Raw genomic sequence first — 70,919 nt, forward strand, 5'->3', positions numbered from 1 at the left:
GTCACCCTATGCTTCTGCACCAGCTTCACTTTTCAGGCCAGGAAAATGTGTAAAGTACTGCAAATTTAGACCAAAGTCTAGAGTCTCAATGATACAAAGTAGGCAAACAAATGACAGCCATTCAATACTGCTCGCCTGGGTAAAAATGTATTTGTCTTTATCTTTAAATGCTACACAAATAAAGGATGACATTTCTAACAACTTGTTTCTAGACCAACCATGAAGCTGGGGTAAAATTTGCAGCGGAAACAAGGCATATGTGCAGCATCCAATCTGCTCATTCACTGCTAGTGTCTTTTGCTTTTGAGGAACTGGATAAGTAGCCTTTCCTTGGTGTCTAACCATGGAGACCAGCAGCTTCCCAGTGCTTCTTTGGTTAAGAAAGTTCTAAATCAGGCTTTGGGCTATGTAACTGTGTCACAAGTTGTACTACCAGCAAATAAACTCAGCCGGCACTGTCAACAGTAGCTGGTGGTCCTGCTGAGAAAGGCTTTGCGACTTTGTCCCAGAGAGTTGTGCTCATACTGTGCTCTCCTGTCAGAAGCCATTCTGTCTCATCCGCTTTCTGTCTCCATCTCCTATACTGGGTACATACGCAAAGAGGAAGTGTATCACAAATGCATGCAGACAAGCTTGCCCATGAATCAGAGACGATTAGATTAGATTTGTTTAACGTGCGCACACGCACACACTCTCTTTCGATTTCACCCTGTGTAAACTTTCCACTGCTACACTCTGTGTCATTCCTGTTGTCATTCTAATTTCATAGGAGGACTCCTGCCAAGGCAGTAATGAACTCAAGTCATGAGGCAGAGGCCACGGCGAGCGGTTGTGAGCCGCGTGTGTGTAGCAGAGAGAAAATGAGAGAAGGTAAATGCAGGAAAAAATGGTGTTAAAGAGGGGGGCTGGCCAGGTTTATGCGCATGGCTTGTGGGCTTTGTGTTTATGTGTGTTTCTGTTTCCCGTGTATAACACTGGGCTTGTTTTGAGTTAATCAGTGCAGTGGGGTGTATCATCTAAGCTGCTGTAATGTGTCGACTCCTTTATTCAATTTGAGCAGTAATCTGAGCGCTCCCCACTGGCCTGCCTTCATCAGCCCCCTGCTACAAAGCTAGCTTAACTTAGCCAGGGAGACGCAGAGAAGCAGAGAAATGCTGAAGAGCCATTTTCTGGATCAAGATTATACTTAGACAAGTTTAGCCAGACTAAATCTCCTCATTATACTGCACACACAATTATTAGGCAAATTGTACTCCTCGGGATGAAATGTATTGTTGAATAAATGCAATGAGCTCGCTGTATCCAAAACTGAATATACACATGCGTAAGTATTAGGTGTTCAGTTATCAATATTAAAGCATCTGTGGAGTCGCTTTTTTCTCTCCATCTGTTTGTGATCAGATTTCACTGAAGCAGCAACCACAACCTTCCAAAGGCTGTTTATAAAACCTTAGATTTTTGATCAATCGTGAGGTATTCCTTGGTCAATAATGATGCCTCAACTTGTAAACATTCTCTCTCTTTTATGTACAATCCTGTTGAATATTTGCAGCAAAACATGGACTATCCACCGAGCATGCCTAAATAATTCAGCTATTTCAAGGGCATTGCATCTATATGAAAGACTTATTTTTATTTATTTTTTACATTTTCTGACTTTTCAGTGTGAATTAAATCTATTTTTCACATGGAAACATGCCAAAGCTCTTTAGTAGCTATACAAACCTTAATAGGATTTCAAAAATAACATAAAGAAAATACAGATTTTAATAAAATTAGATTAGGGGCGACAAATTATGCAGTGCTGGTGGAACAAGGCTAACATCATGGTTGTAAAAAGGTCACTCAGAGAGCTTGACTCCCTATTAAACACTGATGAGAAGAGTGTTCACTGCTTTGTTAAACACCATGTGAGCCAATAGTTTGGAATAACATATTTGTGGATCTAACCTCCTATCGTACGTCTTTTAAAAGATTTTTTTAAATCTCTCTGCGCAGGTGGTAAGACTAGAATACTCAATGCAGAACACTTTCCAAATATTTATGCACACAGTGTATGCTATGTGGATATTACTGTCAAGATGGACCTTGTTTGCTCAAGTCATTTGAGAGAGTTGTCTGCAGCTGCTTGAGGGACTTAAAAGGATGACGATGAGATTTATGGAACAGTCCTTTAGCTGCGTATCACCCTGCCCTCTGTTTTGCTTATAGTCGACTTCAGCACCAAGGACAGCACAAATAGTGGCTCGAGTTTTTTTAGTAGCTGTTTTGTGTAGCCTGTAACCTACTTGTTGCATTTTGTAGTCCTTAACCAGAGAGGAAAGTAAAAGTGGAGCACTGAAGCAAGGTCACCGCTCACCCTTGAGTATGACCTCTATATTTGCTATATAGTTGCTGCACATTAATCAGATCCAGGGGCAGCTTCAATTCAGAAGAGCTTTTTTTACAGTCTTAATTTGTGTGTGTGTGTGTGTGTGTGTGTGTGTGTGTGTGTGTGTGTGTGTGTGTGTGTGTGTGTCACTCAGCCTTTTAACTTCTTCTTTCCCCACAACTTTTCTTTTTTTACTGGGGAGATTTTCCTGTCAAAATATCTCCAATCCTGTGTAGACATGATATGGCGGGTTGGTTTTCTGGATTCTTTCAAGCTTATGACTTACTGAGACAAGTGGCATGACATGTTTTGGATGTCCTTTGGATTCCGCAGAGTCCGTGTGTACCTCTCCCACTGCAGCCGAGTATATCATGCACCCGTTTTACGCTTTCATGTCATACTGGTGACGACCCTCTGCCCCCCTGCCCCCCACCACTACCCCTTCCATCGTCCTGTAAAATGATATCACACGGTACAGCTGACACAGTCTCACTCTTCCCACTGTTCTTTCTACCCCGCCCCACCGGGCACGGCTGTAGCAGGTGCCGAAACGCCCCCAGAGAACCTCGCTGAAAACGCGGCCATGCCGAGCGGTGACACTCTGCAGCCGGACTACCGCCTGGTCTCATCCGTCTTTAGCGCTTCACAGAGCGGTCGGATGCCATGAGATTTCCCACAGGCCCTCACTGGCTCCATGCTGTGAGTAAAACCGTGGTCAAGAGGGGATAACCAACGGCGGATAATGACGTGATGATTCCGGTTGTAGAGCCAGCACAGGGGGGCTCCGGGCACCTTTAATGACCGGTGCTGGAGAGGAAATCACTGGACTTTATTGTCTGTGGAGCCGCGTAACACCGGACCGACAGCGGTGCAAATAAGAAGAAGGGAAGAAAAGAAAAGAAACGTCTCTCTAACAGGTTGCTGAGACATTCAGTCCGAAAAGGTAGGGCATCCCGGATTTACAGTCATCCGCGCGCCACTTAACAGCTGTGCGCATTAATTTATCTGCTTAATTGAGTAAAATGAGGCTAATCAGTGATGTAACAGCTGTTAAATTGACCTCCAGCCGCCAATTCGGTTAAAGCATGAGATGTGTTTATATCGTAAAAGTAAGGATTTTCAATTTTATTTCGCCCCCCCCAAAAAAAGAAAAAAGAAAAATCGCCTCTACTGTAGTAGTAGTTTAGACGTTACTTGAAATGATGTGGACAGTAAGGTGAGTAAAATCGATTTTTATTTTTACAGGGTTTAACATCTATCTCACAGCTCTTTCTAGTAATTTTGCGCACAGTTGTCTGATTGCATTGGACTAGGATGAAAAAGATGTCAGAGGTTATTGTGGCGTGAATGACCAGAAAATGTGCTTTAATTTGCACGATTATGACAACTTCCATATGTCTTATGAGGTAATATGAGCACTGACAGGGGGCAAAATGTGTCAGTGATTGTGTGAGCGATTAATGATGTGAAAATTGATGGATGAGTGGATTTTTGATGGGAATGCAGACAGACCCATCCCCACTTTGAGACAAACTCGTTCATTTACTGTAGCCGCAGTGCTGACCACATCACTGCTGACCACATCACTGCTGGGGCCCTGAGGCATCTCTTGAAATCATTGTTATAACTGATGTCAGGTCTTTTTTGGGGTTTTCCAGGGGGGATTTGCAGCACAGCAGAGAATGCTCTCCCCCAGATGCTGACTTCTAAAGGTAAGGGTGCTTTTGGTACAGCTATGTCTCTGGCACTGTTTGTTACAGGAAGCCAGCACTGTAAACCTTTGGCCACAAGTTCGTGCAGTGCCTCTGATCTCTATTCTGAACCTCTGGGCAAACTGTGCAAAGGAAAGTTGTGTTTCTGCTCTTGCTGTGGATCTTCAATTCTGATCTCAAGAGTGTACTTGGATTTCTGTATAACCCCCCCTCCCTCCTTTTTTTGGCATACTCTGAAAGAAATTCATCCCCAGAACCCCTGAGATGCATTCAGTCATAAGTAATGCAAAAAATAATTGACAATGAGGTAATTAGGACATGCGGTAACCGCATCAAACGCAACAGGAGACCTGATTAAGTTCATGTGCCGTCAGTCATAAGGAAAAAAGTGTATTTCTGAGACTCATTTTCTGAGTATTTCATAATGAAATCTAGCACACACACACACACCACCTTCCTCCCTCTGGCTGCCTTTGTTCCCTTCTGCACCCTTCTGATAGTGGGTGTTTCTATCTTAGATGTGGATGTGTTCCTCTCCTCACACGCTGAGATGAGTGCTTTCAGAGGCAGACAAGGCAGAAAAGTCCCCGATTTTACTACCTGGCTAAATTGTCCTGTGATGGAAAAATATTGTTAAAGGAATGATACCTGAATAATTGAAGCCCCGGGGCTTTAAAATTGCAAGGACCTGCTGTGATTTGCGGCGCAAAGTTGCAGGCCACCTCAACGAAATATTCATATCATTATTTAAGAGTGGGTATATCATTCAGCCACTCAGGCACTGCCACCTTCTCCTGCTTCCCTACTCTCCCCGTTTGATCCCTCCCCGCTTTCCTTCTCTCTTTCTTCCTTTCTCCATTTGTAAACTCATCTCTTTATTTATAAAAAATTAACCACATGCTAACCCTTATCCATATCTTTTAGCTCTTATTAAATAAGAACTTAAAAGGCATATATTGAAAATCTTGCATACCGCCTTTCTGACATAGTAGTAGCTTTAGTAGTTTTTCAATGATATGTATATAAGTTTTGAGCAGTTAGACATCCATTCATCCATCTTCTGATGCTGGATGCATCTCCGGCTCATCTGGAAGGACATCAAGGCGTTCCCAATCCAGTCGAGAGATATAATCTCTACATCATGTCCTGGGTTTGCCCCTGGGCTTCCTTCCAGTAAGACATGCCCGAAGCACCTCACTTAGGAGGGACCAAAGAAATGTCCTGGACAGATGCCCAAACCACCACATCTGGCTCCTTTTGATATTGAATAGTTGCAGCTCTTTGCTTTCAGGCTCAGGTCTTTGTTCACCACAAGAGAGTGACATAGTATTCATTCTTTCATGTAAAAGACCCCCTGATACTTAAACTCATCTAATTTGGGCAGTGCTACCCATGAACTAGCCTAACATTCAAGTCTGTCCTTTCAATGATACATAATTAATATTAATCTTTCACTAATCCACTCAAACGAGCAACCATAAATGGATAGGAGAAATCGACAGTAGTGGACGGATCACGATAGTTGTGTAGTAACATTTCTAGGGAAGTGCACTTCAAGTTTTAGCATACGTTTTCAGAGGTGTGGTTATGACACTTATACTGTATAGATTTAACACAAAGTCCCTGTTAAGCGGTCCTGGTAATACTGGTATGCAGGTTTTGTTATCTTCAAAAATAACTAAGCCACATGCTTTACTCTCTCTCCTGTAGGTTGCCTTTTGTGCTCACGCCCACTCTGCCCCTCCCTGCACCTCGTTCTTCCTCTTAAAAGGGAGTTTTTCCTTCCCACTGTGGCCTACTGCTTGGCTACAGGGGGTTGTGTGATTGTTGGGCTTTCTATCTAATATTGCAGGGTCTTTACCTTACCACATAAAGCAATTGAAATAATGTATACAGTAAGGTGCTGTTGTGATTTGGAACTATATAAATAGACTGAATTGAACTGAACGAATTAAATTTCCTCCCCATTTCCAGCCTTTGCTGCAAACCTAAGCTAATTTTCCTTTTAGCTTCAGATTGACTGAACAGATACGGGATCACTTTTCATCTAATGATCTGCTGTCATCCACTGCTTTACCGTATAGCAGAGAGTTTTCTAATTAAAGTTTCCTGTCATAGCTTCTCTAATTTCCACAGTTCACTCAGGCATCACATGGGAGAAGAACCTCCCAGCTTCACAACACTAATCATCACCACATCGTCCCACATGAAAGTTCTGAGGGAAGCGGTGTTTTTACCTCTTCAGCATTCGATCAGGGGTGTTTTTGGTTGTGGGTGCGTACGTGTTCATTTGCATGCAGCTGTATGCGAGGATCGTTTCATTTCCCGCAGAGAAAACGAATTAAAATATGACACCTCTCTCTTCTGCCTCTCATCTCGTGCTTTTCACTGTGTTAAGAGATGGCAAAACTGCTAAATATAGTTCTGCAAGTGGAGTGTGAAACCTCTTCACCTCTCTCAGCGTTTCTAACATTGCGGAGGTCGAAATGAGAGGATTTTGTGGTAGCTTGAACAAAGGTTTAATCATCTTTTTAATGAACTCTTCATGTGCATGTTGTATGTGAACGAAAAAGGGAGGGAGAGGAGAAAAAAGCAGAACAAGAAGAAGAAGAAGAGTCACTTATCTGTGCTACAGCAAGGCTAATGTGATTTTTAAGTAATACTAATAATAAAGTATATCCTAGAGACGAATATAACATCAGGGTAAATATGGTGTAATGCAGTATAACAGATTTCGTTTTTCTTAGCATGTGTATTTGTGTTAAAGTTGATGATTTATTGTCTTTGCATGCAAGAATTCCCGTTTTTGTGGTCTTTAATGGCTTTTCACAAGTAGAGAAGAAGAGGAGGCCAGTCAGAAACTATAGCAACTCAATGCCTTGTATTTTCTATGAGGAAGGTTCCCAACCTGCGATTGTTGACTTTATCTGCTGTATCATTAACCCAGACTCCAAAATTCAGACAGTTGAGTCAACTTGCTGGCTGTTTCCATACAGATGTGTTCGCTCGAAATATAAGAATAACTTCCCAAAGGATCAATAAAGTTGTGGTATTTTTTTTTTCTTTCAAAGTCAGCTATCTGGTAAAGATTTTTTTTTATTCATGCACACGGACTTTTTGAGACTCGGATGCTCAATAAAGTCATCTCTCTATGTTCTTTCTGCTTAATCAATCAAATCGTCTACAAAAATGTCAGAGAATTCCCAGAAGATGGCAGAAATATCAGAAAACCACCAAGGACAAATTCTTGATGCCTAAGATCATTCATAATAAATGAAATCTAACAGTGTGTCCAATATAAAGCAAAAAGCATGACCTGATTTAAATTTTGTCCCATCGAGGTTTCTCCTTGTGCACCTCTGAACCCTTCCAGCACTGCTGCTATGTTTAGATCATTAATTGGAAGTCCTGTTTTTACCTGTTGTGTGTGCCTATTTGCGGCAGGACTATGAACCTCAAATCAAGCACAAACTTCTCTTTAAAACTCAGCCAACCTGTGAGCCAAGAATCATCACTGCTGATGAGAAGCAGGTGGTCGCCACAGTGAATTCTCTTCCTGTCCCTAGCATCCCCCACTGTCACACCAACCTACTCTGTGTCCTCCTTCACTTCTACACTTTGTGTCAGTCCCACCATCTCCAAACCATACCTCATAGCATGTCTCCGTACTGTTTTGTAAACCTTCCCTTTCACTCTTGCTGCTATCCCTCTGTCACAAATCATCCCTGACACTCATCTCCACACACTCCACCGTGCTTGCACTCTTTTCCCCTCTCCGTTACACTTTTCGCTGGATGGCGGACCCCCAGATATTTAAGCTAATCAACCTTCTCTACATCTACTGCTTGAAGATTCAGTCTTACACCTGTCTCCCTCTCAATCAGACATAATCTTTCATGCTTCTTCCGACTTTCAGTCCTCTTCTCTCCAGTGCATATCGTCACCTCCCCAGGTTCTCCTCCACCTGCTCTCTTCTCTCGGCACAAATTAATTGACAGTGAAAATAATAATGAGCTGAAGCCAAAATTGAATTTTTGCCCAACCCTGCTAGATGCTCAGTGTTTTGAGTCAAGAGTGACAATGTTGCTGACTGCTTAAGAGCCTCCCTGTCTCTCATTTGCACATATACTTTACATCATTTCTTGGCAACTCTCAAAATCCCTGCAAATCTCAGGGATTTACATTTCCTTCAGCGCTGCTTTTTGTACAGTGAGGAAGTGGATCCTTTCTTTCTGTGATTGAAGCTGACTTGACAGATACACTTTGTATAACTAGAGTGTGCAGGTCACCTGGGACTGGTACACATAATGACTTTATGTAGCTTCTGTGTTGTGGAAATCAGATGCCTGTTGGCTCCTCTGAGACAGCTTCATCCCCCTTCTTCAGTGTCACTTGTCCAAGTCAGCCACTGACAGGATTGTGGCAGATCCTTCTTTCAGACCACAGTTAAATCTAAGGGTTTTATGTGGTATTATGAGTGTGTGTGTGTGTGTGTGTGTGTGTGTGTGTGTGTGTGTGTGTGCTTCCCAGCTAAATCAGACAGCTCTGAACCCACTGGGAGTCGTACATGAATTGTGTTGGATAAGATGACAGCATTAAAGTTGAGTCTTCCAACCTCTGTCACTTGGCATGTTTGTCTCTCCAGTCTACTGGAAACTCTCTAATCTGAGGCTTTACCTCAGCGCTCCCTCTCTAGCATAATTTGGTCGCGTGTTAGTCAAAGTGACTTATTTTTCTTTCTAGAAAGATTCCATTGCTGCGCCTTTGTTGATATATTTCAGAGAAGGTTATGAATTTTGCATGCATGTGCCACAGTAGTTGCACACAGGTCTTAAATTTAAGTCGATAGCCTGAGCCCGGAATGATGTATGGCATGTTGGAAAAAGTAGGATATTCTTCAAAGAGTAAATGAGAGACAAAGAGAATGAAGAAAAGATAAGATGCACAAAGAGGAGTAAGGAGACGTGAGATTGTGAGCTAGACGGGGAGGGGATGGAGAAATGGGGAGCAAAAGAGACTTCACATCGCTTTTAACGACATTATCGCGGTCCATGGTGTATATAATTTAGTACGATGACGCAATGGAAGATACTGCAGAAGTGCGCTCTCTGAGAGGGAGGCTCACATACTCATTTCAGGCCGCACACATACTGAAAGAGATCTAGTGCTTTATGTGATTGTACTATCTATTTAAAATAGAGATTCAAGTTTATTCATTGTTCAGGGAGAAGATTGAAGGGTCATTAACCTCATTAATGATACATCGGACAAATAAAGGGACAGAGCAGCAAAACCTCCCGCTGGCAGCTGACCAAGCCACCCAATTATGAACTATTCTTTTTATTTAACCTTCCTGCTGAGATTTACCAGATGTCAAAATATCAAATCCCAAAACAGTTAAATCTATTAATTAGTCAATGAAATGTAAATTAACTGCAAATTACTGCTTTAGAAAGCTCACAGCTTTCACAAACGTGCGTTAATATAAAGGGAAGTTGGGTTTTTTTTGTTTGTTTGAATCCATTTAATTGGCATAATTAAATGCTGTTACTCCAGTGAGAAATATCTGGATGTTTTAGTTAATCAAGTTGAACGGTAGATAAATAGAGTCTTCTGGTGTTGTAATTACTATAATGGCAGTGCCTAAAATGAATATTTCTGCCCGAACGCAGCCATGCAAATTTGTCTAAATTAATGTCAAAATCATGAAATTTAAAAGCTGATATAAGAGGTCACTCTCTGAGCGGATTAATTTGGGTATTCTGTGCCGTGGTTGTTTGTTTATTTAGTATTTTGATGTCACTGCCAGTAAAATGAAATTAAGACATCAACACACACACACACACACACACGGGGTTCTTTATCGCTCGCACGCAGCTAATTTAGTGCTTTCTCTCAGACAGGCTTGTTTAGAAGCAGATCTTTTTGAGGCAAGACAGTAAATTTGCTGTGCGCTTTGGAGATAAATATACGTGCATCTGCATTGATTTATTTCTTTTCTTTTATTTCTTTACACTACTTTGGTTCTTTTGTGTCTCAGTGTCAATCAGATCTGTTTGCTTAAGGTTATTTACCTGCAAAGCAAAGAAAAGGGGAGAGGAATTGGGTTCATGTGACAGTATGCCCTGATAATATCCAGGAGATTTCATGGTGGCAGCTATCAGCGCAGCAGTGAGAGGTGATTTTGAAGCTGTCACAGTAAAAAAAGGACAAGCGACATATCGCTTGAACGTATTATTATTATCCTGAAACTGTGCTGCACATACTTGTATGAAATGCCACACGTATTATTAGTATGCAGAGAATGTGCTGCTGCATTCAGCAGATTAATTCAACCACACATTGAGTGTTATTTTTCAATTCAAAACAGCTCCCAGTTGTTTTAAGTATTCTGGAGTGAGCGTGATTCATTCCTTTGTATGCCTATTTATGGGTTATATAGAAAGAACAGATTCTTTGTCATGAAACAGCGGCTGTAATACAAACCCACCAGCCACTTCATTAGGTACATGTGGCTTTACTCCTTTTTGCATTCAGAGCTGACTTAATTCTTCATGACATAGATTCAACTGGATTCTGGAAACATTCTTCAGAGGCTTTAGTTATTTTTGACGTGATAGCATTATGCATTTCCTGCAGAAATATTGCTTGCACATTCGTGATATCAATCTTCCATTCCACTCCATCCCAAAGTTGCTCTATTGAACTGAAATCAGGTGACTGTGGAGGCCATTTGAGAGCAGTGAACTTACTGTCATTTTCAAGAAAGTAGTTTGAGATGATTTGAGCTTTGTGACATGGCGTGCTATCCTGCTGGAAGCAACCATCAGAGGATGGGTACACTGTGGTCATACTAGGATGGGCATAGTCAGGGACAACACTTGTGTATGGAGTGGTGTTTAAACAATGCTTGACTGGCACTAAGGGCCCCAAAGACTTCCAACCTTTTACATCACCAGCAGCAGCTGGAACTGTTGTGCTTTCATGTTGTTTATACCAAGTTCTCAACCTATTATTCTAATAACTTACAGAAATCAGCAGAGCAGGTAACATTTTCCAGTGTTTTATTGGCTAATTTTGGTGAATTGTAGCCTTAGTTTCCTGTTCTTTAGATAGCAGGAGTGGCAGTGGGTGTGGTCCACTGCTGCTACAACAGAAGACCACACACACTGCTTCAAGGATTTGATGTATTATCCATTCACAGATACTCATTTGCATACCTTTGTCGTTATAAATGTACTTTTCTAAGTTGCCTTCCTATCAACATGAAGCAGTCTGGCCATTCTCCTCTGAGCTCTGAAATCAACTAAGCACTTCTTCAGACTTGAGCTGCAATGCATTGAGCTGCTCCCACCTGAGTGGCTGATTTGTATTAACAAGCAGCTTAAAATGTGGCCTGGGGGTGTATTTTATAAACTACTTTTAGACATTTTAGGCAACCACGTGTGTTATTTAATTTTTAAAAGCCACACATTATATAACTACACTGTATTTATGGGCTAAACAGTTGCTTGGTTGAATATAAATTACATAATTACAGAATCATAGAAATTATCAGCGGCATAGCACAACAGCTGCTATGTAGCGTTTCTCATGCCAAACATTTCCTCCTGACAGAAGCCTCTTTTTCTACCTGCAGGAGTTCCAAAGAGAGGTGATTTTGAGAGTAACAGTCCTCAGGCCTGCTATGGTTTCCTAAAATCTTACATTCTCCCGCTGTCTTCTTATGTGTGTGTTCGGTTGGTTTGTTGGAATTCAGACCTGACGGCGCCTTGAAAAGATTATTTTTGCTCTGAGCACTTAACCTCTGAAAATTAAAAAAACAAAAAAACATTAGCCTGGAGGCTATAGCCTGCAGATGGGTTACAAATGAAAGAAATAGTTCAGTATTGCAGCTCAGCATTCCTCTCATGTTAGTTCACTGAGTGTTGAGCAGAAGCTGGGAGGGGATGAGCTCAGCATTAAGACAGCATGCAGTGCTAAACAGCTACCCTTCATGTGCCAATGCTTAAAAATACAACTACTCTCTTGTTTTATCCCTAAAAAGCAAATGTCAAAATTTGAATTTGTGATATCATATTTATGCACAGTACCCTGCAAAAATATGGTGATATTCAACTGCAGCTCAGCGAAAATATGACTAAAAAAATCTGACTATTTGAACCCAATAACAATGTAAGTAGACCTAGTTTGGGGTATGGACAGACTTCTGGCAAATACAGTTTGTAAAGAGTAAATAGTCTTATAAATGTTTCCTGTTCCAGAGTTTGTCATTTGATTCAATCAGAAACAGAATCGTGTGAATCATATTTGCTCGAAGCAAAGCAGCTTTGCTTTTTTACATCATGAAAACCCAGAAGGACTTTTATTTTGGAAGATTGGCATTTGTGCATTTTTATCAGTTGCAATTGTATAATAATGGCATATAAATACACTAATCCAGCCTATTTTGGTTATTTTTTCAGGCATTAGAAACCTTTGCTGGACGTAAGTATGCTAAATATTCGGCAGAAGTTATTCTAACATTACTGAAATCCAAATGTAATTCTTGACTCATTTTCGCCTCTTTTCTGTCTTTGTTGGTTCTGTCTTTGTTGATTCTGTGTGAAGGGTTTGATGGAGAGCTGGTCGGATGTCAGCGGGAACTATTGTCATAACCGGAGGAATACTTGCCGGAGTGATACTGCTGTGCATTGTAGCAGTTCTCTGTTACTGTAGACTCCAGGTATTACTGTGCACGTTCATGTTTCTTGGTCTTTTAGGCAATTTGCTGTTCACCCAAAAGCTCTTTTTACATTACTGATGTTTACTGGCTTAACAAACTCAACTAACTAATCTAGTTTGTGACCGTGTGCAATGAACTTGCAGTCTTACTGTCTTTGAAATACTTAGCTCAGCTGGCATCTTAAAAGCCAGTGAAAAAATGGCAAATTGACACAGTCTGCTATTAGTCTGCAATTAAGTAGCGTCAAGTTGGCAGTTACTTGCTATCTGTTTGATATAATACTGTGATAAATTAGTGCAAATCTGTTGCCATCTACATGCACAGTAATTCACACTAATTGGAAATTCGCATTAACTTGCAATCAGAGTCCAGACTGAACTTCTCAGGCTTGAAACAGAAAGGTTTCCACACATAGTGTTGTAGTTGCTCCAGGATTTTAATTTACTAGCAAAATATCATAGATGCTAGCAACTTGCTTTTATTAATAAATATAACCACAAGGCAGAGCTGGTTGCCAAACAAACAAGTTGGTAACCAGCTGGATGAAGTCACCTTATCCAAAGAGACCCATTGCAGACTAGTTGCACTTGTTGCCACATATTGATTTAGCTGATTGCAATCTGTGTGCGTTTAAAGATTAAGATATAAAATTCATTTCAATGCAATTTTATTCACATAGTGCCAATTTAAAGCAACAGTCAGTCAGTAAGGTAAAGACAGACAATTATACAGCAAAAAAACAAGAAATTTAAATCACCAGACAACCAACCAAGTTGGCAGACTTCAAAAAGTAGTAACAGGGATGAGTACTCAGCTGTCTGACCGTCCAGCTGTCATTGTCCATGTCCACAACAGAGTATAATCTAGGCTTCAGTCAGATTGCAATAGTTAAAATAGAAGCAATCAAACAAACAATCAGAATCAGAATCAGAATACTTTATTAATCCCGAAGGAAATTAGGGTTACAGCAGGCAGCACGCTAATGGCGCATGCGCACTTACAAAGGAACCTTCTGACCAACTTTACACAAACATCATATTGGGGAGACATGCCAGAAGGTAGGCTGATGGGAAAAAAACAAAGAAAATACATAACATGAGGTAAGAGGAGGAGAAAAAAACTCCACTCAGACTGAGCTCCTAGTGGGAGAACAGTTTGATAACAGAAAAAACACCTCAGCACAAAAAGCACATGACTATCAATACACCATAGAAACACAAGACAAGCAACAGGGGCGGGTAAAGGGTAAGAGAAAGCCGGTGTAGACAGCGCATCCGGTCCTGCAGCATGTCTGCGCTGGTCCAGTCGACTGCCATCTTCCCCAGTAGGGCACAAGCATCGAAGGCGTTTGGAAAGGGAGGGGGGATGAGTGTGTGTACAGGGAGTGCAGAATTATTAGGCAAGTTGTATTTTTGAGGAATAATTTTATTATTGAACAACAACCATGTTCTCAATGAACCCAAAAAAACTCATTAATATTAAAGCTGAATGTTTTTGGAAGTAGTTTTCAGTTTGTTTTTAGTTTTAGCTATTTTAGGGGGATATCTGTGTGTGCAGGTGACTATTACTGTGCATAATTATTAGGCAACTTAACAAAAAACAAATATATACCCATTTCAATTATTTATTTTTACCAGTGAAACCAATATAACATCTCCACATTCACAAATATACATCTCTGACATTCAAAAACAAAACAAAAACAAATCAGCGACCAATATAGCCACCTTTCTTTGCAAGGACACTCAAAAGCCTGCCATCCATGGATTCTGTCAGTGTTTTGATCTGTTCACCATCAACATTGCGTGCAGCAGCAACCACAGCCTCCCAGACACTGTTCAGAGAGGTGTACTGTTTGCCCTCCTTGTAAATCTCACATTTGATAATGGACCACAGGTTCTCAATGGGGTTCAGATCAGGTGAACAAGGTGGCCATGTCATTAGTTTTTCTTCTTTTATACCCTTTCTTGCCAGCCACGCTGTGGAGTACTTGGACGCGTGTGATGGAGCATTGTCCTGCATGAAAATCATATTTTTCTTGAAGGATGCAGACTTCTTCCTGTACCACTGCTTGAAGAAGGTGTCTTCCAGAAACTGGCAGTAGGACTGGGAGTTGAGCTTGACTCCATCCTCAACCCGAAAAGGCCCCACAAGCTCATCTTTGACGATACCAGCCCAAACCAGTACTCCACCTCCACCTTGCTGGCGTCTGAGTCGGACTGGAGCTCTCTGCCCTTTACCAATCCAGCCACGGGCCCATCCATCTGGCCCATCAAGACTCACTCTCATTTCATCAGTCCATAAAACCTTAGAAAAACCAGTCTTGAGATATTTCTTGGCCCAGTCTTGACGTTTCAGCTTGTGTGTCTTGTTCAGTGGTGGTCGTCTTTCAGCCTTTCTTACCTTGGCCATGTCTCTGAGTATTGCACACCTTGTGCTTTTGGGCACTCCAGTGATGTTGCAGCTCTGAAATATGGCCAAACTGGTGGCAAGTGGCATCTTGGCAGCTGCACGCTTGACTTTTCTCAGTTCATGGGCAGTTATTTTGTGCCTTGGTTTTTCCACACGCTTCTTGCGACCCTGTTGACTATTTTGAATGAAACGCTTGATTGTTCGATGATCACGCTTCAGAAGCTTTGCAATTTTGAGACTGCTGCATCCCTCTGCAAGATATCTCACTATTTTTGACTTTTCTGAGCCTGTCAAGTCCTTCTTTTGACCCATTTTGCCAAAGGAAAGGACGTTGCCTAATAATTATGCACACCTGATATAGGGTGTTGATGTCATTAGACCACACCCCTTCTCATTACAGAGATGCACATCACCTAATATGCTTAATTGGTAGTAGGCTTTCGAGCCTATACAGCTTGGAGTAAGACAACATGCATGAAGAGGATGATGTGGACAAAATACTCATTTGCCTAATAATTCTGCACTCCCTGTATATCAGTGTATATGTATGTGTGTGTCCAGAGTTCAGCTGAGACAGTGTCCTTCGCCCCACCAGGCTAAGTAAACAGTCTTCCAGCCAACCCAGGTGGCCTTGCATGGTGTTAAGTCTAATTGTTGAATGTTGCCATTGTGTTTCTTAAATTTGTACAGTCTTAGTTCAAGCAGTAGGATCAAAGACATTCCTTTGATCCTGACCACCTCTCCAACCACTATGTGCTAGGGGAGGTTTTATTGTAGATACATCCTATCTGAAAGATCTGTTTCTTTTGATGTAAGCTTCCTGGGTTTACGACCCTTTGGTCAGCAGGAGGTCTGACACACACACACACACACACACACACACACACACACACACACACACACACACACACACACACACACACACACACACACACATTCTGACATAACACACACACACTCTTACAGAAGTTCACACATATACATAAATGCTTTGTCTTAGAACCAAGGGGGCGTGGCTTTGTTCTGACGTGTTTTGTGTGAACTGTCTCTCAATAAAAGGTAGCAGGAGGAGGTCAGATCTGGGAGTCATTTTCGTGGTGGACACAGACGAGGCCTCCCTTGCGCAAATAATCGATCGATCGATCGACTGTCTTGTTTTCTTCATGATGAATAAGTCTCTAGAATTAGCGGGGTTTGTGGAAACACAGACCCAACACATGGAATGGGAAGGAACAGTCTAAACACAGTCGTTATCAGGGAGTTGTTTGTTCGGCTCCAGCCTTGAGCCCACAGCTGGCGCTGGAGCGGTAGCCGCATTATGATGGCGATTTTCTTTTCCAACAACTCATGAGAATTTTGAGCTGTTTTTTAGTTGGATAGCTGCTAGTTCCTCTATGATGTTATTTGCCTTCAGTTCCATGGTCTAGTCACTCTTTTGCTCACAGAGCAGATTCTGAGACCTCACGACTGCAGCCAACTGATCCGTGATGTATTCCAGCTTCCGCCCATAGATGTTGATTTGAGCGGATTCTTCCCTGATGTATCCCAATATCCGCTCAGAGATGTTGTTCTGAGTATCCACTGCAGCCGCAATCGCCTCAAAGCTCTCAACCATGCTCCCGTCTGTGAGCCCTGTCTGAAAAACCGCACCTCGTCCCGTCAATTCAATCTCAGCGGGCAGCTTTGTGGGGGTTTGAACAGCCGGTTCCGCTTCTATTCTCCGATAAGCAAGGGCCAAGCCAGCTCCGATCAGCAAGAACCCTGTTACCATGGTTCCGAATAGGTAGATATCTGCAGCGTCCTCGACCGACGGTCCCGCCAGGCACACGATCCTCCATTTCCACCCGTCCATCGTGTACCTGGCAGGGAAAGTCCCTCCAGGGCACTCGGGCTCTCCCAAGCCCAGACTTCTCGTTGAGAAAAGGGTGACAATAGCATTCAGAGACCAATTGATCAAATCCATAATTCTCTTTAGGTTTTAGACACAGACTGTGAAAGAGTGTTCCAGGGAAGTGAAAAAAAACATGAGACAAGACAAGGACATAAGCAAGCAAAAGTGGTTGCTGTGAGATTGAGGTTGTCGAGCGCTCAACCTGGAGGCGACCTACTTCCAATCGTTCCCTAAATTTGCCAAAAATTCACTTCAGTCACCAGGCAACTCAAGGATGTTGCAGTCCTATTTTTAATCTAGTGAGACTGAGCCATAACCCAGTCTAATTGTCTGCCACCTTAACATGGTTTTCCACATTCTGTCTCATTTATGTAACATAGCACTCTAGTACCAAGTCACAGCTGGATCTGGTTACAATAAAAGCAGATGTGGTGGCCAGAGCAGTCAGTGGTTCAACATTTGCACAAAGCACAGTGCAGACTGCCCTTCCAAAGCCTAGTGGCAGCTGTCTGAGTACACTGTCAGTCTTTTCACCCTGCGTCTGAAAAAAAACTACTTCTAACTATTCCCACCATGTTAAACTGAATTTTGTTTGTCACTGTTCATATTTTGATTTTGATATCACAACTTTATTTTGCTGTGATAAAGCAATCAGAATCACAGAATGTTTAAGAAGACATCCAAACCCTTGTTCTTCTTGCTCACACCCTGGTGCCTTCTTTGTCATCCTCCTGCAGTATTACTGCTGTAAGAAAAATGATTCTGAGGTGGACGTGGCCTCCATGGCAGGACCGGATCCTCTCGCTCACTTTCCATGCAACGCCTGCAACGCCCTCGCCATGGACGGCACTGCCATCACCCCCGTCTCTCTGGATCAGCTGGATTCGGGTTCTCACCACTGCCCCAGCTGTTCACCGTACACCCTGCGCTCGGGACTCACAGACGACATGCGTAACGGAGGGGAGCGTCTCGGCTTCCATACTTACTATGAGAACCCGTCTGTATCTCTTCCCCTGTCGGTTCACCCTCAGAGCTCCTCCCCTCTGAGCTACTGCAGTCCCTCGGACACGTTTCCTCCCCCGCCGCGCTCCTACAGCACTGACGTCTGACCTTTGCTTCACTGTACAGGCACACACACACACCTACAGCGTCTAGCACATGCCCTTTTGTTTGAGACTAACTTCAGGTAATTGATTAGAGGACAGCACAATTATACACACACATGCCCATATTACTGTACATGCTCACATAATTTGAAGGGAAGTGACCCATAAACTAAGTCTACTGATAGAGCCCCATGGTGGGCGACAAATCTGGGCATGATCTGCAGCAGGGAAATATTACATAAAATTGGCCACATTACTCTTTAAAAAACTCATATTTTAATCTTAGTACGACTTTTACTTAAACAAAAGCTATAAAATGTATAAGTACCATTACAGTTAGCATCTCATTGAGCCCGGTCACACATGATAGTGTTTTTAGTAAATGTCTCAAAGGTTGGAGCTAGTCTACACACTCTATAAATGCATCTGGGGCAATGAAGTCATTCAGGTTACATATGATCAGGGACACATAACAAAGCTTTTAGTACAGAGTAAGCTCAGACAGTCCCCAGGCGGAAAAACAGGCGAGGTTTTGGGGCGTTAAAGTCATTTAGTCATTAAAAAATTGTGACATATAGAATTTGTTTTTTAATTTCTGTGAAGTTTTGTGAATGTAATTATGTAATTTATGGAGAAAAAATGCATTCAGTTAGACAAGAAAAGGCTTAGTACTAAATTACAAACATGTTTTATTAAACTCAGTGGAAAAACAGTAAGGACATTATTTGCAAATTCTGCAACTATAAGTCATTCGGCAGTTATTTATGACTCAGGACCTCAGTTGCATTAGATTAGATGAACACAGAGTTTATGATCTCATGTTCAGCTCATTCTCTGGCAAATGCATCCTGGATGCAGGGATCTAGTAAAAACCACCATTTTTCCAGCAGCAGACAAATGTCAGCCTAATCTGAAGAATGACAAAGTTACATAAACACACATAGATATAGTGCTGCATCTATCATTCACCCTCAATGTGATTAAGATTAACCACATAAATACCTTTCTGTTAGGTGTGAGCACTTTGAATATATTTTTAGCAGCATTTTCCACTCAATAAATCAAAAGTGACTGCTGATGACGAGGAGACAGAGCTGAGACACACGAAGAAGGCATGCGCAACCCCATATCTGAGCATCACTTCAGTTATTCTTATTCTTTTCTCCAGTTTCTCCCTTTTTCCCTGTGTCACAAAGGGTTAATGGTAGTGTGAACCTCTTACCAATGCAGCTTACACTACATGAGGGCTAACAGCTATATAACTAATGGAGCTTAACTGTTTTTATCCAGAAGAAAGACCTGACGAGCGAAGAAGGAACTACAACTTTTTAAGCCTTTCTTTGTTCTTCTTGCAGATTACCAGAAAGTCTGTGAGAAAAGTGTCAGTTTAGTCTGTTTCTGTTTTCACTTCTGACATGAAATTGCCATGAAACTGAAGAGAGTTTGTTCCGCAGTGTCTTCCATAGAAGCTGATGTATTTACCTTTTCTGTGCTTACAGATTGTGACGTGTGAAAGCAGATTTTTAGATGTGCGATAAGCAGAAAAGAGAGATGCTGTACCATATTTAATGATCTTAAAGCTTAGGTTTTATATCTATATATGAGCCATCATATCTGCTACAGTACAGTAATAAGATGCAGTGTTATTGCAGTATATGCCTGAATCTATATATTTTTTAAGGAGTATTGTCATTTTTTTGTGAGGGATGTTCGGGTTTAGATGTATTTCAGTACTTTTCTCTTCAGTTTTGGTTTCTTTCTGTGTTCCTGTGCACTCCTGACAGCTGCAGAGGAACACAACTGTGGAAATGGCAACTCAGTTTAAACATAAATTGTGCTAGAGGTGTGAAAAACACAGGAAAATGTGTGAAACAGTGATGTTGAGTATTATTAAACATAGGCTATTATTTAAGATCTAAACTATATTTATTCACTCTAATGTCACATTGTTTTCACTGAGCTCTAAGCTTCATTATATTTCCTTATTTTCTTGATCTTACAGTCTCTCGTTCAGACGTACGTCTTAAATTTTATGCAGTACTGTGGAAAAGTCTTGAGCCACATGTCATTTCTTTATAGGAAAATGGGAAATGGGTGCAGGGATGTCATGAAACATACACCGACATACACAGAAATACAGTTTATAAGGCAAAGAAAAAAGTTTGTAAAATTCTAGCAAGCCCAAAAGTGAATTTTTGGGTATGACCATTTTTACTCTTCAACACAGCCTGAATGCTCTTAGTCAGCTTTCTTGTAATTTCTTTGAGAAGTCTTCAGGAATAGTTCTCCAGGCTTCTTGAAGAACATTCAAAGCTCTTCTTTGGATGTTGGCTGTTTTTTATTTCATTCTCTGTAGGTATGATCCGTTATAGTAATAGCAGTAAGTCCAGGCTCTCGGTAGTCCAACCCATGACTGATGACCATAGGGTACTTTTCAGCGTTCATAATTCCATCAACTTTAACAAAATCCCCAACACCGTTCACTGAAATACAGCCCGAAACCATGACAGAGCCTTGCTGTGTTTTACAGATCGCTGTAGAAACTCCTGATGACCTGTTTCTGCTGATTTTCAGTCCAGTTCTTGTGTAATTTAGCATATCTCACCCTTTTCTGCCTGTTTGCCTTCCTTTAAAATGACTGTTCATCTGCCATTGAACTGCTACTTCTTCTTTTTGTCCTCCTCTTGTCCTCTTTCCTCTCATTTCTCAAAGACACACTGCACATCATGCTGAGGTATGCAGTTTTCAGGAAGTAGCCCTTTGGTAATCACCTTGTTTGTGCACAAATAGTATTTTAAGCCAGTCAAACTACCTTTGGCATATTTTGTAGTTTCAATAAAATACATGAGAAAATAAATTTTTATGTTTTTGCAGCAGACTTCTAATAACAAAGTGCCTAAAGATACAATTTAATAATTGGTTCTTTGCTAATTTGTCTGGTGCATATAGACATGACACTGGTTCATTACTTGGGTTAGGTGCCTTTTTAATGCTTGTTTAATTCATAGGTCAGTGTTAAAAAACATTCCTCTGAAAATGATCTGGCGCAGGGAGTGGACTATTGCTCAAAACTGGTTTAAAAATACCAACAAGTCTGCCTCCTTAGAAGCTAAATCCAGATAATGGAGTGCTGACTTAAGACTTTTGCACAGTATTGTATGTAAACTGCTTTATTTTTATTTTTAAATGTCTTTGTCAGTTTAGATGTTCACTGAACACTGGCGTTCACTGCCACCTACCCAACAAATATCCCCTTAGTCTGATGACAGTGGCTCAGTGTTTGTGCTCACAGGTTTGTTGCACCATAAAGAACACAACGGTTGTGTCTGAACTTAACTTTCATTTTCAGGTTACTGTTTCTGTATTAAAAAACACACACATTCTGCTATGACCTGAGGAAAATCCACAATGTTTCACATAATGTTCCTTTTTTTTCAGGAGGAATAAATATGTAGATATCTGCATATTCTTATGGTCTGTCTTTTTCACACAGTGACTCAGACAGTAGATACACAGGATTATGAAATCGGTTTCTGTTCATAGAAGAAGAAAAAAACAAAAGAAAAGAAAACCACAGACGTACACGTCAAGAGTCTGGACACAGCTTCTCATTTTATGGTTTTTCTTTATTTTCATGACTATTTATATTGTAGATTCTGACTGAAGGCATCAAAACTATGAATGAACACATATGAAATCATGTAGTAAACAAAAAAAAGTGAAATAACTCAAAATATGTTTTACATTTTAGATTCTTCAAAGTAGCCACCCTTTGCCTTGATTACTGCTTTGCACACTCTTGGCCTTCTCTCAATGAGCTTCATGATGTAGTCAGCTGCAATGGTTTTCACTTCACAGGTGTGCTTTGTCAGGGTTTGTTTGTGGCATTTCTTGCCTTTAAATGGGGTTGGGACCATGTTGTGCAGGAATCAGGTTGGTACACAGCTGACAGGCTTATTTGACAACTGTTAGAATTCATATTAAGGCAAGAACCAATCAGCTACGTAAAGAGAAACGATAATCCACCATTACTTTAAGAACTGAAGGTCAGTCTGGAAACTTTGAAAGTCGCAAAATCCATTAAGCACTACGATGAAACTGGCTCTGACTGTGCAAATCAGGCCTTTATGGTCAAATAGCTGCTAAGAAAACATGACTAAGGAAAAGCAACAAGCAGAAGAAATTTGTTTGGGCCAAGAAACGTAAGGAATGGACATTACACCAGCGGAAATCCAAGCTTTGTTCTGATGAGTCCAAATTTGAGCTCTTTGGTTCCACCTGCTGTGTCTTTTTGCGACGCAGAAAAGGTGAACGAATGGTCTCTACATGCATGGTTCCCACCGTGAGGAGGTGTGATGGTGTGGAGGAGCTTTGCTGGTGACACTGTTGGGCATTTATTCAAAACTGATGGCACACTGAACCAGCATGACTACCGCAAAATCCTGCCATCCCATCCGGTTTGTGTTTAGTTGGACCATCTTTTATTTTTCAACAGGACAGTGACCCCTACGGGCTGTGTAAGGGCTATTTGACCAAGAAGGAGAGTGATGGAGTGCTGCGCCAGATTGCCTGGCCTCCACAGTCACCTGACCTAAACCCAATCAAGGTGGTTTGAGATGAGATGGCAAAAGGGCCAACAAGTGCTCAGCATCTCTGGGAACTCTTCAACACTGTTGGAAAACCATTTCAGGTGACTACCCGATGAAGCTCATCGAGAGAAGGCCAAGAGTGTGCAAAGCAGTAATCAAAGCAAAGGGTGGCTACTTTGAAGAATCTAAAATATACAAAATGTTTTGAGTTATTTCACACTGTTTTGTGTACTGCATAATTCCATATGTGTTCATTCATAGTTTTGATGTCTTCAGTGAGAATCTACAATATAAATAGTCATGAAAATGAAGAAAAAACAGAAAGTCCAAGTTTACTGGTAGTGTACATTAGAGCAGGAAATGCTGATTGAAAAAAAGCCACAGAGGGGGAAACAAAAAAAACGTAACTAAACATATGCAGTAGATATTGGCGTATATTTACATGGTTTGTTGGTCTGTCTTTTCCACATGGTGACTCAGACAGTAGATACAAGATGTTGAAATCAGTTTCTGGTCACAGAAGAGAAAAAAACAGAAAACCACAGACGTACATTAGAGCGGGAATTGTTTTTGTTTTTTTTCTTTAAAGCCACAAAGGGGAAACAAATAAAAATTACAAAATTCAGATAAAGAAAGGTAGTGAAACACTGAAGTTTAAAGAAAGGGAAGTGAAACTTTAAAAAAGAAACCGGTCTGTCATCAAGAAAGAGAAGATAAAAACTGAGAGGTTTATAATGCAAGTTAGGAATTAAGAGAAACCATGCATCATTACATGAAAGTGACACCGAGACCGTGGGGAAAAAGAGGGCGTCGAACGCAGAATCATCTTTGTTATTCTTTGGTATTTGAGTGCTTTACCTGCTCGACCCGTTTCATACCCTGTCAGGCTGCTTCACCCATGACAATAATAGAGCGACAGGTCTCTGTCACGCCAACACCTGCGGATGACAGATCGCAAATACGACATCATTTACTCTTTAAATACATAAGCAGGGTCTGGCAGCTTCACACAGCACCTCTACCTGGCAAAGAAAAGTGTAAAGGGGGAGAAAAAGTAGAAGAAAAGATGACTGGAGTGAATTTTTAAAGAGGTTTGAAAGCCTAAAGTGTGAGAGGAAAAAAAATTTATAGCGTGAGCTTATTTTCACCAGATAAATTAGAGTGAACTAGCTTGTTTGAAAAGTTCAGCTCCAACAACACGTGTTTCTTTTTTTGTTCTTCTATATATGTATACGTGCGTGTGAGAGAGAGCATTGACACATGAGTTGCTAAGAAAGCAGAGCTCTGCTGTGGGTGTGTGTAAGGTTGTCTTGTTGTCACACTCCCTCTCAGGTTGGTTGTAAACCCTGTTGAACCTGTTACCGCCCGAATACCTGTAACACTGTTTTTCCTGAAACAGTAGGCAGTTCTGACTGACTTCTAACAAGGATTTAAGCAGAGCTACATTTTACCTTTGGCGTATTATTCTGTTGCTCACCTTTGGACTATAAACAGACTTTCCTTATCCTCGGATGACTTGGACTTTAACCTGATATTTCCTGTTTATGCTCAAATACTGGACTTGCAACCATCATCACTGCAAGGAAAAAGAAGGTGACTGCATCGCTATGAACCCGCTTCTTTAATTCACTTAAGAGACAGATTGTCCTTCGGGCCTGACGGGATCCCCATTACTTCTCGTGGGTCTGTTTAAAATTGGAGCCTCGACGTGCAAAAGCTCTGACTGTTTACATCTGATTGAGCGGAGGCAGCTCTCGTAGCTGCATATTTGGACAAGATGATGGAAGAGGTGTCCATGGTCAATGCTTACGATGCCCATGCAATCGAGCAGATGAGCGAGGAGGAGATTTTTGCCTGTCTAGAGTCTGAAACGGGACCTAAATTCACAGTAAGTTTCTTTTTCTTTCAGTTTGTGCACTTAGTGACAACAGCTGAGCTATTTTTCTTCATAATTCAGCAGTGAAGTAGTAGAACACGAGTCTACATTTACTCAAGTACTGTCCTTAAGCAGATTTGTACTGCCTGTGTGTATTTCAATTTTTAGATGTCTACATTTTAGAAGAAATATTACACATTTGGCTGATCTATCCAACAAGGCACTACTTTTATACTCTACAGCAACAAAATTCTTCTTACTTGTTAATGCATATTAACAACCTATTAATATAAATGATTATGTCAGTAGATTGTAGCACTCACACAGTCATTTCAAGTTGCAGATTATCCTTATTCGAATGTTGATTAGGAGCAAAGCATTAAATGGGTGTAGTGCTGCTCTTAGCTTGCCTCTACGGGCCTGTTTGGGTTTGATCTTTACAATATTTCTACATCTATTACACGAGCAACTGGCTAAACGGTAGCTGCAAGTACAATCACAACACATAAAACATTCCTTTGGATGTTTTATGGATGGATTTTAACTTCAGAAAAAAAAGGGAATGATTTCTGGTTGTTCATTTTAGATATCTGAGATATGGAAATTGCCATTTCAGACTTCCCTCTACTATTATTCCCTCAGGCATTCTAATTTGATCATTTCCCCATGTGCTTATTTTATCTTATCTTGGTGCTATCTCCTTCTGGATCTCTTTCTTGGGCTCGTTCTTGATTTGTCATGCTCATCCCTCATCCGGCACAATATCTGTGTGGAGGAGATAGCTTTCTTCAGCTCACTCAAATATGACAGTTTTTCTGCGTTGTTATATTTAGTGCATTTTGACTCTCTGCCATTAGGTACCAACAAAGAAAGCTAAACTGAAGGAGTGCCGGCTTCAAATAATGGATGACGAGGAAGACACTTTGGACAAATATGTGGTGGGGGATCTTTGTCTCTAAAGTCAATCCTAACATTCTTCTTTTGCTGTGATAAGTGCTAGGATCAGGTTCAAGTTATTTTCTTATTCTTTATCTAAAATGTCTTTTTTTTAAAAATGCTGAGACTTTGATAGATTGTTTTTGTGGTTTGCAGAAGGAAAACCGTCAGCTTCAGCAGGCCAGCCTTCGTCTGGAGCAGGAAAATGACAATCTGGCCCACAAATTGATCACCAGCAAGGTGGCCCTGAGGAACACTCTAGACAAGGTACAATTAATTACTGCCCTTTTCAAAAGGGTAGCGAAACCCCACAGGAAATGAATAAAGTGTAACCGTAATAGAATAATATATTTGGCGTTCATTTTACATTTCATTAGAATAGCACAGTGATTTTTTCTTATTGTATTATTATTAACTTCTGGTATTGTGCATGGCCCTGCAGTTATATGCAACATCGATATAAAAGTTTCATTCACGATGAAAGCGTAATATCCTGAGCTGACTGCTGCGATTGTCTCTTTGCAGGCGGAGGACAGAGTGGATGAACTAACCAAAGACCTTATGGAAACTAGACAGCAACTGCAGATCACAGAAGAGGAGAAAAGAGGGAAAGAGGAGGAAGCTGCCATGGTGAGATTTAAGTTATTCATGCTTCCTCATAATCATTAGAGATTTTGATATTTAACTGCAGGCATAACTGAGCGAAGGAATGTTATCTTTCATTATAGCTGAAGGAAGTGTTTCGGAGAGAAATAGAAAAGGCCGAGCAGAAACTCAAAAGGTCGTCTGGTATCATTGCAGACTACAAACAGGTACAGAGAGTTTCTAAAATCACTACATTTCTTCTGCTGATGTTTTGCTTAATTATGTTAAAGTCGTGATCTTTGGCTCAGATCTGTTCTCAGCTGACAAACCGCCTTGAAAGCCAGCAAGCCGCCCACAGAGAGGAGATGGATTCACTTAAGGTGAGGGTAGCACTCTTCCTTTGGAGCTTTGCTGTCATCTCTTCTTCTTTTATCTCACCTCTTGCCTCCGCCGTGCTTCATCTCAAATCCTGTTGTTGTATAAAATTCTTTCAACCTTTCTATTAACTCATCAGTTACTCCGATTATCTATTACATATGTCACGTTTGAGAGAAAAAAATCTGTATCATTTAATTTTTGCTACACTTTTTTTTTTTCACATCACAGAGTGCAATAAAAGCTTGCTCCCACTGTCAACACATCGTGAATTCAGATGAAACGTCCGATATAGGTCGGGACTCAGAAACGGCTGCGCAGACGGAAGATCAGAAAGTGACTGAACAGGGCGTGGAGGAGAAGGATGAAGATCCCATGCTGGAGGAGCAGAGGAGGAGGGAGCAGGAAAAGGAGCTCCTCAGGGCTCAGATTGGGGAATTGGAAAAGGAGCTGGTCCAGACCAAACTCCAGATGGTGGAGGCCACGTGCAAAATCCAGGTAAGACCAGTGAATCAGACCAGACTGGACCATTCATAGATACATATCTTGATTAAATCTCTGACCTTCACAAATATCTACAAGCATGTAACCAAAACATGCACAAATTATCAGTGTTTTGCAGATAAGAGGATATCTGGATATATGTCAGCCAATAAATGGCAACAAAATGCAGCAAAGAAATGTTTTTGTCATAACATGGGTTAGTAGTAGTTTACACTATAAAATATCTCTCTCAGTTTGCTTCTTGGTCACAGTTAAGAAATATCAAGGAAGATCTGGATAAATATTGGTTGCCACCCATCCAGCTGTCCATCCATTTATTTTCTTCCGCTTATCCAGAATTTGGGTGAAGTGCTAGCAGGCTAAATAGGGTTTTTCTTTTTTCCCATTTCCTGCTTGGGGATACTGAGCCAGTTACAAATATGATGAGATTCATAATCCTTCCACCATGTTCTGGGGTGTCTCCCTGGATAGATGGATAGACGTGGCCGGAAAACCTGATGGGAAAGTGCCCAGAAGGCATCCTGATTAGCTGCTCAAACGACCTCAACTGGTTTTTTGAGCATAGGGTGGAGAGAGATCAGTGGCATTCAATAAAAAAAAAAAAGATTATTTTATTTTAAAGTGGTCATTAGCATGACTGTGAGCTCTGCTACTCTAGTGCTGCATTAAATTTGGCTTTTTATAGGGAATATGTTGACACCTGACCTCTAATAAAGCTGATATGATATTTTTACTAGCCATAAGCCCCTGAAGACAGACAACAGGACCAGGTTCTGAGATATTGTCGCTGTTCCAGTAAAACAGGTTTGACAACACTGGAAACTGAAAGTTACAAAGGAACATTTTCAGGAAGAAGTAGCAGAAAACAGAGACTTCAAAAGCTGACAGGAATTACCCCGGATCATTTTTGAAGTCATTTGCTTCATAAATAACACAGAAATAACATAATGGGATAATCCTGAAGAATAGTTCAAGATTCATTACTTATTACTTTATTACTTTTAAGTATTAAAGTACTCTAATTACATATCTGGCATGCTTAAAATAGGCATATAAATAAATTGCATTACTTCCACAATACCTTATCATAATTCTACCATATTTAATACGTGTGTTTTTGTGAGCTTTTGAGAGTTCTAAATCATCTGTGCAACTTTTTTTCCTGAAAAATGTAACTAAATTGTGCAAAAAAAAAAGCTTAATGTAGCAAATATGATGCAAATTCAAACTCGCATGTACAAACTTTGGTCAGAAGGTTCGGTAACACTGCAGTTCCAAAAAAATTAAATTTTCTGACAATTGTTTCATGGTTCAGGATTTACAGGGTTGAAGTAATTCATAATGGTGTCCAGTTAGTGAATTATTTAAAACTAATCGTTACAGTTAAATTCAGGTATAACTCTGACCCATAATATATTAAAAACTTGAGTGTTAATTTGCCAATAATCATATGAATTGGCATTGGTTATTTAAAACTATTAAAAGTATTTTGATAATGTAAATAAAAAAAAAACATAAGTGCATATTTAGTAAAAACATAGTAAAATTAATTGCACAATGCAGTATTTGCAGTCATACATCTGCGTATCCTCATGCAGGAGCTGGAGCACCAGAAGGGAATCCTGACCAGTGATCTGCAGGAAGCAAAGAACAGCTGGATCAGCAAGGCCTTCACCTCGCTGCGGACCTCCAGCGAGGGGCTTCACAGTCTTAACATACACAAAGCCGGGACTCACACAATGGGTTGGAACGTCCACAGTGCCTCCCTCTCTGGATGGAGCCCCAAGAAGCTATCGTGGCCTCACAGAGTCAATCGAGAAAATGTCTGAGAGCTTGGACTGTGAATGCGCAGATGACATAAAACTGGACACTAGAGGGGGGTTATACCTCTGCTGAAGTATGACTTTATTGCCTGAGTGATAACCAAAGACTGTATATACAGAATGATTTAAACCTGTACCTGCTGATTCCTAATTTGTGCACTAGATGGCAGTCAAGACACCATGAGCTGAGGAGAGTACCAGAGAGCACTGACAGTTGATATGAAGTAGGGACTTTCTTGGCTTTGCTGATTTTGTCTTTACTGATAAGTTTCTTTGCATATTTGTAAATCTGTGTGAGTCTCCTGGAGACCAGTATTTTCGTTTGTGCCATAAATGCACCATTAAAGAAGTAACCACTTCAAAAAAAATTCTCTTTCATGACGTAAGGAAACCTTAATCAGCATGCAGTAATTCATAACTGTTCAGTTCTTATAAGGAATTTCCTGTGCTGTGACTTCTCTTCCTCTTTCGCAATGACCTCTTTGGCTTTTATACCGCGATCAGCTGCGAGGCGCTCAAATACACAGGGGAGGCGAGACTGTGAAGCAACTTGTTATTGCTGTACTTTGACACAAAGACAGGTGTCGATCTGCAAGGAAAAGGGCAAAGGACAAGGGAATAACAGAAGAGAGTAGTATTTAACTTGGGCCCGGGGTTGGGAGTTGACTGTAACATTTCTAAAACTACTTTGAAAAACTGCTCTTGGCGAATAATCCCTCCTTTGAAGCAATGAGGGCTGCAGTGTTTGGTGGTGGCTATGTCACTGTGATTCTACTAATTAGCATTGTTGAAAGTCAAGCACTGGACCTGCTGAGAGGAGCTGGAACATCACAGAGTGAGTGCTAGTCTGTGCTTGACTACATGTTTCCCACTTCCACTTATTCTTTCTTTCTTTCATGTTATGTTATAATATTATTCTCAAAGTGATACCGATACAGATATTAAATTTTGTATTTTTCTTTATTCTGTATTTCTGTCAGTGTTTATGTTTTGCACTCAGTGACTAAATCCAGTTTTTCCCTGCCAGATCCCCTCTCCGCTCCCAAGGTGCACTGCTGGTGTTCGAGCTATCCGAATGCGACGCTGTGCACCTGGCCTAAACCACCCCACTTCCCTACCACGCATTACATTGCTACATACAGGTAAGTCTGTGAATAGTTTTAGTGGGTGCTGACCCAAACCACTGACCCCTTTTTAGTAAAATGCACTCTACTTAACAAGTGTCATTAAATAGCCTTTTTTTTTTTCTTAAATGTGTTTATGTGTAAATGTTTGTGTTTACCAGTGAGAGACATAATCAGGCAAGCACCAAGGAATGCCATCTCCTTCCACCCGGCTCTTCATCCTCTGAAAAGGTAGCAGTTTATAACCTTAAGAGATCATCTGATATTGGCTGTGCATCTAGGAAGTTTTGGATATATTCTTGTCTGTTATGAGCAAAAATCCCTGGATCCTGAGACTGAAATCATGCATCATGCATAGTGTGGAGGGAATTTTCAGTCATGGGGTGACGTTAACCCTTAGGTTTGCGAACAGCCAAGAGAAAGGAGAAGAGGTGGTTTCCAGAATTCATGCAACAAAATTTAACTCATTTAGATAAGTTGTACTATATATATATACATATGTACACACACACACACACACACACACACACACACACACACACACACACACACACACACACACACATACATACATATACATACTGTACTGGAATGATCCACAAACCTGACGGGACAGGCTGAGTTTTGGAAAATCCCATTTCTTTTCTTTTCTTTTCTTTTCTTTTCTTTTCTTTTCTTTTCTTTTTTGGAATCATTTCAAGTTTATCTTGTGAGTCTGAGGAAACCAGGGTCTCAGTAATTTGTGATCTGTGGTTGATTACTAATTCTGATCATCTCAAGTGCTCGTCATTTTGTGAATTCCCCAAAGTTTTCTTTCATCGTCTCTCTCTTTTTCTGTTTTTTTTTCTCTTTTTTTTCAGTTCTGGATCTGCCAGCTGCCCAACCTGAAGCTTCTTACTGACTACATCATCAACATCACAGCAGTTCATTCTGGGAGAAGCAGCTCCCATCTAACAAGCTTCATGCTGGAAGATATAGGTGAGAAATGAAATTACACAGAATGTGGTCAAACTTCACTTAGCTTCATAACCCAATTCCCGTTTTTATCTAAACAAACAAACAAAAAAACAATTTAAAAAAAAATCTGTTCTATGTGTTCAGTGAAACCAGATCCTCCCGTTGATGTCCGGGTTTCCCCTACTAACAACAGAAAGTTGTTGGTTGAGTGGTCTCCTCCACCTACTTGGACCAACTTGGCAATATTCCCCCTAAAATACCAGATTATCTACCAGTGGGAAAACAAGGGGATCCGAAGGTCTGTTAATGTAAGTATGATTTTCATCACACCATATTTGCATAAAAGTGTTGCAACCACAAGTTTTGTAAGCAGCACGTCACACTTAACGCTTACACGGATATCACATGTGCAAGTTCAAAATTACCCAAACTTTTTTGAAGCAACCTCGAATTACTTTTTTTTGTACTTGTTGTTTTCCTAAAAGAGTTCCCATCGTCTACAGGATCCAGTTTTTAATGTAATCATTTAATCATCAGTAGCTTTTCTGTTTCCTTTTAAATATTACAACACTCATTAACTTGACTTCAAGTGTTCAAAATTGTGTGAAAATATTTTCTCATAAACTGTTTTTAAGATGTTGGTCATGATTTACTGAAATTTTAAAAAAAAAAGTGCATCAGCACATGCTGTAACTGATATGAAAGTATGACTAATGATGGCAAACACATTTGCATTATTACTAAACTCTTCCATCCACTTTCATGAAACGGTTTATGATTCATCAACTATTTATATAAGTCCTTTACTTCTATTTTAATATGTGACTTAAAGTAACCAGTATCTTTTCCCACTGGGCTGACTTGTAGCCTCCTGGTGTTAACTATGTGTGTTTTTACATATGTATCCTATATTTTCTCCTCCAGCTGGGTCCTTATGAGAACACCACGGTTGAACTGAAGGCCCTGACCCCAGGGAGGCCATACCTGTTCCAAGTGTGTGCTAGGGAGCTGCTTGGTCTGGGCAAATGCAGTGACTGGAGTATGCCCGTGAAGATCACAATACCAAGAAAAAGACTGTAGGAAGTTCCACTGACTTCCTTTTTTTGTTTACCCATTTCCTGTTAAGCTTGCACTGAAGTAAACAATTTCATTTTCTGTTATTTTAACTGCACGAAAAATGCAAACACAAACTATTTATATTTTGTTTTATTTATTAAAGAGTATTGTAAATGGATATCATGCGCACAGTTTACATTTCCAGTTTAAGTCAGTATTTTTTGTATTATTGTTATTTTGTAACAGTGTTGGTTTGTCAAGTCAAAAAGAATAAAAACAAGGTGTCTGAAGCAAACCCTCATTGTCAGTCAGTCACATTTACCACAAGTGGGGTGACAAACTCAGAGTGTCTGATGCCCAGAGTGAAGGATGGTGGTCTTGGAAGGTGCAAATGAAATCTCTCCGGGCTGTAGGTGCCAGGGCCAGGAATAGCAGAGGAATAATTGGGCCTTTTAGTCCTCCCCTGCATGGTGAAGGACGGATGGCGATGACGGTAAATGTCCGGGTTGGTGCTGTTGTATTTTCCTGGTCCGGGAGTTGTGGCGAGATCTTCAGAGGGAGCGCCGACCTTCCTCCGGGCTGAGAAACTGTAGCTGGCACTGGAGGGTTTGTGAGGAATATGATGTCCCAGAAGATTAGGAAGACTGTAACTGGAAGATTGATGAAAACAATATAAAGGTTAACAGGAGCACTGAGTGTGATGTAAGATGGTAAATCTGGAGTTATTCTCTGTTTGATTTCTAAATTCCTCATGCTGTCTTGGGCACCTACTCCCAAGCCCATTCTTCTTTCCTAAAAAACAAAGGAAACCATATTTATCAAAGACTGTGGACTTAGTAGGAAATGGCTGGGGTGGATATAGCAGGCTACCCCCTCTAAATTTAGGAAACAAAGGAGCTCAATCAGACGCTATTAAGCAACAACCTCTGAGGCTGGGAATGATATTCAAAGCAGAAGTGCTTAAAAAGTTGAGGTTCCTCAAATAGCCACTTAACCCTTATTCCGTATTAGAGGCAATCTTCCGTCTTGTACTGTCGAACTTTAGAGCAGAAACAAATATAGTTAGAGCCTAGTAACAGTGGCTGCAGGTTTTAATACTCAAGAATGCTCAAGAAATCTGGGCACAATTTTAGATGAATTAAATCCTAGATTAACACTAAACGCTAACTTGAACAGCGTTTATGGATACTAGAAGGCTTAAGCAAAGGGATCCACAAGCCAAAGGGTGATGTCACACCACTTTCATTGACCTCTAATCTACCTCTCCTCCTCGCTTTTACCTGTTAGGTGAGGGTACAGCATCCACAGAGCGGTATCTGGTTCGAGCTCCAATGATGTGTGATGGAGGTCTGCGGTGGCCATTGAGGGGCGGAGCCTTCTCTGGACTGTAGGCTCCGGGCCCGGGAGTCTGGAATAGGTCACCTAACATGAAAGGAAACTAGTTTGAAATTATTCCTTTATTTTAGGGGGAAGATGGATGAATGTGTGGATGGACTGATAAATGGATGGATGACTAATGCTTGTCCAAATATCTGACATCAATCACACAGGTTGAATGGTTTTTCCTTCTTTTTTACCTTTACTTCCTGTGCGCCCTCCTCTGCCCAAAATAGAGTAAGATGGCGTTTCCATGCTGCCAAACCGCGTGACCTTTGATCCAACGTGGTACCTCGGTCCTGGGCTGGAGTCCACAGAGACCACTGCAAACAAGGCCAAAAACCATCAAAGTGCTATTCCTTTACTTTAACTGCTCCAGCTTAGCATTAAGTACTTCTTTGTAGCACTCCTTAGTCAACGATTGGTCCACTGAGGGCAAGTTTACCAGAACATACATAAGTAATTGACAACTTACTGGCACTGCTCATACGACTGTGGAAGGTATATGCTGCACTTCTGGGCTTGGTGAAATCATGGTTGATGTATCCAACTGTAGGGGGCAGGCTGTAGCGTCCAGGGCCTGGGCCTGACAATGAGTAGGTGGAGGAGGAGGAGGATGGTGGTGAAAATGATGCAACAGATTGCACTCCAAGCAGCAGTATAGCACACCCACCGCTCTTTGGCTCCGGCTGCATCGTCTCTGATGATTTCCATATGGAGCTCTTTGACTTATTTTCTATGGTTATGCATTTTAACCTACTTCCTCTGCTTTTTGGGGAATGGATTCTAAACAAAGTAGAAATCTCAAACAAGTGTGGAGCAACGACTGTATAATGCTGTGCAAGATTTCATAGCAAAAACAGTTCAGCTATAATACAGTCCATGTGGATGCAAACACACACACACACATACATAACCACACAGTGCAGGCATACACATTTCTCAAACTGACCTCTTTCTCGAGCAGAGATAATCGGCCGTTTCTTCTCCGCCTCCTCCATAGTCTACCGACCACTTTCTTCCCTCTCCTCGGCTTTTCTTTTTTGAGTCCACTGTTACTTCAGACACATCCTTTTCTTACTCCTTTTCTTGTGTGGCTCTGTCCAGGTAAGTCTCGCAGGCTGAATTATTCATTATCATGAGGTAAAGAAATCCTATCTTGACTGAGGCCCTGATCTGCACAAACTTGTTGTCAACCTTTTTTTCTCCAAGGTTCCTCAGGACAAATAGTTTCTACCAAATAGACACTTAAAGAGCTCAAATAATTGTTTAGCATGTAAATCTAAATGTGAAGTGCTCTGCTGAAACACGATCTTGAAGTGATGTATAATGATCATGTTGGTAACGTGTAATGTAGTTAATTTGTAACACTATTCCAAAGTATTTGGTTACTGTACTGCAGTATTTGTCTTCACTCATGTATGTATGCTCAAGTAACAGCATCTCAGTGGACATGCTATTAAAGTGGAAGGACCTTGAACATTCCTCTGCAGCATATTGATATCTGAACATTAAACACTAAGTTCTTTATTGAACTTGTAAGGATATTCATGTGAGTACAAATGCTTGCAAATTTCATGTCTGCACCTTTAAACAGGGGGTTCTTCTTATTGACGGGTGGACACAATTTTATTTGAAAAGCCTTACAGGCCCTCTGCAGTATTTACGTATATATTTAACAGCAAAAAAATGTGGGACTGACCAAAAACATTGTTCAGATTCAGATCATTCAGATTTCTTGATGTAATTTTTATTAGTACAATAAATTTCACAACGAATTAGGAGTTTTTATCAGCAAAAGGTTAGAGGACCTTTTCTAATTCCCGTTTTCTGCTGCTGTTTTTGTCCTTAAAGTCCATTTCCCCGATTATTTATGCACTTTAAACTAACAGTTTTATTTAAATAAATTACAGTATTTCTTCCAAGACATAAGATTTCTGTCATCGTCCCAGGTTCTAGTGTTGCATTTGTTGAGTTTTCGGTTCCTGTTTTGATTTTGTGATTAATTCGGGTGTTTCTAATATTCTTTTTTTCTAATTTCCCTAAAGTTTCCCTGGCTTGTGTCCATATGTCTTGAGCATTAGTGCCATTGTCCTTCTGTGTTTATCTGTCTTTGTGTTTTTTCATCTATTCATCCATGAAGCATGGAGCCCATCCCAGCTGTTACAGTGCCCTGAACAGGCTGTCAGTCGATCACAGGATTTTTTGCCCAAAAAGCACAAACAAAAACAATGGCATTAAGACTTAAAGTGTCACTGCATGAGTGGCTTCTTGTTTCAGCTTATCTCTTAATCTGGTTCCTGTCTTACTTTGATAAATCACATTCTCATGCGTCCTGATTTTATTTTCTTGCTTTTGTTCCCTTCCTTGGTGTTTGTCAGCCCCTCCATCATGGCAGATTGTGCCTACATGTGTCCTGTCTGTTGTGCTCGCTTGCTCATGCCCTTTGAATTTGCCTGATGATTTGGATCCCAAAAAGTCTTGCCTTGTGTCCAGTATTTGGTCCTCAGTACTGTGCAAGGAGAACCACAGCACATCAATATATTAATATTTATATTGAACTTATAAAAGGTTGTGTCAGTGCACATGAGAACAATGGATTTACAGGCACAATTCCCATATCACTGCGGGCCACTGTGGCTACTGAATTAGCACCTAGACACCATCTGAAAAGAGTCAGCTGTGGCAGAAGTTCGGAGTAGGATTTAGCATCTGGCATACACATATAGAGCTCCCCATTGCTGACATTCAGGACCCTGGACACTGGATGCAGAGGTAACTAAAGGCTTGAGAGCAGAGCCATGACCAAGAAGAACTCCATAGTTAAATATTAAGCACTGCTGACTGACTGCTCACAGGCACAGTAACAAGATACTGCTTGTCAGAGGAAGATGAACTCACAGCATGACAGAAAACACAACCAGCGTCTCAAGTTTCCCAGATAAACACTGACACCATGTAACAAGCAGGGATCAAAGATGTTACTCGCTGTCGAGCTCTAACATGGATTCATTGATTCGATGGAGACATAAGCTTGTTATTGCTTGCTCTGCACTCTTTCACATGTGCTATTTGTAGATTATACAGCCAAGACTCAAAGGAAAAACAATAAGATGTAGTAAGAGACAGGTCCACTACATGCATAGCACTTTTTGTTTTTACTCTCAATCATTGACTGCCATGCTCCATGTACGCCACACCTGTTTCTGCTTGTGAACATTTTTATTTTGTACACCTAGTAATTCGGACTCATTTAAGGTGCCTTTCTTTTGTGCTGCTCGACATACTTCATCATCATTCTTGAACACTTGGCGTTTACAGCCCAGCGTGGTTGATGCACATGTTTAATATGTGAAGAACTGAAGGCATCTGCATGAAGTGTTTCTACACCCAGGCCAAGTTTACTAATTTAAGTTAGGTACTGGATTGTATATATTGTGTACTGTAATTACAGAGTTTTTATTTGTCTTTCAGTAATCAATGTCCCTTTATTTGTAATCTTTTTATACATGTACAGTGGTCCCTCGCTATAACGCGGTTTACCTTTCGCGGATTTTTTTGGTGCGATTTTGCGTGCTTTTTTTTTTTTTTCTTACAGCGCATTGAGTTCTGCGTCCTGATTGGCTGTAGATCATTGTCAGTCAGTCTCGTGCTGTGTCTCCTGTACAGTATGCGTTCAGCTTGTCAAGTTAACATAAATCTTCTATCGCTAGCTGTGTGACTCTGAAGTGCTGTACTGTATGTTTGTAAGTTTTCTCCCCAACAAACACAACAATTTTGACGAAACGTTTTGCACCGTCAAAGGCAACCGCGGGCGCTTTTGGTTTCATTCTATAATACTGGACTTATTTTTCTACGAATCTTTGATCTTTGAGAGAGTTTAAATAAGAGAGAAAAGTGTGAAAATGTTCGTGCCTGTCTGAGAAAAGTGTATAAAGTGTGTAGTGAGGGGTTTTACGGCCTTAAAACATCTATAATAATTGTAAAAAATAAAGTTGGCTACTATCGCGGGTTAATTTTGGAACGTATAATTCCCGCGATAAACAAGGGACCACGTATACCCACTTTTAATTTATTTTTAATTAATTTAAACACCTTTAATAGTTTTTTTCAGTCTGGTTTTGTTCTTACTTGCACCAGATTATATATATTTTTCATATATATATATATATATATTTTTGTGATTTGCTTTGTATAACTTTCCTAATACAATCCACCCATCCATTTTCTTCCACTTATCTAGTTTAGGCCTGTGGGGGCTGGAGCCTATACCAGCAGGGCACATGCAGGGTACACTCTGAATAGGTTGCAGGTTTGTAAAAGAAAACATAGAGAAAGCCCCACATTTATGCACTGCAGTGCATAAATTTAGACTCACCACTTCTAAAATGTATGTCTTTTGGACTTTGGGAAAAAGCTGAGACTACAGGCACTAGGAGAGCATGCAAAAACAGACAAGGGCCCGAGCTGGCTAGTGGATTAGAAACTAGGACCTTTGCACAAGGCGAAGATGACACTGAGCCGCTCTTGGCTAATATTCTGTATTCCCGTCAGTCCATCTGCCTCCGCTTTAAAGTACTTTGGGTCAGCTCCATTTTCACCTCTTATGCACTGTGGAGTCAACATGATATGTTATTAAGAATCCATATGATGTCTATTGCTTTGTTTGTTTTTTATCCACCTAAATTTCCATTTGCATTTTGGTCATCTGATAAGGTGCAGAGTTGTGTTTTTCAGTGCTTGGCGACTCTGGTGTGCAGACAACTATTTTCCAAACCCTGGGTTTCTGACATCATTTTATAGAACAGCATCAGAGTGATAACAACTTCAGTCATTGTACAGTCTTTACTAACTAAACATAATTTAAGAATTAAAACATAGCTTTATACTTTAAATATGCTGGTACAATTTAGTACAAAAATAAAAGGCAGAGAAATGCTTCCGTACACAAACACCATCACGTCATCAGTCACTTACTGACACTCAGAAACAGAAGAATCCTGAGTGAACCAGTTTGGTATAGTATCCAGCTATATAACAAAGAAGAAATTAGAAATACTGTATGATAATTTACTTTTGCCTTTTACATGGGGGCCACGGTGAAGGCTGAGGTGGGAGTATCCATTGAAGCTGAACCGCCACTAGATGGTGCTTTGGATCCACAGGGGAAAAAAAGAAGTCCAAAATGTAACTGAATACTTCTGATCTGATTGCCTTTTTGCACACAAATACAAAAGTCTTTACTATAATCCAGGTTATTCATGCAAATGTGTCATTTTTGAAAGAAGAAGGTATTCCAAATGGTGCCTCTTGTGATACCAGCATGTCTGTGATGAGTTCACCTTCCTTGCGTTGACTCAAAAAGTTACATAAAGGAAGAATATCCCACTTTTTCTTCGGATGTCCTCTTGTGGCCACAGCTGGTAGCCGTACAAAAAATGTCCGGAGCAAACTGTCTTTATAATTCTGATATATGAATACACTCTCTTTATCTCATATACACACATAATAACGAATCACATTCACTCAGTTCTTTTCTTGATTTGTTTTCTGCTCGTAAAGACAGCGTGTGCTATGATTTATCCCCTTGGAGAACCTGCAAAAAAAATCAGCGTTTATAAAAGTTTTAGATTTCCATGTATTTGTGTGAGCAGCATGTGTACGCGTGCATGTTTGTGATTTGATTGGAATGATGATGCTTACCTACCTGGTTGCGAACTTTGTGGGATTTCTGCATCAGCACTCTCCATTGGTCATACAACTTCATGGACATGCTGCTACAACCGTAGGCGTGTTTCCGCACCCAGCCGAAGAACTGCTTCAGCTCCCTGCGCAAGGTGGAGTTGGAGTCTCCGCTGGATTTTGAGTCGCAGGAGCCTGACATCATTCTCTCTGCAGGGAGGAGAAACCAGTAAAAAGGTATTAGGCATAGAAAAGGAGTGTGTGTGTGAATGAAGCTTGTAATAAGAAAGTGCTTTGAGTACTCAAATTGAGTCGAAAAGCCCTATATTAAGTACCAGTCCATTTACCATTTGACAAAACTTTAGTATAGACCAGGGGTGGGCAATCTCAGTCCATGAGGGCCGGTGTCCCTGCAGGATTTAGATGTGTCCTCGAACCAACACAGCTGATTTAAATGGCTAAATTAGCTCCTCAACATGTCCTGAAGTTCTCCAGAGGCCTGGTAACGAACTAATCATGTGATTCAGGTGTGTTGACCCAAGGTGAGCTCTAAAACCTGCAGGGACACCCGCCCTCGTGGACTGAGATTGCCCACCCCTGGTATAAACTCTTATCAGGACATTGCACATTGGATAAAAACCCCTTGGATGTCAAGAGACACTTTACACTCATTGGATAGCAGTTCCTCAGTCACAGGGTTGGCTTGCCCTAAAGTAAGGGATTAAAGTGGGTGGGATTGATCTGGAACAGCATTCTGGCACTTTTAATAAATGAGTAATCAAATCTGAAGATTAGGCTGATACATAATGCCGAGGGAGTTAAATGTCTGTGTTGCAGTCTGGCATTGCTTTCAGCTGCCAGCGTGGACACGAGATCCCACACCCCACTTCACCCTCAAATCAGTTTTTCCTTGTAATTCCTGTGTTATGTTCACCTGAGGTGTCAATGTTGCGTCTGCGGTACTTTAGCATCTAGCTAGCACTGCAGAAGGGGAGCTAGCATAAAGATGTAACTTTTCAGTCAGCGCAGGTGTTTCTGTGCAGCATCTCATGCATGGTGTCTTGGACGCTTAATGTATTTCCCAAGGAGAGGAAGATAAGGACTTTTCAGCAAGTATTATACTTTTAATGTCCTAATTCATTCTTTTTTCATGATGTGAAATCTATTTCTAAACAAAATGAAGCAGGATTTTGTGTTATTCAACATTTGCATTAAAAATATTACGTTAAGAAATTCAGTACAGTTTAATAGAGGCTAAACTGGTTAGTTTTCATGCTATGAAGTTACAGTAACGCAGGGTCAGTGTTAAGTTACATGAAGGGCAGCAGATAACAATTTGAATTCAAGCCGATGATGCCGATGAGACTCATTCACCAAATTTTTACTTTTATACTGGCTTTATCCCGTCTAGACGTCAGAAATCAGCCATACAGTTTATTTAACATCTCCTTATATCAATTTGAATTCAACTGGATGCACCTGGATAAATCAAAAAAGCAGCAGTGATTCAACTTCTCAAGAAGATGACTTATTTAAAAGGGCTTAACTGAACCTCAAATGATCAAAACACATGCAGAAAACATCAAACGTGGAAAGGTCATACTGTGCGTGCAGCAAAGTAAGGAGCTGCTGCTGATTCTGTTATTGTAGCTGTGGTGCTGGTATGGTAAATGGTAAATGGTTTGCACAGTTTGAATTTTGAGGTTATACACTAACAGTCAGTGACTAACTGTATATTCTGGGTTTATGCCATGCAAAACACCAAGGCAGAATTTTCACCTGGCTCAAATTTGGGGCTGAAAGTTTAAAGTAGTTATAATGGCAAAGGGAAATAAGCAAGTAATGCTCCAGTATGTTAAGAATCTGCAGAGCGGTACTCAAGCAAATGCAATTTTTCACTGTCAAAGACTTTTAAAAAAAGACAGATGAGTGACTGAAAAGACTTTGAGGAGAGAAAGGGAGACAGAATTAATCCCCCCCCTCCCCGATTTGTGCTTTTTCAGCTTGCCCTTGCAGAAACCCTTCCAGAAAATGGAAAAAAAAATCAAGGTTTTATGAACTGGGTTTTGTTTTCATAGTTGTGGTCTTTATTCCGATCAGTTATGATAACATTTTACACAGCAGTTATGTCTGGGGAAGAAACAACCACAAGTGCTCACTACTTTGTGAACATGAGTAATGTTTTTTGAATTTTTTGTTGGTCCTGAAATTGTTTATTTTACAACCTATTGCAAGTAAAACATTATCAAAGTCTGGTTTGATTTTGTAATGTCAGGTTGGGCAAAGATTGCATTATGTTACATTGATGGTTAGGTTATTATTTTTTATTGTCTTTGACTGGATTTGTCTAACATAAGTAAAACTGCCAGTGCTATAAAAAACAACCTGGAAGACTGACCAAGAAGTGTATAAAACAGTACCACTGAGACATTGAGGCTGCCAGTTTTCAACAGCAGGAGCGATCTGTGGGATATGCACCCTATGATGCCTTAAAATGCTCTTAAAAACCTCAATAATGGACAAAAAATGACTTCTGAGTGCCCTTCTGACTGTGTACGAGTGTGTGCTCACCACTGTGGGGTGTGGAAGCAGCAGTCGGGTGGCTCCACTCACTCCAGATGCCAGCCTTGCGAGAACCGTAAATGCCCACGGGATTACATCGAACCTGGAGAAAATACATCATTAGAAAGGCTGAAAGCTACTCTGAAGTACTTAATCATTACACATCGAGACATATCCAACGTACCTGGACGAAATATACCGTTCCAGGTCTCAGTCCAGCCAGTCTACAAGAGGTCTGATTCCCAACATCCTCCATCACCTACATGACAAATCAAAGACACAAACACAAAAGCGCTGAGCGCTGGAGGTCTGACCACAGTATTAAATACCAATGGGCAAAAACTAAAACACAGGACCGAATCAAGATGCAGAAAACACAACCGCAAACCATGTACAGACCCAAACATGCATGAACCTCACATTGTTTGGTGGCTGCTGATCAGCATGTTTATGAAACTATTTTAATGTAACCGTGCCTGCTGGGTAAAATCTGTTCTCTATTATTTATTACAGAGCTGGATATGCTGGGACACACACACAGCAGCGCTTACAGGTACTCATGCAAACAGCATAACTGAAGACAGGCAAATAGAGAAGAAGAAAGGCACACATGCTGCAATTAATAATCTTGTCTAATAATCCTCACTTTCTCTCTGGCATCAGTCTATAAACACTTGTTAAAAAGGACTCAAACAAAAAACAGAACATGGAAATTACTGGCATCAAAAGTCTAATGATGTGATGTGGGGGAGCCAAACAGGCAGAAGTTACAGCTGAGCGTCTTACAGACATATTGAAGACATTAACAGCTGAGATGTATCCCTCCATTCCTCAGCATGACCTCATGATTAGGGCTGGTTCAGAGGGAAATGGTGCTTTGTTTTCACTATCGACCCTTTAAAACCACTCTGTGTCGAGTCTCCAGCTCTCCTCCTTCAAAATCATATCATCCCTCCTCCGCCTTGCTCCACTCCCCGCCTTTTCTTTTTCCACTTTGCGAGTCAAGACTTGCTTATATTACATCGGTGTAATTCCCCCTTAATTACAGGAGAATCTTCACTCTTACCCAGAGGAAAATGATTTCTGGGAAGCACCATCTGCGCGTCTTAAGGTTTTACACTGTGTTTTTCATTCATTAAAGGCTCGTGCGGAGTTACACATACAGTGGCTTTGGGCTGTAGCTTCTAGATTTATGACTAATGAAAATTTTTGACCAGCCCAACTATTAACTCATCTGGCAGAGGAGGCCTCAATCAGGCTACATCAGAGGTGATTACAGCACAAGGATGAGAAACAGCTGGGACAGTGCTGCTGTTATACAGAAAGAGACAAAGAGAACAGATTTGCATCCTTATAGCTATGGATTCTTGTCCTCTACCTTCCAGTCTTGGCTGTCCTCCAGCCTGTAGCGGATTTGGTATTTGGCCTGAAACAGGAAGTCTTTGAGAGCAGGCGGGGCCTCCCAGCGAACGCTCAGCTGGTCCTCCAACTGCCCGACGCGACTGACGGTCACACCCGATGGAGGGTCTGTGGTCACTGGAGAAGGAGGAATGGCATCAGGACATTAAGCATCACATGCAGAACTGATAATGAAAAACATAGTGAATATATTTAGGTCCTGTAGTGCAGGTGGAAACTGCTTCAACATCTGCACACAAAACGTCTGATCAGTGGCATGCCACATGATGTTTATCCGTTACTTTGATAGTGGCAAACATACAGAAAGTGCAGGAAGACAGAAACAGAACGCGTGGATGTAATGGTTCCATCTTTTTATGTCTTAACCAACAGTTAATAGCTGTTCATGAGAGATTGCCCGACTCATACATTTGATTCCCTGCTGTAAGCTGTTGCCTGTATTACTAATGTATGTGTTATAAAGAAATCAAGATAGGAAATAGTCTGCTCTGCGAGAGAGGCAAATACTGCCTTGATTTTTATCAAATAGCTCTAACAGATGCTGTGGCTGACTAGAGGTTGATTTGAACCACTAATCTGAATTAAAACATTAATGTCACAAGCATTTTTTCTAGTAAAACAAAGCGTATTACAACAACAAAACTCTTTGCTTAGGGCCTTTTCTCTACTTCTTTATGTTTACACGACCAAGCAATCCATTCAATTTCAATTTTAAGCAGTAGGAGTGATGTCTTTATGTGTAACAACACATTGAAAGATTGCTCAGTGTTGCCGGAGGTTTGAGGTCTCTAGGCGCCTTTTAGTTTTGCAGAGTTGACTTGTGTGAGCTGGAAGAGGCATGTTCATCTGACAACAATTATCTTTTCAGCAAACAAACATGTGGTGACTGAGCATTATATTAACTTTTCTCGTTTTGGGGCTTTTGAGATCATTTCAGTATCTACTTCAGCTCCTTTTTTTCAGAATGCCATCATTGAATAGCTAGTAAATAAACAAGCTGATCAGAGGGAAGAAGAAGAAGATGGGAAAGATTCAGTGCAGGAAAAAATGGGAGTTGACACAAGAGGCTTTTTTCTTGAGAGAGATTATACAGTAAACCTAAGAGTAAAATAATATTACTAATACTTTAGTGGACACACATAGGGCTCAATGCAATTATAGCCAATGACATCTGCAGATGGAAACACAGGTTTTGTTAAAGTACACTGTAAAAAATACTTCCTTTTGTACAGGAAACTTTACTGTTAAAGTCTACCTTCTGTACTCTGCAACAACAGTTTCTTACTGTATATAATATTTTTAAACCTGTATTTCATATAAGCTTCACTGCTTTCTGGCTATCATTACACTGTAAATGTAACTGCATGTGCTACGGACACAAGTCCTGGGCACTTGATTTTATCCACCTTTGGCAAAGGGACTGAAAATACCTGCATGCAAAGATGGCCCAGTGCTTTTTTCCATATATCATTTTTCTTCTGGCTCATATGTCCACAACTATAAGAACGGTTTATAGGCGTATTCAAGACACTGAAGATGCACGCAGGCTATATGCAACTATAGGGGTCTTGACCAAACCATGAAACCACACAGAACATCCACAGCAGTCAGACTAATTGCAGCACAACGGAAATAAACACGAGAACATGTGTAAAATAATGATTTGAATGTAAACATTTATATTCCCATAAGTTCTTGCGCTTGCCAAAGAAAAATATTTCATTATGTGCAGTAGCTTGCTCTTAACTTCTTTTCCTCAAAGGCATCAGAAGTTACAGTATTCGTCCGCATTCACCAAAAAATTTGTTGCAGTGTTTTAACTGAAATAATTGATTTTATGCCACGGTTGATAACAAATGTATCTCTTTCACAATGCAAAACCAACATTCGACATGGGTTTTTGTTTCATTTTCTTGAAATGTGAGATTTCTTTTTTCCAGTTACATAATAATAAGGACCAAGGAGATCATTTTCTTTCTTTTGAATCGTGTTCTTCTATCCACTAAGTCATTTCCTTTTGATTTACTCAATAAAGGTAACAACTTAAAAATCAACAGAGACAATTTCTTTGTCCCGTGTTAAACTTCTAGAAAAGAGTGTTCCTGTTTCCTCACACTGTGATTGTTAGGCATGTGGCAAAAAGCAGGGCTCGCAGGACTCGAGGCTTTAAAATAACAGAATATATATTGAATATGTGAATATATATAATACAGCATCTTTGTTCAAGATGCTAGAATTGAGCATAATTTAAAGTTATGACAGTAAACTATTGTTAATTGAAAAACTCTTTTTAACATCTATTTAAAAAAGAAAGACAAATGTCAGTATTAACAGATAAAACACACTGGGGCAATAACAGAATGATAGAAAAGTGTCAAATTGTTAGAAGAAAATGCTTATATATATATATATATATATATATATATATATATATATATATATATATATAAGTAATACATAGTAATGGTATTGTTCTCAGTCAACAGCAAATGTGTTACCCTGAGCATTATATGCATTTGGCAGTAAAAGTCAATGAGACATGACAGATTACGGATGAATCATTGTTAACATATGCCTTTCCTCAACACGTCATCATTTCAGAGTAAGCGATGCAAGTTTCCTCTAGCCTCTCTGTTCAGAGGATTCCCTGTGAGTAAGAAATGCAGGGGAAACTGTAGGTGTTTCCGCCTCGCCTTCATAGCTGATCGGACATGACCGTATACTCCAGTGAGTCACGGCACCCCGATGCAGGTGTGGTTGGTTGCTGTGTTTCATGACACGCTGCTGCTGTTGTGGTAACTACTTGAATGAAAAAGTGAGGCCAGTGCAGAAACCTCCCACTCTCTCTGCCTCTGTCTCTATACTGTTACCAGGACCTGCCCAGCCCTCAGGGTGTGTAAACAGGTGCGTGCATGCATACATTAGGAAGAAGAAAGGGATTACAACTTGATGGACACTTGTTTCCTTGCCAATGACGTGTTCACCTTCGAAACTCCATATGGGCTTCTTCCAGTATATTGTCAGGAACATGTCAGGAGTAAACCAGGTGAAGAGTTCTTAGCTAATCAGGTTGTATTATTTCCGGCCCATGTCATAAAGCCTCAAAGCCCAAACTTTTAAAGCCTCGGGCGTCTACGGCCGCCTCAGAGACAGGATTAGTCCCAAGGATCAGCCAGGAACATTCCTAGACTAGATAAAAGGGGGTTATAAGGTGGTGTGCATGTGTGTTTTTTCACATTTGTGTATGTGTGTGTGTCCAGTGAACATGAGTAAAAAGAAAACAAGCTCATCAAAAGGGAGGGCGTTTCCAGTCATCACACAACTTTGCCTATCCAGGTGTCAGCATGCATGTGACTGATTGTGTGCATGTGTTTCTGTATGTGTGAGTGAGTGTTGAGGATAATGATGTATGCTCCGTTGGCTTAAACCGCACTAAGCTAGGCATAACAAAGCTTTAAAAGGAATTGCCTCTCAGTTTCTATCAGCGAGAAGCCGGATCAGTGCTTGTGAACAACTTTCTTTAAAAGGCAGAATTCACAGAAGTCAAGCCAATGACCTGTCGGTGGAAATAAAAGTTGTTTCAATCACAGGTACTGACTTGGGGGCCACAAGATAAATCGAAAAGGAGTCTTGAGATGATGAACCTGGCAAGGAATCAGCGGCTTAGTCTCACTGAGGAGCTTTAACATTATTTAATCCCCCCCCCCCAAAGCCATCTGATAGTATCTTCTATACTATGTAGTGTGTATATTGTATAGAGCTGAACCGAGTATAGTGTATATGATATTTACACTTTAAGAAATGCCTTAATAAAAAGTGGCAAAGAAATTTGACATAATGGTAACAAATTAGAGTGAAAATCGCTCTCTACGAAAAATACGGCATTTTATTTTTTTACATCTTTTTTAACTTCCTGTTAGATTAGAAAGCACTCTCATATTCCTCAAATCAGTATGAAGCAACTGAGACTTTCAGCTTAGTTTAAGATAAGACTAGAAACAGACAAATTCATTAGGTATCCTGGCTTTGTGCAGACTTGAAGTAACTGCTGCTGGCTAAGAAAAGTTTTGGCAAATAACCTCCTGTAAAACCACAAATTGGTGTCGTTACACTATGTTTTAAACAAATGCGATGCATTTTAGTGGCGCTTGAAGGTATGTTTTAGATTTAGCATTCTTAATGATAAGGGAAGCTAGCTGCACAGCAAAGAAGGTGGTCTAGATAGTTTCTTGTCACTCTCAGTAAGAAAGATAAAGGCTGTATTTCCATAACTGTGGGAGTGTGACTTTAAACTAGCCTGGACTGGACAAATTGGCGGTACTAGAATTGGCTAATTTTGTTAGAAAACATCATGGCGTCCTGCGTCAGGTACAGTGTTTTCTCAAAGTTTGCTGTTGGTCTTGTTCTATTTGTAAAAATTACAGTGTTTCATCTTTAATGTTTTGAATCAGTTATTTTCTCATGTTTAATCTTGGTTTTGCTGTGAATGTTCAAATAGTGAATTAGCACAAGGAAATTCACTCAGTGGTTGAACTTCCGGCAGATTGGATGAAAGATCAGGTAGACATTTTTTCCTTCTGAAAGCTAACAAGCCTAAAAGGTTGCTGCAAATCCTCCTAGATTACAGCCAGAGGCCTCATCGACACTGAGATCAAGGCTCTCAGAGCAGCAGATGAAGCACAAGGGTCAAAGCGAACTTCTTCTCACACTCACCCACGTCTAGGATGTCAAGGGTGATGACATCAGAGGTAGCCCAGCCTAGCTGGTTTGAGGCCTCCACCCAGATCTCGTAAGGTGTGAAGAGGTGCAGGTCCTGGGTGATGCTGCAGGAGTACGGCTGTGTATGAGTGTAATCTGCACACTCTTTCTCTGTCCCATACCATCTGAAAGAAAAACAAAAAATACTGAACTCCACACAGCATTCAATACTGATCCTTCTAAAACACAATTTATTCCACGACGTGGTACAAGTTGCTAATTTATCAGCTCTAGCATTTCTCTCAAATCTTTATACCAATTGAAATTGAATACAAACTATCTGTAGGTGCAGCATATAGACTTATTTTCCTTTTGGTGTTTTAAAACGGTTGATTTTTCTTATTATTTTTATTTAAAATCTATATATTTTATAGCGCTTATACCCCATATGAAAATCATTTTTAAATGTTTTGCTTCCACACTGAACCATCGTCTCATGACACTACTATTATTGAACAGCGTTCACTCTGGGTATCATGTGTGTTATTGTTCTTGAAAATAAATCCAGTGGTATTTGGATTTGTTTCCACCTCTACTTAGACTTCTTTCATGGGATTTTCTAAGGAATGTCAGTATTGTAAAAGAAAACAAAAAAAAAATGTTATGAATTTTTGATTTTAACTGAAAACATTCGCGGTGGGCTTACTCGTTTAAAACCTTGGCTGCATTTTCATGTTTTATTTTGTTTTTCACTTCATCCATTAAGTTAGGCTACTGAGAAATGTTACTAACTGGCCAAAAGCCCTCTGTGCCAACTGGACAGTCATAGCACAATAGTAGTAAGTAAGCATGAAAGGTCTCGATGCTTGCTTAACAATCCAGTTAAGGAAATCCCAGAGAGTTGATTGTGTTCATCTGGATGCAATGTTTTTAGTGGGATAAATCTTTCATCACTCATCCAAGTGAATTCTTCAGTCTCTAAGACTAAAGAAATCACTTGGATGAGTGAAAATGCTGCATCCAGATGAAAAGAATCAACTTTCTGGGTGAAAGGCTTTCTTTTTTTCCCAGCATGGCGTTGATAGGTCCACTATAAGACCAACTGTACAACTACTGAAAGACTTTTTTAAAAATGGTTTAGGTTTCTCGGACAATGTTGGAAGAATCTATTGCTGTGAAAGTTATTCCTTTTCTGCTTTTGCTTTGTGTGAAAAGTGAAGCTTTGACGGTCTTGTTCAGGTTGCCTCATTCACACTGGTTTGGGGTGTTGCTGTTGTTGCTCTGAGGCTTAGAGGTTTGATGGTGGGTTTGCAGTGGTGGATTCCTGTTTTTCCATGAAGTAGTTTTGCTCTTTCTTGTCCCTTAGTTAATCATTGCCCCTTAGATCATTGATTTTTTTTCTATCCACAAATCGTGCAAACCAAAGTTTGTCAAGTCAAGACAAAATTGTCTGATTAGTAACTGCAATCTGATTACAACATTTAGAACAGTGATGTAATGAACAGTAACTATCTGCTTGTCCAAAGCTGAACATTCTCACATATAGCACACAAGCAGAGATTATCTGTCACAGATGTGTTCTTACTAATGGAACTACTCCCTTTGGTTTAGGAAAATGGGTGTCGGCTTTCTAGAGTGACACATGATAGCCACCAGCTAACTGTTCTCACATGGGTTCATTTGGATACTACACAAACTGTGTATTAGGGAGCTGGCAGGATAAAGTGTGCTTAATTTGCAGTCCGAATGATTCAGATGTTTGCATTCTCGTGCAAAGCTGTGTGTGTGTAGGTAATGTGTAGATAGTAGTGTAATTGATTTAGATCATTTAAAAAACAGTGAATTGAGTCACTTGTAAAAGTTAAGCTGCAGTGCGTGTGTGCATACCTGAGTTTATACTTGAGCTTGTACTGCGTGCTGATATTAGTCTCTCCTTTTCCCCCTGGGGCCCAGCTACAAGTCAGGTCTTTGGTGTTCCTTGACCAACAGGTCAGATTGACTGGCTTCACTGGAGGCACTGGGAGGCAATGGGGTGAAGATGGACAGAGAGTAGGACGAAGACAGAGGGTGGGGGAAATTTGTGAAGAGAAAAGAGAGGAGAAAAAACATGGGAGAAAGGAGAAATGATAAGTGAGGGTACAAAGTGATATTCCTCTGAAATAGCTGTTGTTTTGGGGTTTTTGTTACTGGTGTGTGTATGTGCATGTTCATCTCTCAGAACACAAGGTGCTCAGGTCTAGTGTCACACAGAGATGAAGATCTTGTTGATTGCATCTTTCTGTGTGTGTGTTAGAGAGAGCGTGTTTATGGTTTTGTGTTCTTGCAGTTCTAGTAAGCATTCTCATCACGGTTAATAATAGTAGTAAAAGCTCTTTAAACTTACTGTAATGAAAAAAGACCAAAGAATACAAAAGGTAATGAACACTGATCGCATTTTAAAGACTTAAATGATGTAGAACATTATTATCAACACCAAGTTAAGTGATTTATATAATTTGGCTTCTTCACTTATCTCTCACTATGTTTCTAAATCCAAACATAAAGTACACAGGCTATACTCACTGGACACTTTATTAGGTACACTTTGCTAGTACTGGCTAGGCCCCCTTTTACCTTCAGAACTGTCGTAATGCTTCATGGCACAGATTCAACAAAGTGCTGGAAACATTCCCCAGTTTTTAGCCCCTGTGGACACGAGAGCTTCACCCAGTTGCTGCACATCCCCGATGTGAATCTCCTGTTTCTTTACATCCCAGAAGTGATCTATTGGGTTTAGATTTAGTGACTGTGGAGGTCATTGAAGTACATTATTTAGAGAGATTATTTGAGCTTTGTGACATGGTATGTTATCCTGCTGAGAACATCCATCATCAGAGGACGGTGGTCAGCAACTACACTCGGCGGGGGCTGTGATGTTTAAACGATCCTCGTTTGGTGCTTTGGGATCCGGAGTATTCTAAGAAAATATCCCCCACACAATTACACCACCACTGCCAGCAGACTGAACCACTGATACAAAGCAGGACGGATCCATGCTTTGATGTTCTGAACCTACCATGTGAATCTTGCAGCAGAAACTCATCAGACCAGACAACATTTTTCCAGTTGTTTATGTCCAATTTTAGTGAGCCGTGTGAATTGTTGGTTCAGTTTCCTGTTCTTAGCTGACAAAAGTGGCGCCTGGTGCGGTCTTTTGCCGCTGTAGCCCATCTGCTTTAATGTTGGACATGCTGTGCGATCCAAGATGCTCTTTTTCATACCTCGCTGCAATAAGTTGTTATTTGAGTTACATTGTTACAGTGTGGCCATTCTCCTCTGACATTTGACATCAACAAGGCTTTTTCCCCCCGAGAAATGCCATTCATTTCTCTTTTTCAGACCATTCTCTGTAAACCTAGAGAAGCTTGTGTCCCAGTAGATTAGTAATTTTAAAATGCTCTGCAACCAACAGCCACGTCACATTTAAAGTCACCTTCTTCTCAGCAAGTTGTGCTGACCATGTCTGCATGCCCAATGAGTTGCTGCCATATGATTGGCTGATTAGATGAATGGATATACCTAGCAAAGTGGCAGATGAGCGTATGTTTTTTCCAGGACCCACACCTGCCAGTTCCCTGCCATAATAACATGGATGGCATTACTAAGTTTTGCCACCCTGTTAGTGAGATTATTGCTATTTAACTGTCACTATTCAAGTCCTTATATGTCTACTTGTATTCTGGCTACAAAAATAAGCACATTTTTCATAGTCTCATACTGTTTCAGAGCAAACAGGAATACGCCATATTAGGGTTGTCATAAGCCCCAAATCAGTAAGTTCTATAAAGTTTACTGTACCAATAAAAAAAACAGAAAAACAGTACGTCTCAAAACTGTAGAAGTACAGACATGTGTGTTTGTGCGTGTGTAAAATGTCAGGCCCATACTTTATGAGTGATAGTGCGAGTAATGGACCACACAGGTGGTTAAAGCGTCGGGCAATAGAGGCCTCTCGCTGGGCCTGAAGGCAGGAACACTAAACATAAAATACAGCTACAAATGTGCAGGGACACTTAAAAATCTGCCCACTACTTGGTTGCTGTTTCCTTTTACTCCCATTTCCTTTTCATTCCATTCATCTCTTTGGTGTATTGCTCCTCTAAGTCCTCGCCTGCACTTATACATTTATGTAACATTTCCTCGTAGCGAAAGCAGAGAAGCAAATGCAGAGAATCGTCAGAGGAATAAGATTATTTTAAAGTTATACATTTTATACTTCAACTTACTGCCAACATAGAGACAGGAGCCAGCCAGTATGTGTCCCTTGTGATTGTGACAGACAAGGTTGTCACCAGATGTTTGCTTGGAGGCATTGAGTCCTGCCAGCGTCACACTGAGGTTAGTCGCACTAAGCACTCTGTAGAAGGAGCTGGGCAGCTGTTGACCATTCAGTGTCCAGAAAAGCGAGCTGGCGTGGACGCCAAGTTCGGGGTGGACCCAGCAGCTGGCTGTCAGGTTAGACCCAATGCGAAGTACAGGGTCCTGAGGGTAGATGATTGCTACATCTGGAGGAGGGTGGGAGGACATGGATATTAGAGGGAGTATGTCTTTCGAATGGTTTTAAAGTTTAGGCTAATATTTGAAAAAGTTACTGCCTGTGTTCAAGGGGCACTTCAGATGTACTAAAGTGTAGCTGAAGACAAAATATCCAATTATCTGCTGGAACCTTCATTAACAGTTTCAGTATAGCAAAGCTCTGGACTTGTGCCCTACTTCCCTTTCATTTTTGGAGCCTAGTGACTTCGCTCTCGGCCCCTCAACCTTCTGATAATGCTATGGTGCTTTTCACCACCTCCAGCTGGATAATGTTGCTCTATTTCAAATTCCTGTTCCCTGCTTTCCAGAACCACTCAGTCCTGCACCGTGCTCTCAGGTTTAGTGTTTCTTGGCTCTAGTGGAGCTTTGTTAGCAGGGCAGTGCTTATCTTGTAAGCTGAAGGCATGCTGTTTCTGGTCATAACATGGACATGTCCTAACATATTAGTCAACGTGTTTTTATCATCTTGAGACACTGCTCTGGTTCTTTTACTCGGAATCTGTTTCCAGCATAAAGTCCCTCACCCACAGATGGGTTCTGACTCGTCAGACTCCATCGACAGCTAAACTGGTCCTGCTGCAATGTGGATATGAGGGGCTGCCAGGCATGTTAGCAGAATCCCTGGCAATTTTATTTCACAGCTCCACTCCAACATCTTCCTGAGCCTCTTACTACAAAGCCACGCTGTACACCCTACAAGCCTTTCCCCCCCTCACTGAAACCCCTAACAGAATGCTACACAGTGCCACCGTCAATATATGCTTGATGCCATGCCTGTGCAGGTTTTTACACTCTGTGCTCCCTGAGCTCATGAGCACAGGAGTTCAAGAGTAGCAAAGATAAGTTTCAGTATTTATGGAATGCAATGGCTGAGCGTGAATCAACTTATTGTGAACAGTGAGACCACTGAGGCACACACAAATCCATATGGAATCTCATCAATGGTGGAGTTAGACACTCCCATGGTTGTAGCTTGGTTGATTTTGCATGCCTGTCTCAGCATATGCATTCATGTTTGGCCACCACATGTAGCTGCGGGCCAATGTCTTCATTCTTGAAACCCCTGAATTGGCCTCATGAAGTTGTACTTGTGCTGGAATTATCAAAAGGCTTTCCCACAGTATGAAGCCCTCATCCACACATCTTCTACCTTCAACTCACGTTGTCGCCTTACGTAGCACTGCATGTAAACTCTACAGGGCACCACATCACAGTCAGCCCAGTCCCATGTCTGATTCACCTGTAAAGGTTTGCTGTGCCTGGTTTGCAGTGGAAATCTACTGAGTTGTCAAATTTAAGCCTTCCTTATATTCCATGACGTAAACACAGGCTGCCCAGTGTTTTAGCTGCTGTAAGTTGTGTGATGCCCTATTTTCCTCTAAAAGTCAGATCAGCTCTTTTTGGTATGTCACTATCACCCAGTGTTTTGGTAATTAGGTATTAATTCTTTTGTTCTTATTTTACGTGTAAGCGAAAAACGATGGGCAAAGCCTCATTCCTTAGTTTGTGTTCCAACAGTGCTGCCCTGCCCAGCGCATCACATTTGAAACATCACTGTCATGAAGGTGGTTTGCTGCCCCCTTGCTGTACCGCGACAGTGGGTTTGCTCACTGTCTGCTGCATGGTTGGCTAGCTCAACTCCCTGCTCCAATCTGATTTTGTCCTCTGCCTGTGGTGGCTGATTTCTGCACACCATCCTCAGTGAAGCCACGTTTCAAATTCCCGCACTGAGAAAAAAATGGCTTTTTTTGTACTTTACTTGAAATTTGTTGAAGAAAATTCAGAAGAAAATGAACTCTGAGTCAGTTTTGCTTGTTTTTCTGTAAATCCACCAAATGAAAATAATCCAAATGTTAACAGCATTAATGGGACAACTGGCATTGCACTGATTAGTTAGTGCTATTTGTGAAGAAATGTAGTTAATGTTTGGGATTCACAGGTTTGCCAGCCTGTTATGTAACAATTTACCAGTGAGCAAAAGATAACTGCTTATTTGTGCCATATTTGTTGCCCATTAAGGAACCTTGTCCTGCTGTAGATTATAGCTTTGGTACCTGTTTAGGACTGTTTGTTTTATATAATTGTTGAAGGTTGCGAGACCCACTTCTGCTGAAATATAAGTTTTAATATAGAAAAAGCACAGCCAACATAGCATGACACTGATTACTTTTGTCTTGCCCTCATTTAGACCCCTAACAGAACGTTAGAGTAGCAATAATTAAAATCTTACTGAGAAAAAAACCCTCTAAAGTTTTTCTTTTTTCCAGTGTCCTGTCTAAACCATCTGCTTCATGATTCTGTGACAAAAATCTGCAACTAATAAGGGATGTAATGTCTGAATTGGATTATCTCTCACAATCAAGCAAATGTGCATGCTTGTGCATGCTGAGCTTCATGCTGTAGTATGTAGTGCAAATGCTTCTATGTAAAATTATTTGGGCAATGCAGAGTTTGCGCTATTTTGCGATAAAACATCTGACAGAAAGAGCACAGACATGCGCTAATGCAGTTTCGTAAGATCTTTTAACCCTCCCTCTCTCACTTGCATTAGCTAACACTGACGCAGTTCAGTTTCGTTGCGTTTTTGTATTTTTATTTGTTTTAGCAAAGAAGCTGCTAAATGGTCAGAGAAAGAGTTTAGCTGTTTATCTCTTTATCTTATCTGACAACTGAAAGTCAAACAGTGGAGCTTTGATCTCACTACACGTGAACAAAATGATAAAGGAACAAAAAAAGATGGGGATATGGAAGAGAAGAGAGGAGACAAGAGGAGACGAGAGTTTAAAAAAAAAAGACGCTAAGTCCAACGTATTGAAAAGCGCGGAACTGTGGAAAACCTTTTATGAAGGAATGAGCGAGGAACACTGACTGAGAGCATCAATACTTTGTTAGACCACTGTAAATCTGTGCCCGAGGCCACATCTATTCAGCTGCCAGCCACCTTGCGCTTACAGACAATGTTGTGGGTCTTTTATGGAGGAGTCGCCTTTGAACAAGCGAAATCAACTGTAACTCCGCTCCAATATTAATATGGTAACCCCATCTTGAGCTCTGACACAACACTTGCACACATTTATGCACACACAAATGAACACAAACAAACACTTGCACAGAGGCTGGGTTGTCTTTGTCACCGGATACAGTGAACTGCGATCCATCTGAATAACAATCAGTGTTTATGTATTCCAGGCACTGAGGACATTGCCCCTGAGCAGGGTGCGAAGCCCCTTTAACACTCCTTCAAACACGGCGGTTCTAGACGAAATTACTGCTGTTTATTGCCTCTTGGACACACTCACTGGAGGAAATGGTTTGTAAAATATTATTTGTTTGGAGAGGTTGAGGCAACTCGAAACACAGCTCTCATTGGGGCAGGAGACGAGCTTAAGCCTGCAATGGAGATGGATGAAGTTACGGGGCGAGTTCAGCCGAGGAAAAGTTTTGAACTTTTGTTTGAGAGTGAAAGGTCTCCAGTGGACTTAAGCGGTATTGAGGCTGTCAGTCTTCAAAGGTACATGCCACCTCCTCTTTGTATTAAAAAGCTCCTCTCACTCATTCATGCAACGCTTGAAAGGCAGCCAATACTTTTCTCTGTCTGCTTAATAGAAGTACATGTGGAACTTTTTGAGGGGCCGCTTGGACAAGCCAAGTGAAAGAAGTCACGCAACATTTAGTGACAATGAGCCATGCAACGTCATTGGTAAAGAGACCGAGGAAACAGCAACGGATGTTATTTGTTTCTCTTGAGTTTTTTGTTTTTTTTACAGGTTTACATTTGAGTTATTTAACTGATGGTCTTATCGAGAGAGATTACATTAGCTTATCTTAGTTTAAATAGGGCGCACAAAAGGAAAATATAGGATAGAATAAGTTTGTTTTAAAAGTCTGTTTTGTTTTTAAAAAAAAGTTTTAAAAAAATATGATAATAACCTACATAAACGTCTCATTGTTTGTTCACAGAAAACTAAAAATGTAAAAGTTTATGAGCTGCAATGAAAACTAATTATATGTTAGTGCAAAAAAAAATCCACATTTAAACTGTTTTACTATGGTGGCATTCGTAAACCGCAGCATAGTCAGTGAAAGGGAAGCAAAGTCCATTATTACAATGAATAACATGGTAATGACCGATTATGTCGTATAATAAACAGCAGGGTGGCTTATGATCAGGGCCCATTGTCTCCTTTAAGCCCCTAAAACTGTAGTTTCTTTTATTAGTGCCTTTGAAACAGGATGAATAGCAGGAGATCCTCACAGTGGAGCTGCTGTTTGCCAGCAAGCTCGCCATAAAAACTAATCCAACCACTTAAAGAGTGAAATGGACATAACTTTGATTTATTTAGATTATTGTGCATTAAGCTGGTGGTTAACATTCTCCACAACCCCAGCAGATGATGTCATTGTGTTGATGCGGTTCGTAAAGCCCCCATGCTCTCCATGTGTTTAACGAGTTATGGCCTGACTTGTTGAAAATCAGCCTCATGGGAGATGAGTTCTCTCTGCAGGGAAACGACCAGTTTACTACAGCAGGAGCCCATCTATAACATGAGCTGTCAAGTGGACAAAGTGGCCGTTTTCTTTTTTCGTTTTTTTAAATGTATCCAGAAAGCCAGCAAAGTGGATCCAGAATGTGTCCCAAGGAAGTGACCTGCTGTTATGTAAGGCAACTTAGGAAAGAATCCGTGGAATTGGTGTTATTTTAGATTGGAAACACATTGTAAAACAGTATTATTCAAAAAAAAAAAAAAAGCCCCCTGCAATTCCTGCATGTTCTTATATGGGGTTCATACAATATTTCTTGTATGGAAACTATTTGTGGTCAACTATTTTTACTCTACTTGATATGAGCATAATATTTATTAGATTTATCCTTCTGTGTGTTTTTTCCAATGACTAATATTTCTTCTTAAGTAATTGTGTCCCACGTGGTATCACTAAAACACTGTTGTGCTCAAAAAAACTGCATTTCCCCCTTCAAAATCGTATTACTACAGCGTAATACTCCAATATTAACTTGCCTAATACATTTCTAAAACGTTTTACTGTAGTAGCAGCAAAAGTCTATTTTTACAACATATTTATCGCCAGAATCAAACATACCGGAGCAGGACTTACACTGTCACATGGTGCTGGTGTTTACATTGGGATATTTGAGTGACACTTGGTTTGCATTGATTTCTTTTGAAAACTACATGAATATTAAATTAAAAAATAAAATTAAAAATTAGAATAAAATAAAATAAAACATAACAAACATATATAGCCAAACCCCCCAAAACCTTCCCCAGCACTATCGTAACTTTGCGCATCGATGGACATCTGTGTGCAACTTACGTGTGGACAAGGACAGCACGCCGGGAATGTGCAGCGTGAGGAAAATCAAGCAGAAATCCAAGATGCCTTTCATTTTCCACCAATTACTTTTCTATATGTCTTGACTTCTCGTCCTCGTGTTGTTGCTCTGTCGCCTTTTTTTTCGATCGATCCTGGATACAAATTACGCACAGCAGAAAGAGGAAAAACACCACGGGTTCCAGGACCGGATTTTATTAACTCTCGGGACTGAAGAAGCGCACTAGAAAAAGTGTGACCAAGTGTGGAGGCAAAATAAATCACCCTCTGATAAGTCTTGGAGTAATTTGTCCTCATTAAAGCCAAAAAAAAGCGTGGGCATTACCACGTCCTGTTTGCAGTCTTCTCCCTTCTTAATGCTTCCTGCAGCTAAATCATACACAAGTTCATACTTTTTAAGCCCCTCCCCTCTTTCTCTCTCTCTCTCTTGCTCTCTGTCTCTCTTCCCACACAGTCGCCAGTCATTTCCCCCTCTTTCCGTCCTTTCCCTGCTTTTTTTCTTTCTCTCTCTCTAAGGCTCTCCCCCCGTGAGTGATGGTTAGAGCCATTCACTTTCACTGAATCACTCTGTCTCTGTTACTTTCCATGCCTCGGGTCTCTGCTTTACAATTTTTCACCATATGAGGCTATTGAGTCAGTGAGTGCTACAGGAAAGGTTGCCAAAGCTAAATCTTGTCTCTCCATTTTAATCCTTATGTCAATGAGGAGATTCTTCTTCTTCCTAACAGACTCCCAAGTGAATTATGACATTTCCTCATTAATTCTTGCCGAGTTCTGCTCAGATATTTAACAGTGTTATATTATGACGTAATGATAACTGTATCCCTTAATCCTTTTAAATAAATTCCTAAGATCTTTTAATGTGCAATTTTTGTTTTCTTTTGTTTGGTTTGTTGCAGGGATGTTACCATTGAAACGTGTATCTTTGTTCAGCCTGTGGATAGGGAATATTTTCATTTTATTGTTATTTTTTAATCTGCATTGATCGGTCTTGGAGCAAACATCTAGCCTACAGCTGTTCCACTTTTTGGGCACACTGGCATCAAAAATTAAATTGTTTAGCATTAAAAGGGAAATTAGCTTTAGAGACTCTTTTATGTTGGCCACCAGGGTTTATTCAACGGGAATGCACGTGACGGAAATATGAAAAACTCGTTCCTTAACATTAACAGTTCCAGCTCTATTGTAGTGAAACTGCCAGCCACTATGGCTAGACACTGAATAAGCAATAGTCAAAACACAGAGCTGCCAAACACCCACAGACTGCTTCACTCACTGCTGATTTATTTCATCTTTATTCAGTGTGACCTTTTAGTCTAGATTATCATCATCAAATATGTAAACACAAGAGCCAACAGACTCATAGATGCTGGGAAGATTAACCAGTCTCCTGACCACAAAAATAACAGGCCTTTTTCTCGGCAGTCATTTCGTCTTGTCATAGTCTGGGTCGTTAACATTAACAGTCTCGCCGTTCCCCCTAAATGTCCCACCGAATCAGTGGCTCCCTAAAATACATTTGCACCTGTGCTTTTACTTTAACAAGTTGAAATTTCACACACAACGTTTCTGAAAATGAAGCAGCTAAATGGAATTGGACCATTATTCATTTGAAGTTGTTCTTTGACAAGTCCAAATATCTCCAGTATAAAGGTCAGCTAGGCAAGGAAACGCCTCAAGGAAACTTATGAGTGATTCAGGGAAAAGGCAGTGGTCATAAACATCATGTTGTCATACATCACCGTTCATGTAACTTCAGCTTTCAGAAGACATGCAAGCAATGTAAAATATATGAATATATATAACTGAATATACCAGCAAAAAGCTGCAGACTAATCCAAGCAATAGAAATTCTACTTTTTGTCTTTATGGAAGAATGGATAAAGTAAACAAAGTGCAGTCCTGTGGATACCAGTAACATAATGTGCATAATTTTGAAAATAGGAGCAGACAATGAAGATCTCAAGGCTGATATTAACTGGAAACGTTTCAGAAATATGTTCATGCACGACTGTGCACACATGAAAAACCAGTGCCTGCTTATTTTGGCCAATCAGCATCTAATTTATACTGAAGATAAAATTCCTCAGAAGAAGACGACAAGGGTGACTTTTGTTTCCAGAGAAGAAACTCCATTTCCACAGAGGAAAAGTTGCCCTCCAGCGGAGGTGTGGTATCAGCTCAGTTTAAATTCATCAGGATCTGAGTGGGAGTCCTCTGACACAGGAATCCGGCAACTCGTTGGCTGCTTCAACAGACGCTAGAGGAAATGCAGTGACATGGGGTCACACTGCGATTGAGAACAGTGAGACATGTGGGGCCCAGAGTTTGTCTGGAGAACAGGAACATTTTCATGTTCATGGTCTAAATGGGCGCTGTGACTAATATTTGACTAACATGAGTTAGTCTTGCTTGTCCTTTCCTGGTTGAGTCAGCAGGAGTGCGCCCACAGTGCCAGCCTAACAGCCACAATGACCTTTAGGTCCTGGCCTACAGGGTCCGCCATTATCCTCCCTCAGAGAGGGCTCTTGTTTGTGGGACAGTTCCCGCTCGTGCTCTATAGTTATTTTCCAGGAAGCGTGAAAAGAACTGTGACACTGACGTGACTGTTTGTGTCACTTTTCCGAACATTTCGCTCATTCGCCTATTCGCAGTGTTAGAACAGTTAATTCATGGCAGACCTTTGTCACCATCTTGGCCCTGTGAGTGAAATTGATGTGTCAGTGTCCTGGCTTGTGGGTTTTATGCTGCTATTGTCTCCCATTTTTATTGGCACCCACACATGCACGCCTCTCTCACACTCAACATCCACGAGCTCCCTCTTCCTTCTCTGTTACATGTCGGAAAACACATGCATACAAAGGCAAACACTGCCATCGCAGTGTGGCATAAACAGTCACAGTGCCATGCAAATAAAACCTCTTACAGCCCAGCTGTCCTTAATCCAAAACCCCACGGGCACAGAACGGAAGTGTTGAGAAAGTCAGCGCTGATAGTTACGTGAAGTAAGACACGGAGAATCGGAAAGATCGCGAAAGCAGCAAAGACAATGGTGAACATGACGAGGAAGCCTCCTCTGTAGCAACACCAATCATATAAGGACCACAAGATGAGAGTGCAGGCTCGGTGTAAACAAATGGCAAATGTCTGTCAGTGTCGTGGCATTTCTTATTGTCCTGCCCTGTACAAGAAGACTGGTTTCACATTTATCTGCAAAGTGCTTACCGTAATTCTGAGTACATTGAAGCTTTTGTAACATCACTAGGTTGAAAATCATTCCGCCTTAATTAGAGTTACAAGTGAGACATGGAAGCATTTTAAATGGGCTTTCCAGCAGATCAAGATATGTATGTTGTGCAAAGTCATCTAATTAGTTCAGTGAAACATTTCTAAAAAGAAAACATACAATTGTAACTCAGCTTTTAAGACAGTCAAACTGACTGTCAAGGGGGCAAAGACAGACAGACAAACAGACACACAGACGGAGTGGGAGTAATCAAGGAGAATCAGGACATTTCCCCAATCAGGACTGTTGGAATACCAAATTGTTCAAAAAAAAAAAAAGTCAGCAAAATGTCTAAAATGATTTATTCCAGCCCTTTTTAACCTCTCTGAGACATCTTTCATCAGAGAGATGAGAAATGAAAAATAAATAAAGAAGGATATAAGCAGATATCATCGTCATTTGACAAAATACGGAGCAACAATGTTTCCGCAGAGCAGCAGAGGAAAGCAGTAGCTCTGCAGAGCTGAATACACACGCTCCGTTTGTTGCCTTTTCTTTCCTACGCTGAGTGAAAAAAATGATTAAGAAAAAAATGATGGGATTATCCATCATATCAAATTTATAAAAAAAAACTTGCCAACTAAAGCCGCTGTTATTTCCACAGCTCAGGAGTGCCATTGCAATCAATGGCACTCCAAATCCACCAAAAGCTGCTAAGCTCCAAGAAGTTAAAGAAAAAAAAAAACTACTTAAGTCACTAGATAGCATGCATTGCACTGCTTGGATTAATTAGGAACTGGAATTACAAGTAATATTTTCTTCTTTTCATAGTTTAATGTGGATAAAAGAGGGTGGGGACATTTAAACATGTATATACATGTATTTATGTAAATATGTAGCACATGAGTCGATAGAAATAGTGGTGTAAAAATATTTAAAACATTAGATTACATAATTGTGATTGAACTTTTTAATTTGAGCTAATAGATGCAATCCTTTATCTGTGTAAACTAAAAACAGAACCAAAGAAAAAAAAACTTTACTCTTTGCAGCCTTTTTTTTTTTTTTTTTTTTAACAATGCTGCCAGACTTTTTTTTCAGCTTTTGAAGCCAGGACGGAACAAAGTGTCTTAGGTTCCTGGAACAAGTGTTAAAACTATACCAAAAGGCTTTTCCTTCATTTAAGCATTTTAAATTAAAAATAAAAGGGAAAAAAATATTTAATGTAAAAATCATGACAAAAACATGAAATAGTAAATAAAAACAGATATACATTATTAAAACTGAAAAATACATTACATAAATACAACATTAATTGTTTGTTTTTTTTAAGTGGAAATAGAATAAAAGTTAAAGATTTTAGGATATAAACAAAATCCTGTGGAAATTGACAGATTTACATCTTGCTTGGCAGTCATTAACAGTCAAATACTGTAAGAAGTTCAAAACAATAGTCAGTGGCTCCAGATAATTATATCCTTCAATGAGCGTTAAGTTGCCTTTAGAAATCTTACAAGTCATGCACTAATCTAAACAGACCCATTAAAGTCTTAACTAAAGGATTTGTTGACTTTGTTGTATTCTGCTGAAAACAAAAAAAACGAAAGAAAAGAAAAGACAGAATAAACAATTCATTACCAAGAAACTGGAAAGGCTTTGAAAAGCAAACCAGGGACTAATCAAAGGAATAGAAGCAGAAGAGAAGAGAAGGAAAACACAGTGAGCAGACGGAGACAGCAAAGAAAAGTTCGGGATTGGGTTAAAGACAACAGAAAAAAGAGCAGCCACTGAGACAGACATATTTGAAGAGAGAGCAGGGGCAGGAGTGTGTGTGTGTGTGTGTGTGTGTGTGTGTGTGTGTGTGTGTGTGTGTGTGTGTGTGAGTGTGTGTGTGTGTGTGTGTGTGTCAAGGGGGCAAAGACAGACAGACAGACACACAGACAGACAGACGGAGTGGGAGTAATCAAGGAGAATCAGGACGTTTCCTCTGTAATACCCACAGGCCCCGGCTGAGCCCCAGCTCCGCAATCCTCGCTGATTGGAGGGAAGGGTTTGTTTGAAGAGGAGGTCAAGACCATCAGTACCTTGTTAAGGAAAAGTTGTGTCCAGAGGAATGAAGAAGGCTGACTCCTTCCTGAGGAATTCATAGGGGGATAGTGAGCGGTATGTGTATGTGCGTTTGTGTGCGCATGTCAGAGGAAGGCAAAAAGAAAGCACTGATTTTTGAGACTGCCGTATGTAAGTATTTGTGTGTGTTTGTGCATGTATGTGTAGATGCAGTCACTTAAAAGGAACAACGCAGAGGAGGAGGAATCAGATTGTGATTTAAGGAGGACCCATCAGCCCCCCCCCCACACACACACACACACACGCCTCACATAGTTTCTAAAGCCAGGATAGCAGCACTGGCATTTGCGGCAATAATGCATGACAGATGTACATCAACTCTCTCTCTGTCTTTCTGTCTCAGTGTCTCCCTCTTTGTCCTTCTTCTTCTGCCTCCTCTCATCTGGGGCCAATGTGTTGTTGATGGTGGGCATCGTGCATCAAAGCATAAACGGCTTTTAAATTGAAAAAGGAGGATTACAATCTTGCCTGAGTACTCCTCCGCGTCAGATGGCTAATTACCGACTCGATAATGAACCGAAGGCGAGACTTTTGGCTCCAATATGTCTTTTTGCTTTCATTTTTTTTTAACCTCGAGTTTTATCATTTACATCATTACCTTTGAGGTCTTCGTTGAAAATGAAATCACCCGTAGTTTGTTACTTTGTAGTTAGTAAAAATGTCAGTTTGGTCTCAAATAATCACAGAGGTCACAAGAGTTTAAACTCTACTTAAATTCAAATTAGAGTGTCGTATTTTCTTTCTTCAGTTTGACGGCTGGATTCAGAATGCATTTCAGGTACATAAAATATATTTATTTCCTCATCCAAGCATTTGGATGCATATGATTGCAGAAAAACCTTTGTGTTTTCTGTATTCCTGTCTAAATAAAACTTTATCCAAGTCCTAAAAGTGGATCCAGATAACACAATTAAACAAATGAAATGAAGATTTGATAGTTGTTTATTTAATTATTGAAAAAATATGCTCTGTTAATAAGCTACATTTCTCTGAGGGGCAAAAGTATGTTAACTTTAGGGATAAGCGGTTAATTTGAAGGTGTAATCAGTATCAGGAGTTTTATGACAATTAGTCGTGAGTGGATCTTTTTTTACAGTCAAGGAAGAGCGATCTATTAAAGCTTCACAACATATGTTCGAGGAAGTTAACTGCGGCGCAAACAAAGGAGATTTATGGCATCTTTAGAAAAAGTTGTTGATGCTCATCAGGGCTGGAAAAAATTACAAAACTATCTCTGAAGAGGTTGGACTTCAGACTGTGTACAAATGAAAGGAGTTCAAAAGAGCTGTTACCCTCGAAAGTAGAATTGCAGGTAGAATTGCAGGTTTCTCCAAAACTGGCTATTTTTCATGAGTCCATCAAGAGATCACTGAACAACACTGATGTTCCTGGCATGGCTGCAAGAAGAAAGCACAGCTCTCCAAGAAGTACACTTTTGCACACGAAGACGAAGACAATGATAGAAAATATCAGAATTCCTGTCCCATAAAACAGTGCGGCATTAAATGTTACACTGTACAGATGAGGACTATTTACTGTACACCAGCAAAAACAAACACAGTCTGTCCATTACTCCCTCCTGTGATATCTTTGAGCCAATAGAAACTCTGATATAGATGGTGACCCATCATATCAGTCTGTCTTTGATCATGCGTCCTTTCTCTCAACGTTAAATAAACCTGCATAACATGGATTATTATCCAGCTAGCCAGCTGGCAAGCTTAGAGAGAAATATTTGAGTTAGACTGCATCATTAGGTGATGCTGAGCCCAGAACAGCTAAATTGGTGTTTTGGTAGATTATGAGGGAGTCCTTGGGAAATTCTTTATTCTTTCATTTTATTGTTTTTTGAAAATAAATGTTTAGAAAAATGAGGAAATGTGAATTACTACAACCCAGGATTGCAATAAAGCAGAACTGATTTTTAAAAATACTTTAAAGTGCATTTTTATAAGAGAGTATTAAACAACTGGGTTGGTTAGTTTTATAATATTCAAAGCAGAATGTTAATGTTTCAGTGTAGCCACAGTAGAACAAGAAACCTTCAACCTTTAAACCATCATAAGTTATTTGTTTACTCACTTTCCCTGTAATATATATAAAGACTTCTGTAAGTATGCAGGCTTTCTAGTCATTCTTTTTTACTTCATGTTTTTATGTAAAGAACTGCAATAATGTAAAATACTTTCATGCAAAAACAACAATGATTGTAACTAGGCCTTAATTTATCTTCTATAATTTCTATTTATTTTCATATATCTGTATTCTTGTGCTTCAAGTTGCTCACCATGAGTCAGGGGGAAATGACATTTCCACCCTGTTTGTCCTGCACATATTGCAGAACTGAAAATAAAGATGACTTTGAAAATAATCAAGCCCTCAGAACTGTTCTGATGTGTAATGTACATATAAGCATATATAGCAGCACTACACCATGTGTTATATTGCATTGGAAAATGTTAACATGACGTAAAGTAAGAAGAGGAAGATCAAAGAGAAGCTTGTGAGAGAAGAAGATGTTTAGGATACGGTGAGATGAAGGCAGATGATCTGCTGGGGCGACCCCTAAAGGCAGCAGCCAGAAGAAGAAGAAGAAAGTACTGCAAAACTAAACTTGACTAGAGTGTTTGAGAAAATGTCATGCTGCTTTTTATCATCACAGTGTGGTTTTGTGCTTCTGTGTTCAAGCAGAAGAGGGCAGCACTTTCCCAGTGCATGAAGTCAAGCTCAAACCATCCCCTGTCACAGTAACACTAATGAACAATATCACAGAGGTTCTCCTACCAGACACAACAACAACCTAGCAGCATGGCGTGTGTTTGATATCCAAGAGTTATTTAATGTAAACTGCAAACTGCTGGTGCCAAAAATGCTATAAATTATGGATCTATTACTGAGGAGAGGCGAGGAAGAAAATGTGAAAATGTGAGAAAGATAAAAATTAAAAGAATGCTGAGAGGATGGAGCTAAATTCCAATATGACGTGAAGGTGAAAAGACAAGAAGTGTGTCTTTGCAGAAGTGTTACAGTATGTGGTCAGTGTTGTGCTGTGTCATGATGCTGTTGTACTTTTTACTTCCTTGTAGCAGTAAATAGGACTTGAGTGTGATCCCATGGCAACAGGTCCAAATATCAACAGGTGTTAATAAAGCAAATACTATCTTTTATTGGTACTTTAATATCGCATGGTGTATATCTATTAAAGTACCAATGTAAATATCAAGCGGAAACCCTTTATCAAAACATCAGTGGGTGACTCACCCCAAAAAACAACAAAAAAATTCAAAAGGTTGTGCAAGGGACATGTTGTGACTCATCATTTTTAAGAAACATCTCGAAGCAATGGAAATGTAGCAGTCTCTTTGACAAATGCGCAAATTATATAATGTATGTTTACATTTAAGTGACAACTAGTGCTTCAAGTGCTTCGTTTCTTATTTTCTTTAGCACTGAAGGCACCGGGCGAGCCTTAGCGATTGGATCAGTGTGGGGGAAGCAGCAGGAGGTTTATGGATAGCTGAAGAAGAGCTGATTCAGTCTAGCACCAACTGTCAACAACATCTGTCTTCACCTAATAAGCCTACAGTCAGTACAGTTAAATTCCCTGAACACTGGAGTTGTCTTTTCCTCATTGTTTTTTCCTTAACATGTTCCAAAAAGTGTGGCAGTATGTAATGTATTGACTTCATCTACATCAGTTAACCAGATAAATCATATCAGAGCACTTAAAGTCTTATCTTCCATCGTTATTTGCTTTTGTTGGTTTGTATTTTTTAATTTTATTTATTATTGCTGCATGTATCCAATCAGGAGTCTGTAAAAAAGTGCTTAGTCACTGTGGCTGTGATTTAAAAAATAATAAAAGTTGTACATGTAAATGTTTGGGTTACTGATGTGCTGTTAACTTACAGTAAAACTTATTGTTCAGGCGTTACCGTTGCTTCGCCTCGCTGCTTTGGTTCACACTCATTGCTCTTACGTTATTTGCGTGTGCATGTATGTGTGCATGGGTGTGTGCAACAGCAGGGTAAAATAAAAGACAAGAAAAGAAAAAATGAGAAAAGCAAACAAATGCACATGCTAGTAGCAACCAGGCAAAAAAAAAGATCCAAGTAGATTTTGAACATAGTGGAAAATTTTCCATGTTAAAAGTCTAATATTTGACATAGGAAATGGCTGGACCTAAAGCAAACTGTCTAAGAACCATATCTTCAGATGAATGAATGTTTTGTTGGGCATGCCTTTTTCGTATTGGAAGCTTTTGTTTTTTTGGTACTTGTGCAAAATGTTCACCTAGCTCCAGTATTTTACAGTTGGGTATTCATTCTTGTGTTGATAATTTTACTTCTATAAAGGATCTCAATACAAAAGCAACCCTGGATTTATCTGTATGCTGCTGTGAGAAGACGTGACTTATGGTATTCTTTGTCCTTATAACTGAGGCTCATAGAGCAGGGAGAAAAATGTCAAATATTTGTACATGCCCATGCAGACATTCCTGCCCAAGCTCTTACCCCAACTTTAATTGCATATTATGTGTCACAAAATGAGTCAACAGAGGTGAATCACCCACTATCATGTATTTATAGGCATCTTACTGCGAATGAGAGTGGTGTGGTGTTCGCTTGAATTAAGATAAGACCTTTATAATTTTACTGCATTGTGAATGGACTAAGCCTAGACTTAGTTACCCAACCTGGCAGGTCAAACAACATACTGAAACTAAGATGACGATACAGAAATTCTAGTCAAAACCAGTTTCTTTGTAACACAAATCAGCATGGCTCAGAAAAATAAACTAGGAAATAGTCAACTGAGCTAGACAGAATTTAAAAATCTGCATTGCTCATCAATTACTGGCAAATTCTTTCACGGCATTGTGAATCATTTGTTGTGTCTTTAACTAGAAGCTGAACCTTCAAGTGAACCAGCTGACATCTAGTAACCTGGCTGGTTTGTCACGATATGATGCAACATTTCCAATAGTGGCAATATTTGCAGGTAGATTTTGGATTTGAGCTCTTGGTGTTGTTGGGTGTGGTGTGCCGTGCAAAGATAGTATTGTTACCAAAAGTTACGAGGAGACTTCCTGAATGTCACCTTAAGCTGACTCCATAGGCAATATAAAGCTGAGCGATATTATGTCAAAATTCTAGTGGGCTGAGAATTATTGTATAAAGTTTCAAAGCAACAGGGTGCCGGTTTAGCTCGCTGTGATGAGTTGGCGGCCAACTGGCCTGGGTTCGAATGTGACCCACGGCCCTTTGCTGCATGTCTTTTCATTTCTATCATCATGCAAAATTTTCCCTAAACTCTATACTCGTCTTTAGTTAAACATAAACCAAAACAACAAAACATAAGAAGTTGCTGAACAAGTCTGCTCAAGAGACGCTGGTACCTCATTAATTATTTTGCAGGAGTTCTCGTTTGTTTTTTTGCAAGTCATTCACTTTGCGTGTGCTGAGCTCTGTGTTTATGTTCTTGGAATTAAGTCAAGCACCAAAAGTGTGGCCATTTGCCAAGGATGTGGCATGTCACCTCTGGTGCAGCATTAGATATTCACTGACAGGATATCAATGTATATTTAAGGCCTGATTGTGTTTGATGTGGCTAGGAACATCATGTGTATGTCTGGGACAACAGAGTAAGGACCCAGGTGTGGGAGGAAGAGGAAGTTACTGCAAGTCAATCATGCTGTTTATGTATCTTAGGTACTAGGATATCACACTCAGAAGAGTAACAGAATTAACCCTTTAGCATGTTTTCATTCCAAATAATCATATTAAAATCTTGTATTTTTCAAGACACTTTTATACATACATTAACTGAAGGTGTAATCAGTATCAGGAGTATCAACTATTGAGACTTAGAAATGTGAACCCTGACATTATCCTTTAAATCCTGTTAAGTCCGTGTACCAATGTATCTCCAAAACACCAACTATTCTTTAAATTACAGTAACCAAGTGATTATACGGAGGTTATTAAGAACCTTTTCTGCACGATGCTGTATTGACAAATTGCGCAGATCACCCACGCAATACAAGCTGGAGGATATTGCTAAGTGTCAGTATTACTAACTGCCATCACCAAAGAGGCTTTAACAAATCATCAGACTGATTTTTGAATAAAAGTAGTAACTCAGATCAACTGTTAAACAAGTCAAACATGGCTCTTGTACTTCTAGCTTTAAACTTGCCCATTAGCTGACTCACACCTCACACGCTCACTACATTCACCCCCAAATATTAAAAGGAAAATTCTTTGTGATGGGATAAAACAGACTCATTCCATTTGATGTATGCGCACCGATGATCAGTGTTTCTACACTGAACAACAGTGTGCTGTCACATCTACACTACTGTGCAAGATTTTTGAGACATCCTCCATTTCTTCATAATTTGTTTCTAAGGTGCTAGACTTTTGTTTTTTAAGTGTTGCTGAGCACTAGTTTTCTGAAAGTCTTTCACAGTTTTGGGGGGTTTTTGGACCTTGACTGTCTTTTCACTCATTTTCAGTCTAGTCCTTGTCCCTGAGCATTTTCAGAAGATTAAAGAAGATTTTGCTTGTTGTTGTAGTTTGTTAAAGTTGCTTAACATTGACCTACGAATCATTTAAGCATAAAAAACAAGGGATGTTGTGCCTACACATAACAAACAACTTAACAAAGAATCCACGTTAAAGTGTATCTTTAGGTCCTTTGTTACTAGCAGCCTGTAACAACAAAGCCCAATTTGTTCCTGTTTCTTTAGCTGAATCTATAAAACATGCCAAAGTGATATGATAGTATGCTATTTCATGATAGTGTTTTTCCATCAATAAGGTGATTGCCAAAGAGCTATTAGCCAATAACTTGGCATATCTCAGCATGGTGTACAGCGTTCTTCATTCATTTGAGGAAATGGAGGACAAAATACATGACAGGCCTAAAACAGATGAAAGACATTTCTTAACAAATAGGGGGAAATAACACCAAAAGCCTCAGATATTCAAATTTTTGTACTTGTCACATACACAGTTCAACATGCAGTGAAATGCTTGTGTACGAGCTGTAGATAAGCTGCAGACATAGCCGCGCCATTCCAGGGCTTGGTTTTAGCATTGGGGGTCTAGCCAGATGTCACTCAAGAACTGGACTGAAAATCATTTGCAACAGGTCTTATGGAGTGATGAGTCCAAATTTGAAGTTTTTGGTTCAAATTGCTGTCAATGTCTAGGGAGAAGTTCAGGAGAGAGGTACAACAGTTAGTGGCTGCAGCTGTCTGTAAAAATGGTGGGGCTGTATTTCTTGGAGATCTTGTCAAAACTGATGAAATTATGAATCCAGAAAAATAACATCAGCATTTGATCCACCATGCAAAACCATCTGAAAAGCATTTGATTGGTAATTGCTTCATTTTTCAGCATGACAATGATCCCAAATACACTGCTAATGCAGTAACAGTATACCCAGATAGAAAAAAAACACAATGAAAGTCATGGATTGGCCTCCCCTGAGTCCAGACGACAACATTATTGAAGCAGTGTGAGATCATCTTGATACTGAATGGAACAAAAGGCAGCCAACACCCAAAGAGCTTTGAATGTTCTCGAAGAAGCCTGGAGAACTGAAGACTATAAAGAAGTTACAGCAAAGCTGGAAGTGTGCCTAAGAGTTCAGGCTGAATAAACGTACTGAGAATTGTACAAACTCTTGTTTTTGCCTCATGTCCTGCACTTTCATTTGCATTTCCATGTTTCAATGACCTGTTTCTCAATTTCCTAGAAAATATAATGACATGAGGGATAGTCCAATGACCCGAAAAACCCTGATAAGCCACTTCCAGAATCTCCCCTGTTGTATTTTTTTCTCCTATGATA

At 40.2% G+C, this 70,919-nt stretch overlaps 4 protein-coding genes and 1 long non-coding RNA gene across 7 annotated transcripts; 3 read left to right on the forward strand and 2 right to left on the reverse strand.

Moving 5' to 3' along the window:
* The first annotated feature begins 2,674 nt into the window (after nucleotides 1-2,674).
* On the forward strand, nucleotides 2,675-12,571 carry LOC120740344. The gene is made up of 3 exons (XR_005697354.1): nucleotides 2,675-3,314; nucleotides 4,030-4,083; nucleotides 12,549-12,571. It is a non-coding gene; the product is annotated as an uncharacterized LOC120740344 (long non-coding RNA).
* Nucleotides 12,572-23,064: 10,493 nt separating this feature from the next.
* rabgap1l2 (RAB GTPase activating protein 1-like 2) lies at nucleotides 23,065-29,264 on the forward strand. Of its 2 annotated transcripts, XM_040042696.1 has the most exons (8): nucleotides 23,065-24,694; nucleotides 25,540-25,620; nucleotides 25,775-25,885; nucleotides 26,144-26,248; nucleotides 26,347-26,430; nucleotides 26,512-26,583; nucleotides 26,810-27,076; nucleotides 28,681-29,262. In XM_040042696.1, the coding sequence occupies exons 1-8, from the start codon at nucleotides 24,584-24,586 to the stop codon at nucleotides 28,909-28,911; spliced, it is 1,062 nt and encodes a 353-aa protein (XP_039898630.1). In that variant the 5' UTR covers nucleotides 23,065-24,583; the 3' UTR covers nucleotides 28,912-29,262. The 2 variants fall into 2 exon arrangements, with proteins under 2 accessions (XP_039898630.1, XP_039898631.1); XM_040042697.1 differs by lacking the exon at nucleotides 25,540-25,620 and having other exon boundaries at nucleotides 28,681-29,264.
* A 178-nt stretch (nucleotides 29,265-29,442) lies between these two features.
* ebi3 (Epstein-Barr virus induced 3) lies at nucleotides 29,443-32,337 on the forward strand. Its single transcript, XM_040042698.1, has 6 exons — nucleotides 29,443-29,740; nucleotides 29,933-30,047; nucleotides 30,191-30,260; nucleotides 30,890-31,007; nucleotides 31,131-31,294; nucleotides 31,911-32,337. Exons 1-6 carry the CDS (start codon nucleotides 29,635-29,637, stop codon nucleotides 32,064-32,066), a joined length of 729 nt encoding a protein of 242 aa, XP_039898632.1. The 5' UTR covers nucleotides 29,443-29,634; the 3' UTR covers nucleotides 32,067-32,337.
* odf3l2a (outer dense fiber of sperm tails 3-like 2a) lies at nucleotides 32,318-34,815 on the reverse strand. Its single transcript, XM_040042699.1, has 5 exons — nucleotides 34,372-34,815; nucleotides 33,895-34,005; nucleotides 33,626-33,742; nucleotides 33,323-33,464; nucleotides 32,318-32,692 (listed from the first exon to the last, which is right to left on the reverse strand). Exons 1-5 carry the CDS (start codon nucleotides 34,418-34,420, stop codon nucleotides 32,347-32,349), a joined length of 765 nt encoding a protein of 254 aa, XP_039898633.1. The 5' UTR covers nucleotides 34,421-34,815; the 3' UTR covers nucleotides 32,318-32,346.
* A 3,381-nt stretch (nucleotides 34,816-38,196) lies between these two features.
* crlf1a (cytokine receptor-like factor 1a) lies at nucleotides 38,197-58,102 on the reverse strand. 2 transcript variants are annotated; one of them, XM_040042555.1, is made up of 9 exons: nucleotides 57,690-58,102; nucleotides 52,046-52,324; nucleotides 49,668-49,797; nucleotides 47,796-47,965; nucleotides 43,042-43,199; nucleotides 41,848-41,922; nucleotides 41,673-41,766; nucleotides 39,123-39,311; nucleotides 38,197-39,015 (listed from the first exon to the last, which is right to left on the reverse strand). In XM_040042555.1, exons 1-9 carry the CDS (start codon nucleotides 57,760-57,762, stop codon nucleotides 38,999-39,001), a joined length of 1,185 nt encoding a protein of 394 aa, XP_039898489.1. In that variant the 5' UTR covers nucleotides 57,763-58,102; the 3' UTR covers nucleotides 38,197-38,998. The 2 variants fall into 2 exon arrangements, with proteins under 2 accessions (XP_039898489.1, XP_039898487.1); XM_040042553.1 differs by having other exon boundaries at nucleotides 39,127-39,311; nucleotides 57,690-58,101.
* Between the last annotated feature and the right edge of the window lie 12,817 nt (nucleotides 58,103-70,919).

The sequence above is a fragment of the Simochromis diagramma genome, unplaced genomic scaffold, assembly GCF_900408965.1.
Source record: "Simochromis diagramma unplaced genomic scaffold, fSimDia1.1 OVJJ01000304.1, whole genome shotgun sequence".
NCBI classification, from domain to species: Eukaryota; Metazoa; Chordata; class Actinopteri; order Cichliformes; family Cichlidae; genus Simochromis; species Simochromis diagramma.

Excerpts from the sequence above, each read along its gene's own strand:
- odf3l2a (XM_040042699.1), bottom strand. The coding sequence starts at position 34,420 with ATGGAGGAGGCGGAGAAGAAACGGCCGATTATCTCTGCTCGAGAAAGA. Across the intron at positions 34,006-34,371 it reads TATCTCTGCTCGAGAAAGAG|GCCCAGGCCCTGGACGCTAC; the intron begins GTCAGTTTGAGA and ends ACTCATTGTCAG. Across the intron at positions 33,465-33,625 it reads CAGAGGAGGGCGCACAGGAA|GTGACCTATTCCAGACTCCC; the intron begins GTAAAGGTAAAA and ends CTTTCATGTTAG.
- rabgap1l2 (XM_040042696.1), top strand. The coding sequence starts at position 24,584 with ATGATGGAAGAGGTGTCCATGGTCAATGCTTACGATGCCCATGCAATC. Across the intron at positions 25,886-26,143 it reads TGAGGAACACTCTAGACAAG|GCGGAGGACAGAGTGGATGA; the intron begins GTACAATTAATT and ends GTCTCTTTGCAG. Across the intron at positions 26,431-26,511 it reads TCATTGCAGACTACAAACAG|ATCTGTTCTCAGCTGACAAA; the intron begins GTACAGAGAGTT and ends TCTTTGGCTCAG.
- ebi3 (XM_040042698.1), top strand. The coding sequence starts at position 29,635 with ATGAGGGCTGCAGTGTTTGGTGGTGGCTATGTCACTGTGATTCTACTA. Across the intron at positions 29,741-29,932 it reads AGGAGCTGGAACATCACAGA|ATCCCCTCTCCGCTCCCAAG; the intron begins GTGAGTGCTAGT and ends TTTCCCTGCCAG. Across the intron at positions 31,008-31,130 it reads CTTCATGCTGGAAGATATAG|TGAAACCAGATCCTCCCGTT; the intron begins GTGAGAAATGAA and ends CTATGTGTTCAG.
- crlf1a (XM_040042553.1), bottom strand. The coding sequence starts at position 57,762 with ATGAAAGGCATCTTGGATTTCTGCTTGATTTTCCTCACGCTGCACATT. Across the intron at positions 43,200-47,795 it reads CCTTGACATCCTAGACGTGG|TGACCACAGACCCTCCATCG; the intron begins GTGAGTGTGAGA and ends CTCCTTCTCCAG. Across the intron at positions 39,016-39,126 it reads CCCACAAAGTTCGCAACCAG|GTTCTCCAAGGGGATAAATC; the intron begins GTAGGTAAGCAT and ends TTTTTTTTGCAG.